General features: G+C 41.8%; 2 protein-coding genes across 4 annotated transcripts; both read right to left on the bottom strand.

Moving 5' to 3' along the window:
- Positions 1-6,302: 6,302 nt before the first annotated feature.
- LOC133109996 (transmembrane protein 201-like) lies at positions 6,303-19,447 on the bottom strand. 2 transcript variants are annotated; one of them, XM_061219800.1, is made up of 6 exons: positions 19,208-19,447; positions 16,748-16,868; positions 15,281-15,475; positions 12,002-12,169; positions 11,459-11,808; positions 6,303-10,773 (listed from the first exon to the last, which is right to left on the bottom strand). In XM_061219800.1, exons 1-6 carry the CDS (start codon positions 19,315-19,317, stop codon positions 10,608-10,610), a joined length of 1,110 nt encoding a protein of 369 aa, XP_061075784.1. In that variant the 5' UTR covers positions 19,318-19,447; the 3' UTR covers positions 6,303-10,607. The 2 variants fall into 2 exon arrangements, with proteins under 2 accessions (XP_061075784.1, XP_061075786.1); XM_061219802.1 differs by having other exon boundaries at positions 12,002-12,166.
- Positions 19,448-20,237: 790 nt separating this feature from the next.
- Positions 20,238-29,097, bottom strand: LOC133110312 (solute carrier family 25 member 33). 2 transcript variants are annotated; one of them, XR_009704842.1, is made up of 8 exons: positions 28,935-29,097; positions 26,047-26,220; positions 24,298-24,375; positions 23,084-23,184; positions 22,593-22,659; positions 21,562-21,842; positions 20,999-21,253; positions 20,238-20,960 (listed from the first exon to the last, which is right to left on the bottom strand). XR_009704842.1 is itself a non-coding variant. In XM_061220324.1 (7 exons), the coding sequence occupies exons 1-7, from the start codon at positions 28,973-28,975 to the stop codon at positions 21,051-21,053; spliced, it is 945 nt and encodes a 314-aa protein (XP_061076308.1). In that variant the 5' UTR covers positions 28,976-29,097; the 3' UTR covers positions 20,238-21,050. The 2 variants fall into 2 exon arrangements, 1 of the variants encoding a protein (XP_061076308.1); XM_061220324.1 differs by having other exon boundaries at positions 20,238-21,253.
- Positions 29,098-57,262: the final 28,165 nt, after the last annotated feature.

Here is a 57,262-nt window from a genome sequence, read left to right as displayed (position 1 = left end):
AAAAATGTGGCATATAAGCATGCCTGCACATAATTAACTACACACCGGCTGGGTAAAGTAGTACATCTATGCATCCATCTGGAAACCTATCAAATTACAGGTTCATGAATATGGAATGATGTGCCAACTTAGATCATATAAAATGTTGCAAGCTTCAACACTTTGGGAAGGTGTAGCAAGTTACCTGAGGTAGGGGCATTTGTTTCAAAGCATGTAGAGAAGGTCTGCAGATTTTAGAGGCACATAAGTTAAATATGAAATGATACATTTCACCAGAGATTGCGTAAATATCATAAAATGTCTCTGCCGTGTCTGATATCTGGCACCAAGTAAACCATAAATATGTTTCAAAGAAAGAAATGGCAAGAATGATTTTAATAAAAATAAGAAAAAGTAAACCCGCTTTCAATGACTTAAAATCAGACAGAGGGCACCCATTTCTGAATGAAGGTATATGCCTGTGGCCGGAACAGTGCCTCCGGCACACCTGCCGGGTTTAATACCAGTGTGGGAGGCTTTGAAGAACCCGAACAGCAGCCCACTGTGCTCCCCTTTGTCACTGGTCCAAAAATCCAAACCAGAAGTATACTTACTATGTCATTATATCCTAACATGCATCACCGTCTCAAAAATAAGGCTATGGAATTGACAAAGTAAAAAAACAAAGAACAAACAAACACAAAAACTTTAAAATCAAATGCAAGAGCTTTTCAATGAATCTTTTTTCTTATTTACTTAATTTAAAATGTCCATTTGCCTTTGAAAGTCTGTCCCATCACTGCCCTCTGTCCTTCATCCGCGAGGGTGCAGACTGGCACACAAAGCATCTTGTATAGCAGACATTATCCAGGTTATACTGTGTATACTGTATATTACCTGATTACATTTCCTTTTCTGCACTCAAATATACCAACTACTGCCGAATGCCTGTTTTAGGCCACTTCATGAATTCATCCGTTTTCCCAGTGAGAATGATTTTCAGCAAAGCCCATCACTATAGTGATATATATTACATTATATTATAAATTTGCCAAACAGGTTTCACTGACTGGATCCAGAGAAAATGGTTTCTAAACATGCTTGTCAATCACTCCTCACAATCTTTAAGAAAATACTTAGAGCACAGCAGGATGTGGTGTGGCCACCATGCCAATTGTGTCCCATCACACTTAGTGAGATCTCAGCGTACATGCAGGAAAGGTCATGCCAGGACATGAAGAAAAAGGAATATGGAGGCAAATGCCTGCCAGATATTTAACCCTTCTATTATGTTAAGATTTTATGACCAATGTTTTGGGTCTAATTTAGCCCAACAGTTTAAGTAAAAACACAATTATTGTAATAGAAATATTTTGACACTTTGGTTGTCGCCATTGTTTCCAAAATGACTAGCATTTTATCCATAAACATGAAAAATTTGTGAGAAATATCTAATTTTAGAGTCCAAGGTACAGTAAGTGAAAGTTTGGCACCTGTATGGGAAAGTGCCACCAGAAGCATGTGCAAAGAAATCTGAGATAAAAATAAAAATGATTATATGTTCTATTACATTTTATACAGTTACAGAGGGTCAAAAAACCCAACACAACACATTTGTGTGCAATGTTGGTTCAATACTAAGTATAATATAGTAGTATGTTTAATGCATGTTTATAATTGAATCCCATCAAATTAAAAAATTAGAAAAATCATACAGTATCAATATGAAACAAGGTTTTTTTTAAGAGATGTCAAACACTAATTGGGGTCAAATTGACCCCAAATATAATAGGAGGGTTAAAAAATAGTGGTATGTATCCACAACAATTCAAACAACTGTCAAGCTTGCTAACATATTTGTTGAATCTAGAGCACTCCACTAGTCACCAGCAAACAAGCATTATTTGAGATATGAAAACCGGGGTGAGAACATTGCTAAAAGACTGACAGCCCATTGCATTCCTGCAGTAGCACAACTCACAATGGATTACAATACATTACATTAACAGCATTTGGCAGATGCTCTTATCTAGAGCGACATACAGTTGATTAGACTAAGCAGGAGACAATCCTCCCCTGGAGCAATGCAGGGTTAAGGGCCTTGCCCAATGGCTGTGCGGATCTTATTGTGGCTACCACTGGGGATTAAACCACCAACCTTGCGGGTCCCAGTCATGGACCTTAACCACTAGGCTACTGGCCGCCGGATTACAGTCAACCTGTGCCAAAATGCTGCACTGCAGGAGCCATGTAAGATTACAATAATCATTTTAAAAAGCTCAGACAATGAAAGAGTAGTACTAATGCATGTCAATATGAAGCATGTTAAGATACTAAGATACAGAAGTGGTTATTGTGTAAAAACTTTGTGGAGACGTTTTCAGAAAAAGGCACAAACAGCTGCCGGCACAGTATCACTCCTAGGGGTGAATACAATGAGCAAGCCTGTTGCCATTAATATTGCTCTATTATCTAATAATCTTCTCTTGGTGGTAGACGACAGCAGGAGGAAAACTGACAAAAAGGAGAAGAAAGAGCAAAACACCGCTATCTAAACAGGCCTGGAGGCCTCAAGTAGCAATCTGGAACTGGGACAAAATAAATACATTAATTTCACCGTTGCTTGCATTGATTCTTAAAACACCTGTATAAACAATTTGAGAGTTTAGAAGAGTATGTCCAACTCTCACTTTATGTTAAAATTAGCCAACAATAAACTTAAATAGGAGAAATAACAATTTGGATGAATGCCACCTAATGAATAACTAAATGACTATAATAGTCTAAAGATGCAGTTCTAGCAGTGTTCTCACTGAAAATTGCTTTCATAATAATGATCTTTACATAGATCACAGGCTGGAGGAGCCCTGTAACCAAAGCAACAATTATATGATTCCTGTAGGATGTTTTCCATTTGCATTCACAATCAGTGTCCAAAATCAGTTTTGTTTTAATTCCATTTTTTCTTCCTATTGTAGAGACAAGGAATATCATATGGTCTTCGGTTTCTATCCACAACTTCACAAAACCTATGGAACCTACCAAAATGTACACATCCTTTGTCTATGGCCTTGATGTGCCTCCATGCAATATCTTAACAATTATGGTTTCTGAAAAGACAACAAGCCATATGTTCATATGAGAGGGCTATACATCATGTTCTAAAACACCTCTACAGCAGGTTAAAGCAAAGATTTCATTAAGTTTGATTAAGTGCTGCGAAGCAAATGTTTTTTCCCTTTTTCATTGAGCCTTTACTGGTAAATCTCTTCACGTCTAAACTGAAACGGAGGACATTTTTCAAAAGGCATGCAGACAGCAAGCAGCCGATGACTTCACTGGAGCAGCTGTCAAGCTGGCCACTGTCATTAAAGGAGAAGCTGCCGTGAAGTGCAGGCCTCATTTTTAGCCGTGTTAGGGGAATCAACCGCTCCACCCTCAGCCCCACAATAGTAATTTATGGAAGGAGAGATCATTCCCACACCCTCCTAATCCCAGCATTTAAACAACCTTGTCTACCTCCCCGGTTCACTGTGCCAGGCTCATATTGACCTCCTCCTCTAAACACCTAACATTGCCAACCTATCCAGGACATTGCAATGTCCTGAACTCATATTGGCCCCAATGTCTATTTTGTGCTGTAATATAATGTCCTACACAGCAAACGGGAGACATAATTCATTTTTGAAACTGTTCTGCCAACTGGCTGTCCTTTTGAGCCTGTTAACCAATCATTGTGAGATAAATGGTCAAAATAGGGCTTGGGCATGATTGGCACTTCCTACATTGGTTGGCTGGTATTGTCAGCAATTCACAGCACATACAGTAGTGTGCAGTGATGATTATACACCACCACGTTTGTCTAAAAGGGGTCCTAATATATTACTTCTTTAAAAATTTAAGTTTAACATTTTTTTGTGAAAATGTATTGAACAATACTATTGTATGCAATGAGAAAAAAAAAATCCCACAAATACATTGGGGTAAAAGTATGGCTAATAAACAGAAACACTAAAAACTTTTTTTTTGGAAAAATTTAAAGGTGTCACAATTATAATGATTATTTAATACATGTTTGAAGGTTCATTCCATGATTGTTGATGCTAAACAATTTGTTTAAACTGGTTTGAAGCAACATTATTCTGCAAAATTACTTTTGATGATCAGTTGTCTGCGATCCTGTTCAGGATGAGCGGGTTAAGATAATGGATGGATGGATGGATGGTCAGTTGTTCCAATATTTAAGGTAACATGAACTTTGAGCAGTGTCACAGTGTTAAACACAATGGCACGACAGAAGGAGCTCTCTATTTACTTATTTTCATCTACATTAAACAATATTACATGAAATAAATACTGGAATAGTACTTGGTTTCTGTTTTTTGTTCCATCAACTGGTGTTACCGTAAAATAATACAACTGCCTGTACAGTAAAAAGGTCAGTGTAGACTCTTGCGCCAGTTTAGCCAACGGCACTGAAAAAAAGGATGGAGAAGTTCATCCACAAGAAAGCTCCTGCCATCCTGTACATGATAAAAAAAATCAAAACTGGTTTAATCTCATTTTGCAATAATATGACTCATCGCTGAAGGACACTGATCTCAATTTAGAGGAGACAGTGTGTCTGTGAAAGCTTCTGTTGTAAACCACACGCAGCCGTTGAGAAATTACTTCTCATCTGTCATGCAACTCAGCCATTCCAGGTAACCAGGAAAAAAAAGTCGATGTATTTTTCCTGGGCACCTTGCTGCATTTGACTGTTAAAGCGGCTTTATTCTTTGAGGATTAATTTTCAAATAAATTCAGAGGCTGTCAATCACCATGCTTAGTGCACACTAACATACCAGTAGATGGTGTGTTAGTGTGTACATTTGAATATTCTGTGAAAATACCAGATAATTTAGAATTTCCACTTCAAATGTCAGACAGAAGCATGTTTTGTTCAAATGCATTAATTATTAGTGAAGTAATAAGGCCTATCACTTTACTAGTCATATGGATATGTCAGCTTTCTAAATACAAGGAGTGTAATGTAATGGAGTCTTCTCGCATATATGCAGCAGGCTGATGACTGGACTTATTTTCCCACCTTGGAATATGTTCTATTCAAGTCAAAACTAACAATTAAGGCCAGATTCTTGTGCCAACATGTTATAATGATCTGCCTTATCTGTTGGATAGGACACTCACCTGCCCAGGTGGAGGAAGGGATGATTCCAAGCAATAGGGTCTGGGTCAGGTGACCCAGCAAGGACGACGGGCAGGCCTCATGCCCTTTCTGACCCTGTCGACGATGCAGGAGATGAGATTTTTTTGGGGGGGGCAGCGTCGGGACAAAGGCACAGGAGAGAGCTGTGAGCAGGATGACATCACAGGGTTCAGCAGGGATGGAGGGCCAGTGTGTATGCAGGATTTTGCTGCTACTCGTTCTCAATCAGCTAACTGCCCATATGCACCATGCCCGATTCACTGGCAAATTACGTGCAAGACAAGACCATTTATCAATTTATCAGCTGCTGTTTATATCAAGGAATGCAGGTAGAACTGACACATCATGTAAATTATGGGGCTAATTAAATAATTAACAGCATAATCTGGTCTGAGATGCAGAAACAGATACAGCCCACCTTGCTCATCCCTGGTGCCGAGGATCCACCAGAACGGGTCCTGCTGGCTACAAGAAAATGTTTCCTTCCCCTACACTCTTGCCCTTTCCTTTGGTACAAAAACCAGTTCATCAACAATCCTGTTTGGTTCCTTTATATTTGGAATTCACCATTTACATCGGTGGACTTTCAGTGACTTTCCTCTAATTATTTATTGAAGTGATGGTTAAGAGAAGATACTAATCAAAATGCACAAAGCTAACTATTAGTGGCATTTTTTGTAAAGTTTAATTAAAATCTAGGAATTGGATGACACATTTTTCTATCATTTAACCCAGTTTGCCCATAGACAACAAATGCACACACAAACAGGACAAACATTGTAAGACCTACCATCTCCATTTTTGAATGTTACCTGGCCTGCATGTTCATCTCATTTCCCCCACCATATGAACAAAGCAGGGATTATAAGGAAACGGCTTCATCAGTCATCCAAGTGACACAATAGGATGCAAATTTTGCAGACCTGGGGCTGCACACAGTTCTTTTTTATCAGATTGCGGGGAATGGTAGTGCAAGATTGGAAAAGGCAGTTGACAGTAGTGAGAGAGGCTTGCGGGCAATGCACATGGATGGACGATTCACTTTAAAAAGTCACAGGTGCCAATGATGTAGGGAGAAGTGGACCTCTTTGCTTAAGAAATGAACAAAAACACAGTAATTTAAGTTGTTTATTACATTGGTTAAAATAACAGGAAATAAATGATGCAACATACATTCTGGAGAAATGATAAAACTGTCACTTTAAAATGTGGGGAAGAGTAAACAAAGAAGCCGTGACACAGATAATGTGTCTGCTACACCTGGGATGCGCAACTAAACGGACGGACCAAATCATGGAGGGATGCACTTAATCCATAGTAAAGGAAACCTCCAGCCTAAAACACTTGTTAGAATGAACATATTGACGTAAAACACAACCCCTATTTGGTGTAGCATTTCAGATTTTTGCAGTTAAACTGTAGACGATGTGACATCATGTGAGTGTGTTCAACACCCTATAGCATCAACTATAAGTATCCGATATTCATTTCAACCCATTAGGGACAACAAGCTTTTGACTTGAATTCCAACTAATCAACTTCCCGCAATACTCGTACTAAGAGAAAACAGCAATTTATCAAGAGGCCATAGTGATTTCTGTCATGCGAGCAGCCTCAATAGTCCAGAATGCAACAGTGTGGCTTTGTGGGGGAATGGAGGCATGGCCACAATCTCCAACTTTTTCTTCAGCTAGCTAGAAGCCCTTGCCTTGGCTAATGTTACTGTCAAACTAGCTGGCCGTGTATTACGTGCCCCTTATCACATAAAGCATTTCTGGATAACAGGAAAATAACACGGGTGCAGATTCGGAAGAAGCCTGACAGAATAGCACCTGAAAATTTGGAAAGAACGATTAAGTAAAATATATTACAAATATCAGATATTAAACCAAGGAATGAATTTCATACCGCTGCTACTCATTTGCAAACAATGTAAGTGTTTTAGCCTGGAGTTGGTTAAAAAAACCTCAAGTGCCATATAACATCTCTGAGATGGGCTCAAGAGCAAAGAATGCAATTCAGACATACAATTGTTAGAAAATATTTGTAGTAGCATACAGGGCACTGCATCTCTTCTTTGTCTTTTCAGTAGAAACAACAATCAAAATAAATCAAATATCTTCAATAAAATATCTTTAAATAAAAAATAAAATAAAAAACTACAGAGCATACAAAAATGTCACAAGGCGTTCAAATAACGCTTACAAAGACCATTTTTAGCAGTTGTATACATATCGCAATATTGATTTGGCACAGTTTTTAAACTTTTAAAACTAATTCAGTGTTACATGGAAAATATCCCTACAATATCCTTGATTTTTAAAGCACATATAAATAACACATTAACAGAGAAGTGGGAAAAAAAAGAAAAAAAAAAAGAAAGAAAGATGATCAGTTAACAATCAATTCATGTGAACAAACGACAGCGTATGAATGGAATAAGATTCAAACCAAAGCAGCTGCACACAATCACTCCGTACTCTATCCAAAGCTACAGGCTACAAACACCTGCGCCTCAACCCAGGTGCTTTTGCATATTATAAAGGGTTATGGCTTTTTTTAATAGAAATACAACAGTTCACCTAAATTCCTGATTTAACAGATACAGCACATCTATGCAAACAAAATGATTAAAAACACAAAATAACTTCAAGCTAATTATTTTTTGTGTGGAAAATATTTTGGGTGAACAAAGTTCATGGTACTGAATTTCCTTTATTTGGTGGATTAAAACAGCAAAGATCTATACAGCATCACAGATGTGTGGGATGGATCTGTGCTCTCAAGCACACTGATCTCACTGATGGAAATTTGGTGGATAAAAACAATCCCAACCATATCCTTAAATACAAAAGTTCTTAAAGCCTATCAAGAGTACAGATAATCCATTTTAGCAACTGCTGCTGTTGCAAAAAAATATATAATCTACAGTAAATTATTTGCATACCAATTCACAGCCATCTCTAAAAAGACAACAGAAAAAATACAGTACATACATCTACCTGTATATTTCAAAACAATATACATGATAATACTGGGTCCCCTACCAGTATCTATGGAAGCTGCCTAGAAAAAATAGTATTGACCAACCATTTCTCCTGTCTGGACCTGACCAGGGTCAATGAAGATTAGCTAGTGCCAGCTTTGCTGCAGCTTGTGGCAGTTACTACAAGCGTACAATATATGGTTTATGTTTGTTTTTTACAGTTCCTGAATAAGTATAATACAGGAAAACTATGAATGAAGATTAGCCACTAAATTATGACATTAGTGTTGTCAGCAACGCACTCAAAAAAAGCAACCATTACTTCCAAAGAGGTTACGGTTAAAATGTGTAGGGAATTGCATGATGCTACAATGCAAATTCTGGGGCAACAAAGCTATAATTTTGACTTTCTAATCATGTCACAAACACACTATAATATTTCATTATTATTATTATTATTATTATTATACGTCACTGAGGATAAAAACAAACAAACAATATGATTCCTTACAGAAACACACTTTATCCTTGCCAGTTTCAGAACAAATATGTGTACACATGTAGTAGCTTTATGAATTACTTTCACTTTAATGTCCTGAACGGAATGAAATGACTCATTACATTACATTACATTAATGGCATTTGGCAGACGCTCTTATCCAGAGTGACGGACAGTTAATTTGACTAAGTAGGAGACAATCCTCCCCTGGAGCAATGCAGGGTTAAAGGCCCAACGGCTGTGCGGATCTTATTGTGGCTAAACCGGGGATTGAACCACCGACCTTGCGTGTCCCAGTCATGTACCTTAAACACTAGGCTGCCCAGATTCAGACATTAACCAAATGCTCAAGAAAACAAGAAATGATGAAGCAGAGATGATCATTTGCACAGACAAGTTATCATTGTAGTGATTATGACAGTGTGTTATACTGGAAGAACAGAAACTGTCCACTTCTCCACAAAGAAGTATCAAATACGCATCAGAGTGATAATGAGTCTATTTGTGATGGACAAGCTTTTCTCTCAGTGGGTTTGCATCTGCCTTTTCTGTCGTGAATGCTCTGTCTAACTATATTACTAAATAAACATTTCAAGTCAATATAGTATAGAATTTCTTTCAGTCATAATAACTATAAGTAAATACAGCAGGAACACACAGCTTAACTGGCCTTTGCAGATTCCCCTGCCCAAAATTGAAACAGAACACAAACGAGAAAAAGGGTAACTGTGATTAATGTAGAATTCTGGATAAACTAAGGTTTTCAAGAGTCACCACCAAGGAGCAACATGTACTATAGCCATCAACAGTAGATGGTAAGGTTCGCTATGAGAAAGACAACCAGAATCATAGCCCCTTGCTTCTTCATATTCAGCAGGAGGCATAGTGTTTTGCCACTGGTTTATGAATTGAAGGATTGAAAAACCATGTGGGACACATTTAGTTAACTCGAAATTTAGCTGGCAGCCATATCCGTAAGAATGGAATTTAAATAAATGTATTGGTTGTAAGGTTTAAGTCAGCGATTCACTCTGCATGCAATTTCATCTGACAAGTACTTTTAAAAGTTAGTGTACTTCCCCAACTTTGATGATTTATCTCAGGAATATTTGATTGTAGAGATGGTGTTAGTTAGCCACTTGTTTAAATAATCCTGATGCTACCGTTTTTGCATTAGTCAAAATGTATACTATGTGCCAAAATGCTCAAATAAAATGTACAGATTTTACTAATTCGCACCAATTTACCAATTAAGAATGATAGCTTTCACAGATGATGCTTTTTTATAAAAAGGACTGCTAGTTTCTTTCTTTTTGAGACGAAAAGCTGAAAGGCTATCAAGCATCAGAGCTAAGGGATTAGTGCAATGGTCACTGTACACAGCTTGGAATCATTACAATTTAAACAAAAAACTAAAATCACTGAAGGTTTCATAGTTTCATGTTTTTTGTTTTTACTACATGTAGCGGAACCTGAATATTTTTGAAGTGATAACCTGTTTATAAAAAAAAAAACTGAGTGTGAATACGTCATTAATGCAGAATAACTGTTCAACATCCATTCAGAAAATGAACAATAGTGTAAATACATAGCTACAAAACGATACAGCGCAATACTGCAGATGCATTAAAAAAACTGCCGATTTTAGACAAACTGAAAAGGAACTCTTTTTCAGAACAAATACTTTTCGATAAACAACCATTTACTCTGTAGTATTACCATTAGTTTAGTGTATGACATGATCTTTCTGATTGGCCAATACTACTGATTAATTGGTGAATGGAGGTAAAAGGGGGGAAAAAAACTGCAGAAGAAGCCAGCATCCACAGTGGAACACAAACCTCATTTCCAAATGGGCCCTACGGTTTCTTTGTTGGTTGTGTTCAACAGTTTGAGTGTTACTGTTCAGAATCTGACCTCTGACCCCTGGTTCTTCATGACACCACAGCAGCAGTGAACCCCGCCAGGCAGCACAGGCAGGTGGTGCCAAGCTGGACTGTGTCCAGCCAGCTAGGGATATCCTTCAGGTAGTGTCCTGCCAGGTGCAGCCCCATGACCAGGACCCAAAGGACCAAAGCCACAGCATCAATTCGCCTCAACCTGTAGCATTAAAAACAAATGTGAAACTCCAAGAACAATTTTTTGGATTAAATGGCTAGATTTCCTGATAAGCACACAAATGACAACTGAAGACTGTTCTTGTTTTACTGTGATCTAATCTAGGAGTGAACAACAAAAAAAACAAAAACAAACGGAAAACAACAATGCAACAGAGGAGTCTTATCACTTGTCAAGCAAAACCACTAATTTTGCATGACTGCCAATATGCAGACCAGGAACAGTACTCCAAACCTCCCCAACCTGAGCATCAAAAGAATATACAGCTACTATGTTTTTCCAAGTAACTGAACTTCTGAAGTGACATGGATAGTTGATGCTGTATTAATGAGCAACATGGATGCCCATGAATACAGCATCAATAAAAACTAGTTCATTCGGCAACTTCTGGCCTGAGCATTTCCTCCTAAAGCAGTGTTTCCCAACTCCAGTCCTCGGGACCCACTTGCCAGAAGGTTTTTGTTGTGACCAGTAGCTCACACACCTGATTTAACTAATCAAGGGCATTTTTGTGGTTTGATTGGCTCAATCATTAAATCAGGTGTGTGAGTTACTGGTTACAACAAAAACCTTCTGGCATGTGGGTCCCGAGGACTGGAGTTGGGAAACACTGTCCTAAAGAATACTGAAGCCTTCAGTGAGCGTGTGGCGCACACAGGGAGCTCACCTGACCCGTCCGGCCAGCAGGATGCTGGTGATGCAGGTGACCAGGCCCACTGAGACCACGGCCACCTGGTGCGTCTGGCCACTGCTCCACAGCAGCCCGGCATTCTCCAGGACCTCCTCAGGCAGCAGGGCCAGGGCCTCGGGCCAGGCACCCCGGCCCTCTGCACTGTCGTTCACAGGGGGAGTGGGTTTGGGAACGGACACTCCTCCGCTCTCTGTCTGCGGAAGGCTGTTTGGGCCAAGAGGCTCTCCGGATCCATAAAATGCCAAAGCCAGCAGGAAAGCACAGGCAAGGAACGCCAGGACACGCAGGAATACCACCCAGGCAGGTGTTGGTGAGGGATATAGCTTCTAGATGCAGGAAGGAAAAGATACAAGGGGAATTACATGACATGTTTATGGCACTTTCCTTCCCTCCCCTCATCTCCCCTCCTCTCCCCTCCTCTCCCCTTCTCTCCTCTCCCCCCATCATCTCCCCTCATCTCCCTCATCTCCCCCCATCATCTCCCCTCATCTCTCCTCCTCTCCCCTCCTCTCCCCTCACCTCGCCAGTTCCCTGGCTGCGTCTCAGAGGGTTGAAGAGTCGAGTGCGGAGCTGGCGGTTCTGGTACTTGATGTAGTACTCCACGGCCGTTTGACACGGTCGGCACAGCTTGTGTGTCTGCTCCACGTGTCGCTTGAACACTTCCAACTCCTCGTCATACTTCTCCTGCTCAGACAACATAAACAAAGGCAACTTTTATAACCTTCTTTCCATAAGGTCAACCCTTCTCATTTAAAGGTAACTATAATTTAACTGGTTAAGCGCATTGTTACTGACCGATTAAGCCTTACCTTAAAAACAGACAAAAAAAGTCAAATATTAACCTCCTAAGACCTGGCGTACACATGCGTGGACTCCACATTTTGGACTGTACAACCATAATACTTAATTCTTAAGACCGAGAGTCCACATATGTGGACATCATTTTTCTCAAGTTTTTATACTTATCAGGTCCCAATAAGCCCAAATAGCAAAGAGAAATTAAAAATGCATACCAAAAAAGAGGGCGGGTCTTAGGAGGTTAAATTGTAACCATAAAGGTTCATTCCCCATCAAAAGCAAGCATTGAACAAATAATAAGAAACATATTCTACTGCACCAGGTGGTCAGCAATGCTTTGGAACAATGTAATTAATGTAACAGTTTATGTACAAATGAGACAATGCATGTCATATTTTGCATCATTTTGACATCAATAATTTTGTAGGAAGACCCAACTGATCAAGTGCATGCACAAACGCATAAATGCATAGAGAATACGTTTTCTAGCATGATGCCTTTCTAAACATTTCTGCAGAGAGAAAAATGGCATAAAAGCCGAAATGCAAAATGAACATATTTATACTTTGCAATACAACACTTCTGAACTGCTCATCATGAGCAGGTAACAGCTTAGCTACCATGGATCTTGATGCAAATATATCCCACAAAATGTTTCACCTTATCACTTCCTCAAAATGCAAATATGCAACAGCAGTAACCCTTAGAAAACAGACCCTTCCCAGGCACACTCATTACACAGGCCAACATGTTTGATGGAACCGATGAGAATACATAAGATGTTGAGATTTCCCTTTTTGTTGCCAGGGTTCTCATTAATTCAGTAACATAACAAGATGTCACAAACCATTCCACAGCTGGGATGTTTGTTGCTTTAAAAACTAAAACCATTCTGAACAGTTGAGGTAGAAGGCAATGCCAACCATTCAGTCTGATCCCTGACAATATCTCATTATATTAAACAGAGATACACAACAGACATTTACACTTGCCAAATTATGTAATTACAACACGACAGCCCTGATATATTTAGCCATCCTAATGAAATGCCCATTTGCAATTTCCTTCATGCTGACGAGGGAAAGGATTGATTGATACCTTTTTTTTCCAGTGCAACACAGCCCAAAACGGACAGAAGAAAACCCCCCCAGAAACTGTGGTACAATTTCAAATGAGATAAGATCTGCAAAAGATGCGCATCTGTGCATCACAAGTCTGCCATCCGTGACCACCATTCCTGCCTCGATTCTCATCAGGCAAGTCTTAACCCTAACCAGTCAGGTACCTGGAGGCGCAAAACGTACATTTCTGGTAAAACTACTCTGCACTCCAATATACAGAAAACATTTTTCTCCACGCTCCAATGCATCACAGATTTTAAAAAAGAAAAGAAAAAAAAGGCAGTGGTAGAGGAGGTGACCTTGACCTGAAGGCCCGGACACACCAAACCGACGGTCGGCCGTCGGAGGCGCCCTGTCGGCCGAGTCTTTCCGGTGTGTCCCGCACGGCGACACTCCGTCGGCGTGTTTTGGAGGGCTCCGACGCCGATTCAACATGTTGAATCGGTGTCGGAGCCCCCGGAGCCGTCAATGAGAGAGCGCTCTCTGATTGGCTGTCCAGCTAGCGAATCAGTGCACGAGAAGAGAAACGGAAGCGACGAAAGCAAGCCATTCCAAAGTTACTATCACTACCAGACATAATTTTCGATTAGTATTACTAAATAGCGAGAGAACAAGGAAATTGCTGCAAACTGTTTGTTGTGAGCGAGGCAATGGCTGCTTCTAGGTCCAACGCAATGCAAACGCATTCCCCAGTCTTCCAGTTTCCAGAAAGACAAATACAGACTACCGCCACCTGCTGGTGTGGAGAGTTATTACCTCTCACGCAGGCGCAGAACGTACGTGCAACTCGGCCGTCGGCGGACCGTCGTTGCGGTGTGTTCGGCACAGCCAACATTAACGACGCGTATCGACGCGAGGTGATCTTTGTCGGCGCTCCGCGGCCGACCGTCGGTTTGGTGTGTCCGGGCCTTGACCCTCGTTCTCACAGACCCACAGTGAGCATTTTCTCTGAAGAAGCAGCTCTTCATGGCAGCCGGAGCTTCTAACAGTATTGCAAGGATCGAGAAGAGGCTCGAGAGGGAAGAAATACAATGCCGGCTGACACAATCACCAAGCAGGGAGAGGTGTGACTGACTACAGCCATGATGAAGCCCACAAACAGGCACACAAGTATACTTGACCTGTGGGACCAAGCATGAGGAAAAGGGATACAAACACATCATTTAAGAGATGCTCTTCCAAGTGGTTTGTAGAACAACCTGCTTTTGTTTTGTGTCCACACATTTACATCACAGAAAGACCGTGTGGTAGTGAGAAATGCAAATTTATATGCATTTGTTCTCTAAACAAATATCCCTGTGAAATGTTTTCCAAGTTTACGAAGTAAAAAGAGGGGATTAAAACAGCTATCACGCAATGCATTTTGCCCTGTGCAAGTCAAAATCTGAATCCACTGCTCCCCCTGGCGTGTACTACTGGTACAGCACTACACCTGCCCCTTGAATTGGCATTCCCATCATGAGTAGTAGGGCAAAATCCCATTTATATACTCACAGGCAAAATCAATATATAGTATGTTGCGCACATTACACATTTCACATAAACATTAATATCCAAGTAGCATCCAAAAATTGGTCTGTAATACATCAGACAAATAAGTCAGATGAAGTTAATTGAATTCGCGACACTGGTCTGCTTGAGAGATCGTGAGATTTCGGAAAAATAAAAATTGGAAACACATAATTTTCTTAAATGCGAAATGCCACTTTCGTGTTTCGTCCCCAAAAAACGCTGAGCACACAAAACAACACAAAACAACACCCACATGGGCTCTTGAGTGAGTATATGAATGAGAAGGTGAGTGAGTGAGAGAGAGAAAGTGAGAGAAAGAAAGATGAATATCATACAAAAAAAAAAGATAGAAAGATGTGCAACATACATCCTCCCTTGGCACATAGGAAGCCAGTTGCTTGATCTTCAGGGTCTGTTTATCGTTGCACTTCTTGCACACCAGCATCTGGCAGTTGACCCACTGCAGTGTCTTGCTGGTGTCAGGGTTGGGCGGGCTAGCAGGGGCACCACTGTTCAGATTCTCCGTGTACTGGGCTGGAATGGGTTTGTTGTAGTCGCCATTCTAGAAGACAGGCTCAGAAGTGTCAGTAGGCCACAGGAGCTGAGCTACCAGTTTCCTCATTATTTTAAATACAGCTGAATCTTGTTCATCCATGTACTCTTTTATTTACCAGCATCCAAAAAACTCTGAGTGAGGGTGTGGCTAGTGAGCGATGTTTAGTGTTGCTACACATTGCTTTCAGTTCTAGCTAGCTTGTTTGCACTCCTATCAGGGATTGGAGAAGTACACGTAATGAGATTTCAGACTCTGCCATGTAAACAGCAATAAAGTGTGATTTCCCCTGCATGGCTGCCACAACACACAATGTTCACAATGTCACAATGTTCAGACAGCAACTCATGAGAGCAGAAGAAAGAGCGGCAAAGCTGACGTGTCAGGGCAGGAATAATTAAAACAATTAACTAAAGTTGTTGCATTTCAAAATTAGTGAAATGATTTCAAGTTGTATTTTATTTTATTTAATGCAACAGGAAAGGGGATTTTTCCATTAATAGAAAGCAACATAAAGTTACAGTAAGTTAATTGGCTTGAATAGTTTTGTAGTCGTTTCAGAGCATCAAGGATGACACTGGGTGGTGGTTGTTACAATATATAAATGGTGCATTTAGTGTTATACTAAGCTTTGCATATTCATTCATTCATTCATTATCCTAACCCGCTTATACTGAACAGGGTCGCATGGGGGCTGGAGCTTGTCCCAGCATACATTGGGTGAAAGGCAGGAATACACCCTGGACAGGTCGCAGGACACACACACACACCATTCACTCACACACTCATATCTACGAGCAATTTAGACTCTCCAATCAGCCTAAACTGCATGTCTTTGGACTGTGGGAGGAAACCAGAGTACCCGGAGGAAACCCACGCAAACACGGGGAGAACATGCAAACTCCACACAGAAAGGCCCCGGCCAACCGGGATTCGAACCCAGGACCTCCTTGCTGTGAGGCGGCAGTGCTAACCACTGCACCATCCGTGCCGCCGCTTTGCATATTTCCCCATTTAAAACAAAAAGACATTGGTATTGTTGGTATGGGCTCATTCTTTTAGACTAAAGGTGTCAGAATAGACCTGGAGAGCCACAGTGGCTGGGTGTTTTTGGTGTTTTAGCAATTAATTTAAGTTGTTGGTTGGCCAAAGTATCCACATGCCTTGATTTGCTGCCTATTGAAAACCAACCACGAATACCTGCAGACACTACGGTTTGGTTTTAGACTGTACTCAGCAGTGTAATGTTCCACAGCAGAAAAATGTCCATGTGCAGCTTACCTCCTGAAAACCATTGTACTGCTCACAGTAGGGGCAGTCCCAGCAGTTTCTATTGCCATATGCAACCACTGTGTCCTTGTTGCAGAACCAGCAGTTCACACAAACATGAGTGGGCTTTTTTCTGTGAGGGGAAAAAAAACAACATCATTTACAAGAAACTAGCGCCAACAGAACCAGCCCCATCACATTCATGAAAACACTAGACACCAGTCCTGAATTGAATGTGAATGAGCTGGAAATAAAACATCTCCTTCCTGCATTGTGGGATGGGCTCTAACAGTTAACAACGCTTACCTATAACAAATCTCAGGTGTGAGAGATTATTCCATACTTTATATGCATAAATGAGAATGAGACCAACTTATTTTATGCAATACTATCTGACAACAATGGATTCTTGTTTGTCAGCCTCAAGAGATTTAATCTGTTCCCCTGTGTTGGCGCTGACATTTTAGGGCAGGATAACCGGTTTACCTATCATGCATTCATGGAGAAATAAAACACACAGCTCGCCATCAGATGCAATTAACCCAGAAGAAGAAAAGTTTACTGCGCACCCGCGCATTTACCAAAAACAAGCAGCACGCATGACAATGACGTCACGTTATCAGTGGCAGTACAAATTAAATCACTGGATGAGAGCACAATAATCCCCACACAATTGAACACCCTGAGGGGAGCAGAAAGACACCAGCTGTGATATTTCACTTTCATTTTCAAACTGACTTTAATGGCAATGACTTCCACAAACTCCTGGCATAGAAAAGCCACATTTTAGTATATATGTGGGAAAACATGTTTTGCGATTGAAGGATACTCATTCCTGCGGACAGTCTGTCACGTGTGTATGCCATAGTAACTACTAGAAAAACAATTTGTGGTTTTATTTATTTTCATGAACTAGCATCGTTGAGGGCATTTCAGACTTTTGTTTTAAAAATCGCACTGGTCACTCTTTATTTGATATATGGAGACCAATGGTGAAACGGCGGTCACATAAACGGGATTTATCATTCAGAGTACTCGCAGTATTACTCGAACTGAGGATGTGCTGAGGAATTTCCCATCCCCTGAGAGAAGCATGTGGACAATAGTCCAGCATAGATGATACACGTAGCCTATTTCGCATCATTTATTACCTAACTTTATAAAATAGAGTAATAAAATAGCTCTCCTTAACTTGTCAATGAAGACAATGAAATGAAGATCAATGAAAGCTTTGCGAGAAAAGCCTCACCTCTTGATGTTTTAACCACAGCAGGAGTAGATCATAACCTTCGTCTTTCATTCAGTGATTACCACTGCGGAATGTACAGTAAAATCCGTCGTAAAAAAGTCGACATCCACAACTACTGAGCTCTTTGTCTCTTTAAACCCTGAAAGCAAAGAGGAGGCTGTATTCAGCTGCAACTGCTGAACAGTCGCTGCCCTGTCAAACTCAATGGCATCTTGTCTCCTCCGGCTATAAGTATCAGTACCTCAGAACAAAGACATTTCTACGAGTGCCTGCGTCTCAGCGCGATCACGTTATCCCAGTACAGATTCATGTGATTAAATATAACGTTAGCATTCGACGCCATCAAAGTGTTGTTCTTCCAAATAACTGAAAACAGAGAATGGCTTATCTCTGCGCTTCATTTTCCACCAAACCTGAAGACAACTGCTGCGAAGGAGACAGCTTGGCGAGCAGTTGTCTCGTCCCTGAGCAAATGGTCCATTTCCATTTGTCTCAACAGTTGCTTCTGTGCAAGCCACAGACCAACAGTAACTTACTGTCATTCTGTTCAACATATAAACATATCCAACATCATGTATTGCGTTCAAAAACGTAAAAGAGTGTTAAGCCTACGTTCAGCACACTTTTTGGATACACATAGCTGCACTAGTCACTATCGCCAAAAACGACAACAGTGGCCACTGTAACAATACAGCGAGGCTAAACCTACACGCTAGTTATCGGCATACACGAGACATGAGCTTTTTATGATGCAAAGCTTCAGTTCTTAATGTGAGATACTTTATGTACTTTATGTTTTTTATAAACAAGCTAGCTATCTATATAAAATCATGGTAATTCGTTAGACACAACGCAGCCATAACGAAGTAATATTTAGCTATGTCCGCTAGGATTTACTCAGGCTACTCAGGTTTCCAAAAAAGTTCACAAGGAGCTAAAACAAAGCATTGTCGTGTCCTAATATTCCGGACAAATCTATTAACGTTGGCTGCGTTTCACATGGGACAGAGAGGCGGTGCAAGCACAGAAAAACGTGGACTTGGGTACGACATACAACCAAATACAAGCTAACGGACTGGCTATTCTCATAAAAATGTGGCTATCGAGAATGTGAAACGGCGACCTTTTGGGGTCACAACTGACGCTTCTTGGACCCCTGTTTTAACATTAGAGGCCTTTGTTACGCGTCTCCTGCTAGCTGCAAAAGCTAAATAGCCACTTACCTCGTCGCTATTTTATAAACCATGGCTCCTGCAGTGGCACAAGCTGTCACACCCACCCCTCCGTACGTTACGTGGGGATACTCTGCAAACATCTGGTTAAAGAACTCCATTATGCAATGAGTTTTACACAAGTTTTCTGTGCTAGCTGTCAAATGAAGCAGAATCCTTCACGTCATCCAGCGATAAAAGTAACCAGCTGGCTCGACTATCACGGTCTAATGTTAGCCCCTCCCAATGAACCTACAAATCAACCAATCAGCGCGTGCCCTAATACGAAATCCCGCATGGTCGGCATCTGATGTGTGAATTCTATTTGGGCATTTAAATGGTTGTAGCTTCACAGTTTGGGTGTATCCGTAGCATGAGTACAACATTCCGAACTTTCGCACCAATATCCTTTCACCAGCTAGTATACTTTATGCGAAGACCCAGGATAAGTGTAACAGGGTCAAGTATAAATACCAAACATGTTTGGTAAAGAATAACACTGACTAACTGAGCCGTGGGACCGACTCCATTGAGAAAGCTTAATCTTCTGCCATCACATGAACAAGGGGGTGTGGCTCGACTGTCTACACGACAATACACTAGGGCGTATGATCAAACAAGAGCAAGGGAAAGAACATTGTTAGAAGTGTACAAGTATTATAACGAAGTATTAATAATGAATGAATTCTGAATTGCATTCAAATAGGTTTTACAATGTAGAATTTGGAATTAAACAGGCTTTATAAAATAAATACAAACAGCCCTGCAGCTATAGATCTTAAATCGAGACTAACCATGCTAAAATAATTCATGAAAACTTCAGCGGTTCTGTATAAATTGGTATTTCAAAGAGAAGACCAGTAATTACACAAGGACTGGATTTAACTGGTCAGTTGGTTTTAAGAGTAGCTGCCTTAGCTTTCATCTATATTCAAATAAATATTTTCTATGTAAAAAATATACACAAATAACATTCCAGATGTACATGTTAATTTATGCATTGTATTAAGACACTTTTGATAAATATTCATTTAGGCCCTCATTTTTTGTGTAAAACATTTTTTTATTTTATTACCAAAAAACAACATCAGGGATAATGAGAAACCAAAAGTCACAGATTAAATTAAATTCCAGTTAGTACCCATGTGGTTGAGGTCATGAATGAACAGGTTAATCAACTTCAAGTGTTCCGAAACGAAACAAACATCCTCACAAGAAGGAAGTTTCAACATCTGAATATTTACCATGTGAGCAAACTGTACCCAAATCAGGAGAAAAGGCACTGTATCGCGGAAGGGATGTTGGTCCAAAAAGCACAGCTGATTTAATGTTGAAGCATTTTACTACATGAGACATGACAGATATTTATACTGCATTGGTTTTTGTGGTAGCCTTGAACAAACAATTAAGTTTCCTTAATTTTGTACATTACTTTAACCTGTGTTAAAACAGGATACTGTTCTCAAAGTGGTAAACCCATTTCCTTTGGATATGTTAACAACAAACAGACAAAAGAACAAATACATGAAAATAAATATTTTTTGTTTGAACAAAATTACATTTACAACATACAAAATCGGTGTCATTGTCCCTTCAAGGAAGCATTTCTGCAGCAGCATATGAAAAAGGAGTGCCCATTGTCCCGCTGTTGAAACACTTAATTGTCCTACACATGATGTAGCTGGCGAGTGGGATACCCTCTTTCCAACTGCCATTCAGTTCAGTTCAGTTCTGTCCAGTTCAGTTCAGAGAGCCGTCAGAGTGCCTCCTCTCTTCCTGTCAATGAGAGGAATCGCAGAGTACCTCCTCTCTTCCTGTCAATGAGAGGAATTGCAGAGTGCCTCCTCTCTTCCTGTCAATGAGAGGAATCGCCTAGCAGGTGGACAATGAGCTCGTAAGAAGAGAGCACGATGGCTGTGTTGGGAATCTGTCGGATGAGCTGTGGAACAAGTCCTCTGTAAAAAGCGGTGAAGCCCTCCTCTATGAACACCAGCCGCCCCGTCTGGAAGAAGTACTTGTACTTGCTGCCCTCTTCCCTGAGCCTTGTGCGGATCACCTCTGAGGATTGAGAGAAAGACAGGCGGATGAGTGACAGACAGGGAGAAAGTAATGGCCTCCAACTATACAGCATTTTGCATGCCTTCAAACTAAACTGGTCCAATACTATTAATAGAGAGATGTGCAGGCAGCGTGCTGAGAGTGAAAAATGAACACTACTCCTAAGTGTAGGGGTACTCGACACCACACGGGGGCAGAGTCGCACTTCTCGTGCTGCTAGGCAGTTTGGGGTCAGCTGTCCTTCAGCGCTGGTGAGCAGGAGCAGGTGGTTGAAGCTGGGTTTTGGCTCAGGAGGGCCGGTCGCTCACCGTGTGGGTAGGCTACGCAGGAGGCACAGCCCTTGGCGAAGGCAGCGGCGGCCATGAGGCCGAAGAAGTCAGACGCCCCCTTGTTGTTCCCGCCGCTGGCAGAAACGAAGCGGGTGTCCGCCAGGTGCTTCTTCAGCGTCTCGTAGATGAGGAAGCAGATCACGGTCTCGGAGATGCCGGCGTACGACGCTGTCAGGCCGCGGTAAAACCCGCGTATCCCCTCCGATCTGTACACGTAGCGAGCGCACTGCAGCGCGTTCATCTTCCTCTCCCCGCGAGCCCTGAGACAGGGCAGGGAACCGTCAGAACAGGGCAGGGAACCATCAGAACACCACCGCAGCAGTCAGCACATTTCAGGGTATGGCCTTTAAATGCCAGAAACTGCTTATGCATTTTTCAGCATGTACTATCGTTCATTATAAAAGTGCTGAAGAACATCAAATTGCATTTAAATACCAAACATTTAACAATGCGGCACAGTTAAATCAATTGTAAACTTACAGTAATTTACATTTCATTATCCCAATAAACCAATAAACCAAACAAATCAAGAATTCAATGTCTTGACAGAATCCAGAAAATCAGATGGCAATAAATGGGACTAAATGTTCTGCCTCTACATAACCCCGATCAAGGAGGAGATGTCGGTTATTTTAGAATCACAGCCATGTTTAGCTCTGGCCTACTCCTGTACCGTCATCATAAGAATCCTGACCTCTGCTATTTCCAGGCGTCACACAGGCCCTCGCGCACACGTTGATGTGCCAAGGTGGATATTTATAATTTCACACTAGTCACGAGGTAGCATTCATGTGGTTCATAGGATTTCAAAAGTGGTGTTCTTTTTCAGAGAGGATGTTCCCAGTTAAAAGGCTCAAAGTTTAACAGCCACCCAAATGAGGTCTTATTTCATTGGAATCCTTAATAAGTGTCACGTTTCCATCTGGGATAAAACAAACGTGCTACAGGCATATAAAGCCATGTGCCCAGTGGGACATGCACAGTGAACCTACTACATTGCAAAAACATACCTTTTTTCCAGCTGCATTCTGGTCTTCACCATCCACACAGGGTTCATCAAAGAGTTTGTAAGAAAGGCTGAAAAAGAAGCAGGCCAGATTAAGCATTTATAAAGGAGCTCAGCCGTACAGTGTGACAACATCTACAGTTAACGTGGCAGCAATTCATGTGTGGCACCAGAACAAAATTGATGGCCCTGAAGTTATCGGTGTCTTTCCTGGACACATGTCAGGAGAACACAACATTTTTAGCCATTTTTAGTCTTGGGTGTGCATGGAGCTCACACTCACACACTGATAGGTGCTTAGGAAACCGCTCTTAATCTAGACCACGAGTGGATGAACAGTTTCCCTTTTGTACAAGACTTTTTAGAAAATGAACAGTTCACAAAACACTCCCATCATCAAGGTGCAGATACCTCTTGAATTGTTCCAAAAGACGAGCCGTTTTTGTAAAGATTGTAATCGGGCCCACTTTCATGTGGAATGACGTCTTGTCTCACCTGCAGAGCCAGCTGAGGATATGTGCACCAGGCCACTGTTGGGGGTGAAGATGCTGTTGAAAATCTCCTTCGTCTTGGAATAAGCAGCAAAGTAAATGGCTCTGTGTGGGGGAAAAATATTAAAGAAAATTTTAATATTAGCAAATCACTTGAGGGGCAAAGTTCTTCTATGGTAGGATTAAAAGACCATTAGCTCAGCTTTTGTTGCCGTGTGTCTGTGTGTGTGTCTGCACTCTAGCCTCCCTCGCCTGTGTGTTTTGTGCTAGACTGCCCATTCCACTTGTGATTCCCTCAATCTGCATTTCTTTGACAGCCCAGTGGAAATGAATGTACTAAATGGCAGGACACAGGGGGGACAGCACAATGCTTGGGCTTGAAACTGCTGACCGCAGACCAAATACCAACTCCCCAGTCCCCAATCATACTTCACAGTGCCTTTGTGAAAAATTCAAGTGGCCTTTTAAACTGGGGAGGGAAAAAAATGTGCCTACATTGAGTGCCTGCCTTGCATGTTTTTTGACTGTAGTACAGTACACAGTCCAGTAAACAGCAACAATATTTGTGTTGTGTATTTGTCAAAGTTGGGCTCATATTAAAATTTCACAGATGGGTATAAGAAACACCAAGCAAATGTCAGCCCCTCTCCCCAGACAGAGACTCGGGCAGTGTCCTGTTAAGCAGCTCCAAGACTGGCTTTGTTTACCGGCCTGGTAACTTATTACCCATGTCAAAAATGCTTTCAGCATTTTTGCTTTGTACATGGGAAGGGTATATATCTCTCCATACAGTAGCTCTAAACAGTGAGCACAAAAATTTCAGTCAGAGGTCACATTGTGAAAACCTGAACAACATAATCCCTTTTCCTGTAAAATGCACAACACCTCAATGTGCAGTGGGGATACCAGAATACACTTTTCTGCAAATTGCACTGCATTTTGAGGTTGCTGAAAGCAATGTATTATGTTGTGTACATTGGATGTGTTGGTGGAAAATTCAGCAGTTCACATGCCAAATTACTGTATATAATTACTGTTGCCTAAAGTTACAAAACATACTTGTGTTTAAAATTTGCAAAAAATAAAATAAAAAAACAGTAATTAACCTTAAGTGATACAGTTTGTCCGACACCATCCATGCAAACAGAAAAATTATGTGCTCTCATTGTGCTTCAGGACTGAATGTTCCTGCAGTGGCATTTTGCATTCACCATTTACCTCGAAGGTGCCACTCCTACAAGGTTTGGTCCCAGGCCTCGGAAGAGTGATCTCGATCCCTCTTTCTCCAAAATTGACCTGAAATCGGGGGGAAAAACAGACAGAGTGGCAGGATTAGTTTTTCTTCTGCACACATGGCTTTGAGTGGTTTAGACTGTTTTCTTCCCCAAGTTGTGGAATGATATTCCTTGTTGCCGACCCCTGAACACGTTGACACGTCAGCTCACGGGAGGCGGGACACCTCCCAGCCCCCAGGAGAGGTCATGATTCCCACTGACCCAATGTTCTGCCCTCCCCAAATCCCCCTGACACACAAGCTGTCCCCCTCATAAAGCGGGTTTGTTTCTTCCAGCCTGAGGCCTCAGATCTGCCCACTCCAGCAGGTTCAGGTAGCATGACTGGGCCGACACACAGCAGAGCTGATACACATACTGTGACAAAAACAAGTGTCATATGACTTCAGGTGTGAACAAAAGTAGTTGTGAAAGTACCAGTAAGGCCCTTAGCTGACAGACACATACATAAAGACACATACGCGCACACACACAGGCCCAGAATTCCTCAAGTAGAGCTCTGTCTGCACCACTGCTGTGAAAGACATAGTTTAAAACAGTCAAATGCAATAGGTGCACTCTTCAATAGATAAAATAAACATAAACCTCAAAGAGCCCCTTTATTCTGAAGGCAAGAACTGCTTGAATGCCCTTTAGTTTTTTTTTTTTAGCCCTATGATGTTTTTTGAAGCCTTAAAGCTGGTCACAGGGATGACATGTGAGTACTCAAACAGAGGATCATGCCATGTAAGCAGCCCACTCCCCCTCACTGAATTAATCTGACCCAACACATGCACTTACTGTACTACAGACCAGGCGGGAGTTACCGTGGGACGGTGTCAAAGGTAACGGATACCAACACACAGGAATCAAATTTCTTTGACATTTTTCTAAATATAGATCTCTTTCATTATTCGTAATTTCTACTCTTTATTAAATCAGGATAAACATGCCCACGTGATATGGAGCACATACCATTTGTAAAAAGGTTTGAGATCAGATTCCTAATTAAGACCTTGGGGTGACATTGTACTGGGCTTGTACAACCAATACCCACCCCCCTGGTTTCTCTGCGCAACACTACAGCCTTGACACTTTGGTTCCAGCGGCCAATCATGGGCGTAAACGCTGTGGAACGTGACACCACCTGGCCATACGCACACAGTGAAGTCACATCGGAACAGAACACTCAGTGTGCATTGATAGGTCATTTCAAACATGATTCGGTGCCAGAAATAGGCTGACCCCTCTGCCTCCATTATCGAGTGCCTGTGTAAAACGTCTGCAGGAGTTACACAACCGCCCTCAACAGGCAAGCCCGAGACAGCGACGAACCCAGACCCCAGGGACAGTGGGATTGCAATCATAAAAAATAAACAACTCATATTTCATTGCTTTTTTTAAAACTACACCCCTTATTTAAAACTAAAATCAGTCTGAGCCGGGTTTATGTTCCACTCGATTACAGCTGGCTCCCGTCAGGGGGAGTGGGTGTCAGACCCGCATCGGGTGATCCGTGTGACGAGTAACTGAAGAGCGCTGACCTGCACGCGCCCTGCGTCAGCGCCCGGGCCGGGCCTCCTGGGCCGGGCCTCCTGGGCCGGCCTCTACATCCAGATCAGACCGGCTGAAAGTAAGCAATACTGACCTCAGGAAAAGGCCAGCCAAAAAACAAAAACCAATATTGCGCCCTTACTGCAAGACTTGCAGCAGACTGGGTGTCATGGTCGCGGGTCTCATCACTCCGGCACCATTCAGAGCTCCCAACTGGACCTGGAACACAGGTCTGAGGGTGAGCCCGGAGGACTGCAACCTGGTCTTCAGCACCTCCAACGGGCAGGTCACAATGGCTCCAACAGTACCGCTACACCTGCACGCAAGCACACACATGCAAAATACGATTAGCTTTTCCTCAAAAATATATTTTTATTTAATGAATCACTTATTAAAAGAAACTGTATTACAAAGAGTTGTGCAAACCAAACCATTTTCAAACAAATGGACCATTCTGCTCTAGTGCAAACCACTGTAACCTCAAAACCATATTTATCCAGGAAGCAGGTCGGCTTGGAAAAACAAACCTGATTATCCGTGAAATTGCATGTGACAAGGATGTAATGGGAACTTTTCAGTTTCAATCTTTTTTTCCTATTTATCATACATCCTGAAACTTTCCACAGGCGAATATCTCCAGAATATTCCATAACAATATCACTTATCTTCAGTATTACTTCAGTCTTAATATTTGTAACAAAAATGGATGATCTGGAATATATAGTTTCTGAAATTAAAACCAGTCAATTATGCTGGAAATAGTTCACAAATCACTGGCCAAGTACAGCAACAGTTCAGAGGCTCTGAGGGTCATTCTACTCAAACAGACTCTGTGAATGAGCAACGTTGTTTGACGTATGTTACTTCGATCAGAAAAGGCAAACACAATTAGCCAATAAACTATGACATCCAGCAGATTAAGGGGATGCCAAAAAACAGGATTAAGGTGATAGATCAAATTTGAGAAAAACACCAAAATCCCTTGTCAAGCATTACAGGAAGAGACTCCATGCTGTTATCCTTGCCATATGTGGATGCCCCAAGTACTGAACCAGGGGTGCCAATAATTATGAAACCTTGATTTTGGTCAAAAAATAAAATAAATAAATAATAATAATAATAATAATAATATTATATATATATATATATATATATATATATATATATATATATATATATATATATTATTCCATTGAAACATTAATAAAGTACAGTACTTTTCACGTGTTGGCATTTTGTGTTTATCACAATAATTGATACTTTGTATTTTCCTGTGCATTGTCAGTCAGGGGTGCCAATAATTCTGTAGCTCACTGTCTATCTCGGTGAAAATGAACGTACAGTCTAGTCTGCCTGAAATATATAAGAGTAGCCTCTGTGCACATTATGTATTATGTAAGCTTGCCCATGGTATATGATTCAAGCTGTGGCAAGAATGGCAGAACATCAGTACAATCTCATAGTGTGCAACAAACATTTAACATAAATTGTAAATTTGACTTGATTCAAAGCAATTTATCCCAATTTACTTGTATGCATCACTGGTTGATGGGAAGAAATCAGTGATGCATAGAAGTAAAAGATAAAAGCCCAACAAAAAAAAGTACACTGCATACTCCAGTAAGCCTTACTGTACAAGAGAAATGACACTCATACTAAGCACATCACAGGAACCTGCTGGTACAAGGACATGAGATTTATTTCCATTCCCAGTGAATGACAGGGAGCAGTCCTAGGGGTTGCACAGACAGCAGCTGCAGGGCTTCACACATTTAGCATTCCTGCTGAGCTTGGTCAGGATATTGCTGGTTCTCTGTGCAGTGTACACCCTGTGAAATACTCTGTTTTTACAACAGGCAGTCCGTACATTCTGCTGCTCACAGAGCAGGTGGGTTATGTTGAGTTACGCAATTGCAGTCGGCACAACTGAACTAATTAATTAAACTAATAAACTTGGAATTATTACAGAAACATTAAAAAATGCCCTGTTAAGCAGGTCTGTATACTCGCCTACAGGTAACTTGCAATTCTCTATGATGGGGAATCAATGTGAACTACCCTTCACAACATGCAATAGTGTTAGTTCAAGGTTCATGAAAACAAACCATTACTTGAGCATTCCTGGTGCTTGAACCTGAATCTTCTGCAGAACTGGCAATATGCATCATCAGTGTGAGACTAACTAACATATCTCTCTTTATGGGCCCCTTTTAAGGAGATTAAATGCTAATCTTGGCCATTGAAGGAAGTGTTGGTAGGTTAGACAGAGCTGTAAGACTGTACAAAGATATAAGCTTTTTGAAGTCTTTTCTTAAAATAATACACACTAATCATGCAAAAATGAAAATATTGGACAACCCCCCTCAGGAGTGCAATAAGTGACAGAGATATGAAACTAGATTGAAAGGCAGTTGTATTGCATTCCAGGTCTTCTCACCAGTGACTGGCATTTCAGAAACTTGTTTTTGCACAACAACATTTTCATGAACTACTGTACATATTATACAATAGTGTCTCTGGTCCGTATATACCCATTGAAATGGCCTCAGTGTGTCACAGACTTGCATTAAAGTGAAAAAGCTTAACTTTCTTTGCACTGACCTCTGTCAAGTTTACCCGTGGTTTCTGCATTAAAATATGCCTTTTCAATTAACAAGCGGTTTAAATGATATCCGACCTTTACAGATGCAGGTAATTATTATTCGTTCTTTCATAGATTGTAGAGAGTGGTAAGAAGCTAACGTTAATCACGCAGACAGACATGTGCCCCTACCACCCGGCTTACAGTGACCGCTGCCAGCGCACAGTAGACTTAACGTTTAACGTTAGGCTTTGGAGTTCGCTATCAGGAGGGACATTATAGTTTAAAAAAAGTTAGCCTTAAACTTCATTGGAAAAAGTCAATTCACGATTTACTTAGCTAGTGTGATAGGAAATACGGTTAATCGTGGCAGCTCACTGTCACAGGCCGATCATGTGACAGTAGTTCTTATTTAAGAGAAGAAATCCACAATTAAAACTCAGACTTACCCTCCGGCAAACAGATGTAGAAACGTATCTTTCTGTGCCATTTTCAAGCTCTCATAGCACTCTACAAATAAAATGAATATACTTCGCTGCTACTATCCCACAAGCTGTGAAATTTTGGTCTTGCTGTTCCACCTTTTCTACACCCGGCTTTTGGTTAGGAACTCCTACTGCGCCGAATCAGAAAGCAAGTTCAATGACGCTCATGCAAAATGACGCGGAAGGAGGGACGGGGGTGTTGTCCGTGACGTAGTCCATTTGAAACCGATACCGTGGACTGTTTTAGCATGAAAAAACATGTGACAGTCGTAAGATTTCACCCAGGCCTTTCCCCCTTGTTTGCATATATTTGTGTGTGTGTGTGTGTGTGTGTGTGTGTGTGTGTGTGTGTGTGTGTGTGTGTGTGTGTGTGTATCCTTGCAACCACATGATCAAAGCAATTGATTATTTTCAGTCAATGGTAGGCGGCACAGATGGTGCAGTGGTTAGCACTGCTGCCTCACAGCAAGGAGGTCCTGGGTTAGAATCCCCGTCAGCCCTGTCTGTATGGAGTTTGCATGTTCTCCCTGTGTCTGCGTGGGTTTCCTCCGGGTACTCCGGTTTCCTCCCACAGTCCAAAGACATGCAGGTTAGGCTGATTGAAGAGTCTAAATTGCCTGTAGGTATGAGTGTGTGAGTGAATGGTGTGTGTGCGCTGCGATGGACTGGCGACCTGTCCAGGGTGTATTCCTGCCTTTCGCCCAATGTAACACCTGGGACCCTGTTCAGGATAAGCGGGTTAGGATAATGAATGAATTAATGAATGAAAGGCAATGGTCAAAGTTTTGGGGGGCACAGCAAAAATTTGGGGTGGCATGGCCCCCCCAGATCCAGCCCTGTGTGCAAAACGTTCGCATTTAGTAAAAGTAGGGCACATTAATAGTTCCTGTATGAAATGCATTTGTGTGTACAAATACATAATCTGTTTTCCAGTGTTGTGGTGGCTGCAGAACATGATTACACAGAGGAAAACAAAAGGTATGGTGGCACAATGCCAGAGTCATTATGTAAGGGACAAGTAAAAAAACATAAGGCAGGTTCACGCCCACACTGCAAGGTCAGTTGTTAAATATAAGGTTACTTTGAAAAAAGCATGCCAGGATACATGCATACAGAGGGAAATGTGACATAAAGTAATGTGCGAAGGGTGATATTAGCAGCATCATATACCCTGCAGCATACAGTATTTGGTTTTTAAAGTCTTAGTCAACTGATAAGCTTGTTATCGTTCATTCGCAATGATAGTATGTTCTGTGCAAGCAAGCTTGTTTTTTCCTTTCTGAAAATGAAAAACAACACCCCTCACCCAACAAAAACAAAAAAAATCTTTTGCTTTTCTGCTAATAGGAATGGCGCCCCCGGTACAATATCAACACACACTGTTCCATGGCTGCTTGTAAAAGTACAGTAAAACAATGCCTTATCTGTTTTTGCCTTGCAGTAAAAACGCAAGTGTTGTTTCCATCACAGTACTGTATGCGTGTGCATGTGTGTGTGTGTGTGTTGAGAATGCGTGACCTCTAATGCAAGACAGATGATGACACCTAAGTTAAAAAACACAGGGCAGAAGACAGGACGGTCTGGGTTGTGCAACAGACCTCTCACCCAAAAAAGAATGGGAGAGACACATTCCTCTGCATGACTGCAGAATAATAAACAGTTCAACCTAGAATTGAGCACAGTCAGATGCACTGTACACAAGTGCATGTAAATGTTTTCAGAAGTTTCCTTTTTAGCTTGATCAGTTTTTTTTTGTCCCACAAATAAAATATCTTTGCTCATTTTAATTGGTAAATATACACATGGAAATGCAGTAAAGAAAGATTTGCTTAAAAGGATACCAGTTAATCCCATTGATGTTGCAGTTCATCTATTTGATGTACTGCCAGTAAATGCCATCAATTGTACTTTACGGCTGTTAGAATCAATCTATTGCAAGCTGCTTCCTGCTAACACCACCAACCAAGCCACTGTATAATTACTCTGCAATACAAACCATATAATGTAATACTTGGATACAGCGATCCATCAGTGCTGTTATTAATACTATGTGCACTTTACTATTACATCCAGTGTACTAAATGCTGTGTTCTATTATAATCAAGCATGTTGAATGCACTACCATTATAATTCATAAAAAGTAGAGTATATCTATTTGTATAGATGCCATTTTCTTTTGTAACTTCACGTGTTTGTAAAAATAAGATTTGTTTTATTTAGCATATGCTTCTACCCAAAGCGACTTGCAGTTGATTAGTCAAAGCTGGAGACAATCCCCCCTGGAGCACTGTAGGCTTAAGGGCCTTGTTCAAAGCCCCAATAGTTGTGTGGATCTTATCGTGACTACTGTGACTTCCTGGTCCCAGTCATGTAACCCTAGCCACGAGGCTACAGGCTGCCCCTCATTTGTGTACAATATACACATTTTTCTCAGCCTTTTTCCAGCATGACTAATGATCATCAAACCATTAGGCAGCCAAGGAACAGTGTGTTGATCTCCTGCTGGAGATAACATTCCTAATATCAGAAAAGCAAAAGGTTTTTTGTTGGGGGATAGGGATGCTGCTTTTCATTTTCATTGAGGAAAACAAGCTTGCCTACACACACATAATGTTATCGTGAATGAGCAATAACTTCTTAGGATTTTAATCAACACAAACAGACAGAAACTGCTAAAATACACAACAGCGATCACTGATATCACAAGACGAAGCTGCTGAGGTTTCATTTTATTCTATTATTAACTCATCATTTATTTTCTTATACTATTTTTTTGCAGTTCAACTTTCTTTATGAATTACCATCAATCTGTTCTACTGTGTATCTATGTATCTGTGTATCTACTAGTCAATAGTAGTGGATGGACCAGCTCTGTGCTGTTAACAGGGGAAAGAAGTAGCTCAGATGGACCGGCTCTGTGCTGTTAACAGGAAGCAAGAAGTATCTCAGATGGACCAGCTCTGTGCTGTTAACAGGGGCAAAAAGTGGTTCAGATGGACCAGCTCAGTCCTGTTAACAGAGGCAAGAAGTAGCTCAGATGGACCAGCTCTCTGCTGTTAACAGGGCAAGAAGTAATGCGGATGGACCAGCTTTTTCCTGTTAACAGGGGACAAGAAGTAACACAGATGCAACAGCTTTGTCCTGTTAACAGGGGGCAAGAAGTAACACGGTTGGATAGCTTTGTCCTGTTTACAGGGGGCAGGCTCTGCTCTGAGTAATGATTCACAGAGAGAGGTCAATGGTCGCTCTAATCTGTGTAATTCTGAAGATTATAAAAGCACAAGGAGTAACAGTTAACCAAAGCCTCTTGTTTTTTCACGATTTATTTGATACAAACATGTTTCCAAATAGGAAATTCATGTTAAGACACAAAAGCAACTTGTAGGTGACATGGTTTTAGAAAGTGGCAATGAATTGAACCTACCTTTCTGGGGACCACTGAAAGTATAACCCAAACCCAAAGTGAGGGTATCTATCCAGTGGCAGTGTCAGGCTAAACAGAAAAACAGGTGTATAGAAAAACAGTTTGTGGTAGAGAATCTGTTTACCAAGTTCTGCTGGTCTGTTGCTGCTGTTGCAGGGGACTATTGTTTCCAAATGCTGGTAAGCACATAGAAGCACATTAGCTGCAGAAAGAGCTATATTTCTATAGCTATATTAGACCTACTTTTCACTGCTGTCTATATTTGATTGTTCTCACTGTGTTATCTTGATCTATATTATCATTTTTTTAAACTTTGGGTGACATGTTCTGGAAAAGAGCTATATAAATAAAGTTATTTGTATTATTATTATTAAAGGCCACAGTGCTGATGAAACAGTAAAAACACTGCAGCAACAGGCTGCCAGTCTATAGGTTATATGTGGATGAGATTTCATTCATTTGAACAGCACTCTTGGTGACCTAATAATTGATCAGGTGACAATATATTTCATTTTATGGATCTTTAGGCCCATAAATATTGCATCACATAACTAATAGCATGTCTATGCTTTGCTATAGTCAAGGGTCTGTTTGTTTGTGTCTTGGGATGTTTTAAGAAATATTCCAGCCACTAAAATGAACAATATAGAGAAGAATTTATGTTAATTTAGCCTCATTTGTTGTTCACCAGGGCATAGTACAAGTACTGACAAAAATGATTGATTAAATAACTAGCACTGAGACTATTGCATCAGACATTAACATGTTGCTGTAAACCATCAATACTGTCTTCCTTGTAGTGAGGTCCTTACTGTAGTCCTCATCTGCCTATTGTTAATCTCAGTCATATTTTACGATTACATCCTGTCTAGAATTTCTGCAATGTAGACTGGCCTCTTGTCACCACCAGGTGTCACTCATATATTGCCCTACTAAATCCAGCATGTAACTCCAAGATGGGATCACAATACAGTATATGTTGTATTTTCCAAGCAGCAGCAAACATCTCAGGTGCTGAATGGCAGAAGTAAAGCATCAATATTCAGAACTCATTTAAAACCAAAAATACACATGGTTAATCTAATTAATACAAAGGCTTCTAATGCTACGCTAATTCAGGTGAAATGTATCCAGCCCCTTGAAGCGTTAGCTTCTGTCTCATAGCCCTGTCAAATATAATCGAGTCCAGAAAAAGGTCGGTGGTGACGTCAATATGAGTGCAGTCTTTCAAACAGGTGCCTGTATGATACGCTGTGGGTCTGGGTTCTGTTTGACTTATGCAATAATTATCACAGAAAAGAGACCAACAACAGGCCAGCAGAACTGGTTTGAGCAGAATATTTTTAGGATAACTAAAGTGACATATTGAGCCCCACGGCAGCCCCACAGGACACCAAGGTGAAATGTTAATTACAAGCAACATGACCGGACTACTATTCCGACTATGTGCTTCAGTGTTACGCTGCACATATGGTGTGACCTGGCCTATGTGTAGTTATGTAACCGACAGACCTTGAAGCCTCAGGCACATCTGAATTGATGTTCTTTGGCGACTAGTTTGGTTGGGGGTGGAAAGCTAAGCTAGAGAACTCACCACATACTGTATACTGTACGTAATTCCATTAACAACTTCTGCTAAAATCAGATGTTTTGATTGGCTCCAATAGCTCTATTTCCAGAGTCTGCATACATATCTGCACAATTCCCGAAGTCCCAAAGACAAAGGAACTGTTCCAGGGAACCTGCCCAGGAACTCTGTTTTGGAACAGGATTCGGAAAAATGTGAGAAGAATTGAGTCAGGTTACATAAGTCAGGTCACTTCTTCACCCAAATTCATAATCCTACACTTGATTCTGTTTGCTGTCAGGGTATATTTATATGTGTTCTCACATTTTTTTCCTCTTCATAATTTATGTGACTAAAATGATTTTTGTCCCTGGGGGAGAGGGGCAAGTCTGGATTTGAAGACCTTTGGAGAATAGTTTCCTTTTCAGACACCTTGTGAAATGTGCTGGTTTTGAATTCAAAGAGCTATGAATACGTTTTTATGCATTTACCATTTAAACTGGACAAGAGTACTTTGAATTACAGCAATAACATGTGCCCTGACAAAAGTATTCCAGGGGTTCTTACACATGGTCTCCACCACCCCTGAGTTGTAACACACTATGAATTGTTCTTAATTAGACATTTAATGTTAATGTCTTCTGAGGGACCATTAGGTGGCTCTGTGGCTTAATGCTGAGGTCATGTGTAGTTGTAGGAGGGAGTGCTGTTCTATACTTGACCAATGTGCTTAAACTCAATTACATCAGTAAATATCCAGCTGCACAAACAAACTATATGTCGTGTAGTACTTTCATGGGCTCAGCCAGCCTTAATTTAATGGCCACAGTTTCACTGGTGGCCATTGTCTACCCTGTCTTCTGTAGTGAGATCACTTTAGTATCAGGTAGCTCCTCTAGCATAGCCTCCTCATGCAAACACCAGTGCCTTACATAAAGGCAGACACAGAAAACACACTTGACCCAGAGCAAGACATCATCTCAAGGTCAGGACTAATGAAGACCTGGAGGGTCACTGCGAGGTGGTCCCCCCTCAGATCCTCATCCCCTTGGCAGTCCACCTCTAGCAGCTGCAAACATGACACCAACTCAAAGCCAATCAAGTGAAACTGAGACCAAATCAAACCAACCCCCCACAATACCTGTGATGGAGGATTTCAGAGGCTGACATAGCACAGGAACACACAGGAGCTGCGCTGCAGACAACAGTCCCATTCAATCACAGCCAGCGAGTGTGATCAGAGCCAGGCCAGGCATGCTGGGATATTCTTTTGTGTGAGTATTTCAGACAAGTACTGTACTGTAGGCCTTTTCACCAAACAGAGAGGGCATGACATAAGCATGAGAACTGAAATATGTGGTCTGTTACACAGACATACAAGTGTCTGTGCTTCTGTATAAGTATTTTAGCACAAAACTTTTATTTTAAGGCGCTATGTTGCCTTTTCAGTTTTCAAACATTAATGTAGATGTTTATTTCAATTAAATTCAATTCCATTTATTTGTGTATAGTGCATTTCACACGAGAACGCTTTACAGAGTAACATAGAAGAGAATTAAAACATATCAGTCCTTAGCCCCCAATAGTACATGAGGGCTTAGGGCTGTATTCTTCTTGAAATATAATTTATAATGAAGTGCCTCCCATGAACAAGCTTTTTTTATTGCATTGTACAGTACAAATTAAGTTCAAAATGAACACATGAAGTACACATGACAATAAAGTAAGGTGGTCCTTAAAGAATGTTTTTGAGACTAGAGATAATGACCTTGAAGTAATTCAAAATTATGATAATATGAAATTGTGCAACATATGTGCCAGACCTTAAAATTCCTCTTCATGGGAAACTGTACCAAGCATGTTAGTGTCCATGAAACAACAACACCGGATATAATAAAATTATACGGCCGCATATAACCATGCAGCTACAGAGGCAGTTCGTGGAAATAGTCCGTAAAGATTTGAATGCCTTCTCCTTAGAAAATAAATGATCTCACTGTAGGTGATGCAGTCTGCCCTACTGCCTCTGTGATGTGGAATGTACGCGGCATTTCAGAAGGGCATTCAGACATAATACTTTTATTAACAGTCTGTTTAACAACCATATTGTCTCTGGACTGAAAAAGGAAAGGGTAGTGTCAGTATTGTGGAGATGGATACAATTGTAATTGTGTTAAAGAAGGAAGAATATAAAAATGTTTTAAAAACTGACATGTTACATGTTTCTTAACATGCGGCCATGTCTAGTTAAGGATATTTTGTATACTTTCAACAGTCTGTGAAAAAAAGTGTCCCTTTGTAACCCAAAAACTGTACATTTGGATATTAATGCATTCTTTCTGAGAGTGGAGTGTATCGATTTGTTCCTGGTGCAAATATGAACATTTCAGTTTTAAATCCTGGTGCAGCACAGACCCAGGAGGTATTGTATAATTGCATCTTCTGAGAACGGACAGTAATAAACCCATGAAGAAGAAGATGAGGGCGATGGCCTACTTCCAGGGAGACCTGTGTGTGGTGCGGTCCACAGGGACAGCTGACTCAACCATATATAAATCCCTTCAGTGGCTGAGGCTTAGTCTCCTGACCATGGCACTTACCTTAGGATGATACATTACCTGCCTGAATACAGAGAAAAAATATAAACTGTGAGTACTGTTCCCTCTCTAGCAATAAATAAATGAAACATTTTGTATGATGCATTTCTGTTCCATGCTCCTGTCTGTGCAGCAGAATCAGAGAACATAGACATTTTTCAGAAATCCAGCAGATTCAATTACCACAATCAACAACATTACAAAATCAACGCAATCAACAGTATACACAATTAACTAACACAGAATCATCGTCATCACAAATCTGAGTAAACCCTTGTATTGCTCTGTGGCCATAGGGACAGCATTGCTGTGTGACCATAGGGATAGTATTGCGGGAGAGGAACTGTTTCTCACATCGGAGAGACAACTAGGCATAAACAGCAATAACACAGTGAAAAGCTCCTCTGGGTATAGAAGTGGAATTTGTGAACATTTCTAAGATTGTTTTAGAAATGTTGTCACCGGTGAGCAAAAGACCCCAGGTGTTTCACCCCTGTGCTCTGTGCTGCAAATTTGTGTTACTTTTTCCAACATATTTTGTGTCAAAGTTACTGTTTACAAATTTATATGTTACAGATGGATACTTTTTAACACAGACTGCATATGGAGGTGTGTTAAATGTAAGGCAGAAATTATTCAAATCTGGCATTGTCACTGCGCTGGTCAGCTTGCTGGCTTCTTCTGATACGGTGGCAATATGTGGCTGTAAAGTAATTTAACCCCAGAAGCATACACTGTTAGCCCGCATCTTCTTAGCATCCATACGGGCGGGAGCCTGTGGGGAAAAAACTCATGCATGTTTCCCAAAACAGCTGTCTTACTGAACCCCCTGTAAATTTCCCCTCCTCTCACATTTCTATCAGGGTGCGACATCTTTTACGGCACAGGAAGGTTTGAGAAAGCACCACCTGCTGGGCCCAGACATTATTCTCTTGGACCCCCCTTCATTACTCCCTCCCCCTCACATCTCCCTCATTCCTCAGTTTCATATACATAAAGTAAACATAAAGCATCGGATGTTTCAAGACAATGTAAGTTTAGATAATATTCATGTTTGGTATTATTCTGATTGTTTCAGTGCGACTGGTGCAATGGTTTCATTTCTGCAACAGCAAACCTCAGACATCATAACCATCCAGGAACCAAGGAGAAACTGTGCGGAGCTCTGCCCCAGTGAAAGCCACAGCCCCCCTGATTAAATCTTGCTGCCGGGGGAGGCCTGGCTCCAAATTCCAAATGGTTATAAACACCAGATGGTTCATTGCGGACCTATTTTCATGGTCAAGAACAAAGGCCTGGATTTCGGAGATAAGGAGAATGAGACGGGTGCGTGGGGGGTTGGACCCAAAATGCACAACTCAGAAACAGGGGTGTAATAAAGTCCCGTCAGGGCTTTATTCAGGGAATGTCCAGTGAGCGTAGTCAAAAAACAAGCAATGTTCATACACGTAAAAACCAGCCAAAACCAAAGTACAGTACCAAGGGAGAAGGCAGTCTCATAATCGGTACACCATGCAAAAAGTCCAGTAGCCAGGAAAGCTGTCAGCGGGGCAGAAGTACACGAAAAAGTGTATGCTAATCAATGAACAGAACATAACATGAAACAAACATAAACATAAACATAAATCATGACATAACAAGTTAGCCAAAATATGACAATAAACTATATTACGTGACATGACAAGACTAACAATTAAATTGTAACAACTAAACATGAAACGTAACATGACATGAAAATTAAATGTAACAAGAAATAAAGAATAACAACATGGCGAGACTAGACTAACATAATACGTGACATGACAATAACGTAACTAAGACAATAACTAAACATGACGTGACAAACATGAAACGTGACAGGACCCCCCCCCCCTTAACGACCGACTCCTGCCGGTCCTTTGAGTTCGTCAGGGTGGTCACGATGGAAGTCTGCTATTAAAGATTTGTCCACAATGAGACTGGGAGCTACCCAGTAACACTCCTCAGGGCTATAGCCCTGCCAGTCAACCAGGTATTGCACACCACAGCCCCTCTTGCCAATGTTCAACCGTTTCTTAACAGTAAATGCAGGGTGGTTATCAATAATGCGGGGGGGAGGGGGGGGGATCGGGGGGACATAGTGGGTGAGAGGATACAGGCTTGATACATGAAACGTGGAACGTGGAGTGAATCTTAAGTGAAGCAGGGAGTGATAACTTAACAGAGGATGGGTTGATAATGCTATGGATCTTAAAGGGGCCAATGAAACGTGGTTGCAGTTTGTGACTGGTGGCTTGGAGGGGAATGTCCTTAGTGGACAGCCAGACGGAGTCACCTGGTTTGTAGGCTGGGGCTGGTGTGCGGTGGCGATCAGCGAAGCGCTGATTATGGTCTGCCGTGCGAAAAGCTTGGCTTTGGCGTCCCTCCAAATCTTGGCACAACGTTTCATGTGGGTGGCGAGGGAGGGAACAGCGATCTTGGCTTCTTGGTCAGGAAACAATGGAGGTGGGTAGCCCAGGGAGATCTCAAAAGGAGACTTTCCGGTGGCGGCGCAGGGCAGGGTGTTATGCGCATAATCAACCCAGGTGAGCATCTTGCTCCATGAAGCCGGATTCTTGGCTGACACACAACATAAGGCGGCTCCTAAATCCTGGTTGGCCCTCTCGGTTTGCCCATTGGACAGGGGGTGGTAGCCGGATGAGAGGCTAGCCGTGGCACTGTTGGCCAGGCAGAAAGCTTTCCACACTTGTGAAATGAATTGTGGGCCACGGTCCAATACGATGTCTGAGGGGATTCCATGGATGTGGAAAACTTATTTAATAAGTATGTCCGCAGTCTCTTGGGTGGTGGGTAATCCGGGCAGGGGGATGAAGTGGGCCGCCTTACTGAATCTGTCCACTACGGTGAGAATGGTGGTGTTACCTTCGGAAGGGGGAAGTCCGGTAACGAAGTCCACCCCGATGTGGCTCCAGGGTCGGCTGGGCACAGGCAGAGGTTGGAGTAGTCCAGCAGGGGCTTGGTGGGAGGCCTTGTTTCTGGCACAGGTGGTGCATGCCTTGATGAAGCATCTGGTGTCATGGAGCTCCACCAGAACTTTCGCTTAAGCACCGCCAAGGTGCGGGTAAAGCCGGGATGGCAGGACAAGAGGGACGAGTGAGCCCATTGAAGCAACGGTGTCCGAGCAGCTAATGGGACGTAGAGGCATGTTCCAGGGTTGGACCTGGGATCGGGTTCCTCCCGTAGAGCCCCCTGGATCACCGCCTCAATCTTCCAGGTTACGGAAGCGATGGTGCAGGAAACTGGGAGGATGTTCTCAGGCACCTCACGCTCAGGACAGGTGTCGAATTGTCGGGACAGGGCATCTGGCTTGACGTTCTTAGAACCTGGGCGGTAAGTGAGAGTGAAGTTGAATCTTCCGAAGAACAGCGCCCATCTAGCTTGGCGTGAGTTCAGTCTTTTGGTCGTCTGGAGGTATGCCAAGTCGACCAGACGATGAAAGGCTTCTCGGATCCCTCCAGCCAATGCCTCCACTCCTCTAGTGCTTGTTTGACTGTGAGGATTTCTTGGTTTCAAACGTCATAATTTGTCTCTGCTGGTGAGAGCTTCTTGGAGAAGAAAGCGCATGGGTGTAACCGGTTGTCAGGGGCAGAGACCACCCCAGTGTCAGATGCATCAGTCTCCACAATAAACTGGCGAGTGGGATCGGGGTGCACCAAGATAGGGGTGGCAGAGAACAGTCTTGACAAATGCCCCCTCCGCTTCAGGACCCCAACGGAATGGCAAGGCAGTGGATGTGAGCTTGGTGAGGGGGGAGACAACTTGGCTGTATGATCTGATGAATCTGCGTTAAATTTGGCAAATCCCAAGAAGCGTTGGAGTTGTTTCTGAGTGGAAGGCGTAGGCCAGTCAGTGACCGCCCAAATCTTCTTGGGATCCGCCCTGATCTGTCCCTTCTCCAGAATGAAGCCAAGCAACTCGACAGTGTCCATGTGGAAGACACACTTCTCCGCCTTGACAAACAATTTGTTCTCCAACAGTCTCTGGAGAACTTGCCTGACATGAATCTCATGTTCCTTGGCATTGCTGGAATAAACAAGAATGTCGTCCAGGTAAACGAATACATGTCGGCCCAGTAAGTCTCGAAGAACATCGATCACTAATGCCTGGAACACGGCAGGTGCATTAGTGAGGCCGAATGGCATGACCAGGTACTCAAAGTGTCTGAGGGAAGTATTGAAGGCGGTCTTCCACTCGTCACCCTGTTGTAAGTCTGTGGTTGCTGCTGGAACACAAAGTCACACTGGAGCAGGAACGCCTTGCATCTCTCCGGTTCTCTGCCGAACCTCTCCGGGGGGGGGGTTGTTGTGGCTCCCGGAATTGCCAGGTTCCCATGGGGTTGGTAGGTGGAGGTGCAGGTGGCTTGGTACTCTAGTGGAGTTTCCAAGCTGGGAAAGGTAGCCGAATTCGGCCCGTAAAAATGGCTCTTGTAATTTGATGCAAAGTGAACCCATGGGCGTTTCTACGTCGGTTCTTGTCAAGTTAGCTCTAAGGAGCCCTCTAAATGCACACCGACCTGGGCTCGCAGCTATCTATGTAAAATATAATGCATGTATTGTGTTGTCTAGACCCTCAGCCTCTGAGTTCTCTGCCGAACTGAGATTCAGCAATAATGCTAATCCCAGGAGCATATATTGAGTAATGGTGGTGCAGGTAAGAGTAGAGTATAACCACTCCCAAGGTTCGCGCATGTTTAAAACTAATTTCTAAATAATATCTTAAAATGGAGTCAGATAACGAAGGTGAATGTATTGGCCCTATTGTGGAGATTCTTGGTCAGCCCGGACCAGTAAAGAGCGGAAGGCAGAGTGGTACTACTGTCTTGTAACGTGGTTTATTTATTGGCTGATCTAGACTCTCCGCATAGTGGTCATTATTATTTAACCCCACTAATATTCTTCCAGCAACACCAGAAGGACAAGCATGCAAGCACCTTCGGCCCGCACTAAATTCCATCGTTTTCATAAAAAACGAAGACATGTCAATGTGTTGTTTGTAACACGTCTGTTTTGCAAGTGCGTGGTACTCTTGTTGGGCCCGGCCACAGCAGGGTTACCAGCGCTAGTGTAGTTGTGGATTGTGACCTCTGCAGTGACAGTGCTAAACATGTTGTTCACTCCAGCCTCTAGTCTAAACACAATCCTGCACGTCAGCATCTTTGTCATTTTTGACCAAAGGCCCTCTTTTTATCAGGCTGACCCCAGCACCCTGCTCATTTGTCACGTCCGCCAGAGAAATGCACAAGACATGTGGTCAATTATTTGCTTTTTCTCAAATAACTATGAAGAGAAAAACATTGTCAGTCTGGTCTGCTGAGTGAACAATTTCAGTCGTAAGAGCTAACTCAATCCTAGTTGTGACAGAACTTAAATAAGAAATAATTGCTTATTTTGAGAAATGACAGGAGCTGAACAGCAGACCTACTCAATTGTGATACCTGGTTTATGGAAGTTGTAGTTCTAACAGTGTCCAGACCATAGACTGTAGAAAGGTCCAGACAGAACATATGGAAGTTGTAGTTCTAACAGTATCTAGATCATAGACCGTAGAAAGATCCAGACAGAACATATGGAAGAAAGCTCTGCAAAGGCAATTTCTTCAATGGATCAATTGTACCGTTTTACCCCTTTGGCTGGGCACTTTACTGTTCATGTGTTTTACATATGTAGATAATTTGATGCTATTATGCAGTACACGTTTGGCTGTTTATACAGGATAGCAGTTTCTGCTCAGGACTACATTATTTTTTTGTGTTATTGTGATTGTCTTAGATTGAACCCTGCACTCAATACATGTCGACAAAATGTCATACAAAAAAACTGGCATCTGAAAGAGCCAAATGATAATTTAGTAACACAATTTCCCATTTTTTCTTTTTTTTAGAAATGCAAACACCTCCAACTACATATTACCTTACTTAAGTGGATAAAATTGTCTCCAGAACTCAAATTTATATTGGAGTAATTATCACTTATGAAGAGGAGTTTAATATAAGCAGACATATTTAATCATCAAGGACTTGCAAACATTGCTTTCGAGGACAGATTCTATGGGGAAATAATTTAATTGGGTAAACAGCGCCAACTGCTGGTGACTCACTGTCATAGCAGAACAATAGGGTGAATAAATTCAGGTTTCCACCGTTCATGAATCACTTAAGACAGTATTTTCAAAAATTAAACACTGAACTGATACTGATCACAGTTATCAGGGCGGACAGCTTATCTTATCAGAATGAGTGAGGCAGTATATCTCTATCAATGAAGGTCTCTCCTGACAAATGAATGTTATTTTCAGGCCAGGGAATTCAAAGGAATAAAATAATGAAAGGCCCAAAAGAAGATTTTTTCTTTTTTCCAGCCATGTTTCACAGAGAAGAAAACTATTTCACAAATCTTTTTGCAAACAAGGATGAAATAGAAGTAGATCAAAATAAATAGAACTGAACTATAGCCTCCTGCAAGAAAGTGCCCCACTCCCCTGAACATCCAAACAGATTATTTTTGAGAACTTTTGCCAGCAGCAATAACCCAATTTAGATTGTCGGTATTTTCCTATGGCAAATATATCACTTATTCCTTTATGTTATAAAATATGCCTGTCAGATAAAGACAGAAACAACATGCACCTTTGTTCTCTATGGTCCTTTGTTAAAGGTGGACTGGGAATCATGAACCAAGTTCTCTTCATGTCTTTCACTTCCTCCTTGTGCAGTTGTGCATTTTGACCTTTGACTCCATCCATCAGGGTTCCTCCTAACCTAGTGAGGTTATCATGGAGCTAAAGAACAAAGAGTCACTGCCACTCTCCAGTCATATGATGATAACAAGCAGATGCACTATATATTTCACTGATAGCTGGCTGTTTAACAGTCAAACAAAACACACAATGATTGGAAGACAATACTTTACCTAAGATGACTTCACCTTAGAAGTACTGGCAATCAGGCAACACATCAGACTTCCCTACCTATAGTAGCATCACTAATTTCACTCATGAAGACAATACTGTTTTCCTAGCAAGAGACAATAACCACTTCCAACAAAACAGAAAAGCTGAAGGACATTGTACACATGTGGGTATTGACTGGGGGTGAGTTTAGACCAGGGCTAGGCAGGGCATTGGCATTTAGCGTTGAAAGGGAACATGTGCCCACACTGCCCCCCAGTCTGACTGCTTATACAGATGCAGCCACTCTGATAAGTCTCAGAGTCCCACAGGAGTCACAACGGATGAAGAGAAGGAGAAACACAGATACACTGTGCCCAATTGGCCATTTTCTCCAGTGTCATTTTCCATAATCAGAGCACTGAATCATGTTCACTTCTGATGAATTCTGTTATTATAGTCTTAACTTCAATACCATTAGAGCTTTGTTTAGATTCATAAAATGAGCTTTTTAAGATCAATAATAATACATCAGCATACATTTTTTATGTTTGACGGCTGAAAACAGCACTAGGCAGAGCATGTTTTTCCTGAGGGAATAGGAAACCAGAAAACACCGGGCCAAGTGGTGAGGTGAGCTTAATGGGAAAGAACTTCCCTGACCCCAGAAATGAGGTACTGTCCAATAATTCACACCAGACTAGCTCGGTTGAATGATTTAGGCACTCTATTTAGACCAGACTATTAAAACTGAACAGCAAGACATTTGTCTTAGATATGATCAAAGCAAGATTATTCATGATGGACTACAAACAATTTTATTCATACAGGCAATACACTGACATGAAAAGAGTCACTTTAAATGTTAAATGGTGCCGAACTGGGCCACCAATTACTGAGGGCTAAAATAAGGTGCCCTTCTTGCCATCAAAACACAACACTCAGGCCATCATTTCACCAAAACCATAAATTACACGCTCTCTAAACTAAGCACACCCTTCTGATGCTCTCACTCCTGACTATTTTCAGTGACTATTGTGACTATTTCTCACTCCTCCTTTAGAGGAGAGGCTTCTCTCACTGAAGGTAAGAACTTACATTATTTACATGCACTCCATTTATTGAGGCAGTAAAAGTTAAGTGCCCTGCTCAAACGTACAATGGAAAAGCCCCATCTGGGATTTGAACTTGCAAACCAAATTCCTTTATTCCTTAAACTCCTCTGCTACTCTTATGTAATTTGAGCCTATTCCTGACGGGACAAAGCCACTAGTGTCCTTCCACTGGAGATACCGGTTTGACTAATGACAGAGCCAAGGGTTGAACCCGCAAAATAATAGCGGTTGTTCTGTGTAATGGAGACTTCCCTGTCATGGTGATGCCATGAATTTAGAATTATTTTGGGGCCTTACAACTGTGTGCTGGTATTAAAGCTTTCCCTATGATGTCCTGTTACGTACCTGGAAACTGGTTATTCACCAACTCTAAATCTGGACATGAGTCACATGATAATTGTATTGACAATATATAACTATGGTCTTTCTCCTTTCTCTTTTCTTTCGACAAATAAGTGAATGTGCCAGAGTTAAGTCTCTATTCTGACAGTTTGATATACTGAGAGATATACTTTAGATCAGTGCAACACACACTGCCAATAACAGGTTGTCAGATCACATTTATTGCAAGGGACATGGATGGACCATAAGGGATTTCTGTGGCAGGTGTGAGACAGCATTGCATGACAGTGACTTGGTTCAAATAAAGGACACACCACCATTTCCTCTTGTGTCTCATATTTTGAAATTCACAATTGTGGGGACACCTAAAGGCTCTTTTGTGCTCTGCTGAAAAATGGGGGGAAACATGAGGTCACAAGTACATTAATGTCTCCTCCGAGCATGGTCCTGCCAATATGCAAATGAATACAGTCAGTCAGACAGTGAGCAATGTCTGGCTTTTCCATTTCACCCCGTGAACACATGGCTGGAGAATGACCAGTCTCCATTCACACTGTCCTGTATGGCGGTGGGCAGGAAAGGCCCAATAACGGCAGTCGAGGACAGAGCTCTACCTCATACCCCACAGAAAAGTCCTTTGGCACGGGTCTGAAAATTGGACAAGGCCCCCACATAGAAGGGGATTGGCTAAGGAGGGCTGGTGCAAGGGAACAAGGTTGACCGTGCATCCATTCAACAACAAAACGGTGGCAGTCCTAACTGCTGTTCTTTCCATTCTTGTGTTAACTTTTAGGATGAATGGATATTATTTTATGCTTGGTTCTGATGTACTTTAATTAAGCCTCTGAAACATCTTATTTGTGGAGTGGTTTCCCACTGCAACAACACATTTAGCAGCGAGAGGCAATAGAGTCAATCATAATTTCCTACAATGCATATACTGACTGAGAGTGTATCGTATCCATGGTCTATTAATTCCAGGCTGTGGAGGAGGGGAGGTCTTTGTAACAACCACATTGAACAGTTCTTTCCTATGTTGCAACTTCCAAGGATGCTGCAGCCAATTATATGTGGCCCTGTGGGGCTGAAACAAACTGGAATCCATACCAGACCAACTGGGCACATCCACATGCTGGGCAATAAATGTCGTAATAGGAAGAGCAACACAGTAGCCCATCTTTGCAGAAACAAATAACTTCTGCTGCATGTGTTTCTCAGAAAGGGCTGTTCGACCCCACAGTCCTCCATGGTATTTATTGACAATGACATCATCTGAATAGTATTACAGAGCTAGGGAGTACCAGTAGAACATTCCAGAAAAAACATGATATTTCACTCAAAGCTGAATGGTATCACTACTGTAGTGCCAGGAGAGGGAGGACCTTGGCACAACGTAGTGAACAGAAACAAAACACAATAAAATGTTTGGCATTTATTACAGTAAAAGAATAAGAATAAGAAGAAATCAAACACTTTTCCCAACCTCCCAGTGTCTAAACCCAGCTCTTCCTGAAAACCAGGCCTCTTTTTTAGCCTAATAATGAGATAATTGGGCACAGCTACAGTAATTGCAATGAATCACGGCACCTGCATGCAGGGCTGGTGTTGCTGCCTGGTGGCCAGCATCCCAATGTCCCTTCCCTGCACCACACTACCTTCCATGAATGGTCAAGACGCTCACACAAACTTTTTGTTGAAGGTTATAAGATGATTTTAGTGTTAACTGTAGAAATATGGGGAAATGAAGCTCTGTTAATTGTGTTGGGTTTGAAGTAATGTCGTATTATGGGTTGGGATCTGGATCTAACGCCAAGATAATGATAATAATAATTCCCTGCTGTGGTGCTACTGTTGCTGTGGCACTACTGTTGTGCCCTTGAGCAGCTATGTATTTCACCTAAACTGCCTCAGTAAATATCAGCCGCATAAAAGGGTTGTACTGTATGTAAAATGTAGTCTGTGTAGGTTGCTATGGATGAGAGCATCTAATGTTACTGAAAATTAAGTGTTTGTATTATTCCAGCCCTCAGAATTACTGTGGGGAAAATGTAGGCTATAATCCTGCCTGTATTAAACACCCCACACTAGCAACAGCCCCATGTTCTAACCTTAAATAATGATACAGATTATTGTAAATAGCTTCACCTTGTTAAAAAAAAGAAAGAAGAGTCAGTTGTTTCGTAAACCTTGAACCAGGTAAGAATAAGCCTATACAGAGCTGAGTTCTTACCAACACATTTGCCTCAGTGATTCTGCACAGCTGTAACTGCATTAAACTTGCTGAAGGGGGCGCCCTGAAACACTGGACCAAATAAACCCTCAAAACCCGCAGAAAATGTTTTGTGACATATTCTGCTATTTTATTTAAGGGGTATAGGAATGGGGTTTGCTAGTTCTTTTCAGCGCTGCACAGACAAATATATGGCAGAAAGAATGATAAAAGGGCAGGGTATTGAACATCAAAAGCAAAAGATGGGTGCCTTTTGGTCTGAGAAATCATTGGTATTTGCATCGCATATCATTGTCCAAATAGGAATTTAGGAATTAGGAATTAGAGAGTATAGTACAATGGTTAGTGCAGGGGGAAAGGTCAGTTGTTTTGGATAGGCCTGATAACGGCACCCTCCATAATGTTTGGAGCAAAGACCCATCCTTTCTTTATTTGCCTCTGTACTCCACAATTTGAGATTTGTAATTTTAGAAAAATCACGTGATTAAAATGTGCATTATTAAAATCTGACAAGGGCATTTTTATACAGTTTGGTTTCATCATGAAGCTTGTCATGCCATGACTTCCTGAGGTCTGTGCCCCATCAACATCATCAGAACTTGGATATTTTATTTTCAGATCGTCCTACAAGCAATACGAAAACTCTGCATTTGAATGGATCTCTATGGGATGGAGGTGAGACTAGATTCAGCTGTGTTATGCTGATACAGTATGGGACACATTTGTTGGCTAAATGGTCATCAAGGGTCCAAGGTATCAAATGAGTTGCAACCCAGCATGAAACTGGCAGATATAAACATAATTGTTTCTCCTAAAACATTTTCCTGTTGAACTCAACGTAAAGAATATTCAGGAGGAACAATTCTTCAGTCCGTTGTAGAGTGTCATGCATGCTGTGCATAGACTGTGACTGACTGGGAGTTCATAGAGGGGTTTTCTTACCCACTGGTATTTCAGTTTAAATTAATGATCAGCATATGGATTCTGCTGGACCGTTTGTAGCTTCTCCTTTAATCTGGGTATCGGCCATTTCTGTGTTTCTGCGCGAAGCCATCATGCTTGACGCTGTGTCAGTGCTGGTGTTTACACGCATCTGTTCCCACGGCACTCCGAGTCCTTCCAAAACATCTCCCAGAGCCAACCCGGAGTTGTCACACCGCTGTGAGCTCACTCAGCAAGACCTGGAAACTTGGCAGATACAAATCGATCTCTCCATTTCTCTTTTGCACCCTCAGCACAAACCTAGCTGCTCAGAGGCTTAAATCGGAGAACCTGCAACAACAAGACAAAATATTTTCATCTTTGTGCAGGGAGTCTACTACTACAACAAAACAACAACAGCGCACAAAATCCATTCAATGGCAAAGCACAAGCTCAGGTTCTTACAATGACATTAATTTAATGTCAAGAGGGTCTCTTCTATGGGTTGTGAGGAAATATGCTATGAACAAATAGTCGCAAAGTGCAGCGGGTTGTTTATTGTGTGCACAGTACAGTTATGGCTGCTCTATTTGGCAGTGACAAACAGCTTTCAGCACTGAGCCACCTTTCCCACACTCAGATTTCTTGGTCACCCATAAAACCATTGTAAAACGATTGGCCCTAAACAAGTCGTCCTTTACTTTGAAATATCACAAGAGTTCATTGCTGTACAAGGGGTTACTTCAAAACAAACTGCATACCCATTCCAGCAACTGATTTATTGCAGGCTATACTGTAGATCTCTGAATCAGTTTACACTGTTGGGCAACTGCTGCAACAGTCCAGGCGGATAATTATTATTACACACATATACAGTAGCCAGTGTTGCCCAGAGCCAGGATTGAGCTTGTTAGTCTGAACCCTGCGAGTTCATGCAGTTCAAGTGTGAGGATCACCAAGCTTGTTGTTTTTATTTGCCCAATGAGTGTTCTAGCTGGATGGTCTGCGCGTAAAGGCACCATTACACAAAGAGGCAGTGTCCCACCCCGGGCTTGAGCTCACCAGCAGGCATGGGAGGAGAGCCACCACTTGCTGAGCGCAAACGTTCGGGGGAAAAACACTGTGGAGGAAGCACATGCTTTAAATGAATGGCTGACAACCAAACAAATAAGCAGAGAGCTCAATTGGTTAAGCGTCCGCAGTACATGCCCCTCATGAATGCTTCCGACCAAAATTTCAGCATTAACCCAACTTCTGAAAAACATCACGTCAGCAAACCTTCTTGTTCTACTTAATTGTAGTTAAAGAGGAACCTCTCTTTCATTGCCAGAACTGATTGAGTTAAACTGTTTACTCTATGGCCTGTAGGACCGAGGACAGAGAGGGGTTTTGTGCTGGATTAGCCCCATTTATGCTATAGTTCACAACTAATTTGTTCACTGTCCTCTGGCCACTCCGTAAGGCAGCCTCTATCGGCTTTTCTGCACAAACAAGTTCACTGCTCCTTGTTTTTCCAAGTAAGAGACATGACCAGAAATAAAGGACTCCCTCATTTGTCATAATTGACCACCGAGTAAACAATAAACAACATCATAAACAGTCTTTTGCAGGAGCACAGGCCCTCTGGATATCAGACAGTCCTTAAACAGACCACTAATAATATCAAACCATGGTAACCAACTGGTTGCCAGAGAGTAAATATCTTTATAAATCATTTTAACTAATATTCATAAATTTAAGATAAAAGTGAAATTTCTGATTGTTTCTGATATGTGAAATTCCTTTCCCAGGTTCAGGCACTAATTTCCCCAAATTGCCACCCTTAACTTCCTTCACTACTTATTTTCCTTCTTCTCCATTTTCCTGATCACATCACCAGAAATTATGCATTCTTGTTTCAGAGGAGTGCTCTGATTTCTGGACTCGGGTTGCCAGCCCTCTCGGAATGGCTGGGAGCATCCTGGAACACATCCTGGAATTGCAAAATGAATTATGGGAGTTTATTGTTGTTGTTGTTGTTGTTGGTGGTGGTGCCTTTGCTATACAAAAATGGAGTAATACTGTAAACTATTAATAATGAAGAGACTTTTCTTTTATGTTCACAGACACAGTATAGTTAAAACACTGGCAGGACCCTCTTCACTACATGCCATCAATGATCATATAAACTGTCAATAACCTCAGCTAAACATGGTCATAAAATCAGATGTGATATATTTTACTGTCACACTCCCTGTTTCCATCATATTGTTTTCTGTTTCCTGCATGTTTTTCCATGTCTCTTGTCCAAGTTTTCTTTCTGTATTCATTACTTGACCTGTGTCTCATTACCCATTCCATGCACCCACACCTGTTCGTCATTTCAGCTAATTTGTCTGTGTATTTATACCCAGCTGTTTGCCTAGTTTCTTTGCCAGATCGTTATGTGTCTTTACCGTACTTTCCAATGGTTTTCTGCCCGCCTGCTCCGTGTTCCCTTTGTGTACCTCTGGTTTTTGGATTTGCCTTCTGTTCTGGGTCTGATTACCTGTTACCGAACTTTGCTTGGCCTTTTTTGATTTTGATGACTGGATTATTTTCAGTCCCCTTTGCTTGTTTGGACTGCCTTCAACTACTATTTAGACTACAAACTTGATTATCTCTGCTGCACCAGTTTGCCTGAATTCGACCCCTGATCCGCCTGTCATTTAATAAAGACACCCATTTTGCCTACTTCTGGGTTGCAATTTTACGGTCCCGGCACCTGATATTTTACAGTAATGTCATAAATCTCCTGAAATTTGTCCGATGTGTAGATGAGTTGATAACCCTTGTTTAAACTCAATTAACAAAAGCAGCTCACTTCTAAATAGCATGCTTATTTGAATTAATGTCACGGAAAACACTAATACAACACACTAAAATGAGATGCTCTCATACACAAAATACTCAAATGTACAGAGTAAATATATTTCCAACGAATCAGAACTGGCACAACCCCCCATTCTTCCTTCTTTCAGCTGATCTGAGGGACGGCAGATTTGTGAATGAGTGCTGAGGACTGTCTGATACGTCATGTCCAGAGGCCACTGTTTGTCTTTGCTATACTTAACTGCAGCACCTTCCGGCCTGAGGAGATGGCAAACATTGGGCTTCCTGTGTTTTTTTTTTCTGGAGCCTGTGATCAGCGAGGCTGACGCCACCGCCCGTGAGTATTAAACAGCCCGACCGTGGCATGGCTGCACTTTGATGTTGAAGTCTTTCCAAAAATGTAGGATTCCTTTCATTAGTCAGTGCATGATATCTGTGGTTTTTGGCAAAATTATAATGCTTGTGAAACAAGGCTAAAGGTGGTGAAATTATTTTGTCAGGTTTTGTAACAACCTGATACACCTGATCAGTCTGAAAGGAAGATATTACTTGTCAATCCTAATTTGGGCAGTTGTCCACATCATTTAGATCCCGGAGTCATTCCCAATACCCTCATCCAAAAGGAAACCTGATCTTAAACAGTGTCTTCTATAGATCCAGGGCCACAGGCCACCCACACAGAAAAGGGCCAAGCAGTAGACAGGAACTTTATCCCAGCAGTCACCGTTAGTCCCAGCTCTCCCTCACCCCCTCTTCTTAAATGTTAATGTACGCCCCCACCCCAATTAAAACCTTAATGCTGAATAAGAGATAAAATGTTCTGTTTTCATTCCTTTGTCATTTCTTGCAACAAACCAAAATGCTTGCACTTGCATTTACAAACACCTCTAGCTTTTCTGATATTTACCCATTCCAATCCACAGATGATTATCAAACTTCTACAGGATAAAATTGTAATCCTTTGGGAGGAAACCATTGTGATGTACTGTATGCTGTCCCTGTACTGCCCCCACCCCTTATGCTCAAAGAACGCAACACAAGCCCTGCTTTGGTGCAAAGCTGAGGTACATTTCTCTGGCATGAGTGCAAACTGGATGTTTTCATAAAATCAAATTCTGTGTCAAATATCAGGAAGCAAAATAAGGACCAAAGCAGAAATGAAAAAGAACATAAAACGTGTGTGTTTTGACTGAGAAATGTGCCTCTGTGTAGCAGAAGGATCACAGTCCCTGCGTTGGGTACATGAGCTCTAAAAACACCCTGGCTTGTGTTGAATGTTTCTGACCACCTCCACTGTTTGTGCGACCGCTCCACCATGCGAGATCCGCAGGGGGCGGGGCCGGGAGGACCCACCGTAGCGCTGTGCTCCTGACCGGCTCACACGCCTCGCTGTACTGCGTCTCTTCGAAAACCCCCCCTCGGACTTGTGGGTAAAAATCCACCACAAATGAATTCAGCCGCAGAACCCGTGCCTTTCACAGCAATGGCTGTGTGTGTAATATCCCTGGGATCAGCTGCGAGACAGGAAACGGGTTCCGAGTTTAAATATGAGCTACTTCATGACACACTTACACCCTGACTCCCCACCTTCCCCATTGGCCTGCAGGGAATTTCAGGGTATTTCCCTTCCGTGCATGAAGCCCTCTGTTTTAAAGGCTGTCACAATCATTCCGGGAAGGAGAAGAATACCTACTCTATGTGTGGCACTGGGGGGGGGGGGGCGGCGGGGATCTCCAAAACGTCTACTTTCTGTTCTGCTGCTTCAGTTGTGTCTTGTTTGAAAAGTTGACTCTTCACACACAACCTTATCCAGCTTTCAGTCATAGGCGAGTGAGACTCACACTGACCATTGCCCTCATTAAAAGCACACCAAAATCCCTCCCCCCCACCGATATCAATCGACTCCCCTACCCCTCATGACCAACCACTGCACCATATTAACCAGCTTGCTGTCTTACTTATTCAAGCCCAAGCCATTCTGAAGCTGGTAAGATGGTACACTGACTTTGTGGAGCAGAAAGAGCAGAATATTTCACTCAATCAGCTCCACTCAGGGGAACAACATGGTGCTTTAATAAAGAAATTATCTTGTCTTCAGCAGTGAGAGAGCCCTCCAAAATCAATATTTCCTCATAAGACAGTCTGTGCTGCGGCCTAAAGGAGTGTGAGTCATTGCTTTTTTTGTCCTCACTTTCAATTTGACCAAACGGACCATTTGTTCCTCAGACAGTCGTTGAATGTATTCTCTTCATGAAGGTGGACGGAAAGCTGTTTGAGCTGAATTGAGCTTGTGATAATTAATGATGGATATATTTTCACTAAAGCCATTCAGTCAACACAACCAAACCACCATAATGAAAAAACATTTTTTACCTTAATTGAATCAACATTCATCATTAACTATTATTTAAAAATAGGCAAGGGTTATTCTCTCTCTTTTCATTGTGAAGATGATTTTATAATTGGTGATCACTATCCAATTGTGTTTTTTACTACTACATTTACGGTGTCAAAAATGAGAAATGCTGACTGAATCTCGGTAATAGTATTTAATATAGAACCAGAATAATTGTTTAAATAGCACTTCTCTTTCAATGGCTTGTGAGTTTGTTTGACATCAGGTGCTGAAGATGGAGACAGGAGAAAATGTAGAGACTGCATGCAGACTTACAGATCCAGGGAAAACAGCCCCTTTAATTAAATCTGTACAAAATGTAACCCACTTTAAACACTCAAATGAGACATCTATCAAACTCTCAGTGTTCCCAAGAAAACAAAACAATTCACTGAACTTAGTTCACTGAACTTAACTGGGCTGGCTTTGACCTCTCCTTATATCACCCTAACCCTAACCCAACATACATATTTGTGTTCTTTTAAAGAAAGCAATATAAAACTGTGCATGAACTCAAATGACCACAATAACTGTTGCAAAAACAGATTATTATTCAACACAGCTTATCAAAACAATTTACAGTGGTTATAACCATGATGAGCCAATTCCTTCAAAATAATTGTTTAGTTCCATTCAGTTTATGGTACATAGAATCCACTCCTTGCTCAAATTGATCAGATTATGTGTTCCGGAAATGAACACATAATCTGTCTGGTATATTACTACTGTAATATTACATACCTTCACAATGAAAATATCATAGTACATCAACGAGAGCTCTTTAAACATAAAAAATGATGAAGGGATTTTCACTTCCAGTATTTTGTATTTCTATTGTTTGAGAAAGCCAGAGTATTTAAAGAAAAAGAAATCTACATTTTATAAAATGCTCACAGGTTACTAATTCTGTTAAGACACTATTCCAAGTGTTGTGGTGGCACACAGTTAAAGCATTTGACATTTGACGTTAAAGCATTTGAGCATTTGATGCAGTTGCCCACCTGGGGTTCGAGGCCCGGGGTTCATTATTACATTACATTCTTGGCATTTGGCAGACGCTCTTATCCAGAATGACGGACAGTTGATTAGACTAAGCAGGAGACAATCCTCCCCTGGAGCAATGCAGGGTTGAGGGCCTTGCTCAGGGGCCCAATGGCCCAACGACTGTGCAGATCTTATTGTGGCTACACCGAGATTAGAACAACCAACTTTGCGTGTCCCAGTCATTTACCTTAACCACTACACTACAGGCCGGTTCGAGGCCTGGGGTTCAAGGCCCGGGGTTTGAGGCCTGAGTCCTGCTACATCCGTGTAAGGCAGCTTTGCTGTCCCTAGCAATACGTCCACCCCACCAAGTCATATTGCTGTGAAACTCTTCCTTCAATTAAGTTATTGAGGAGGTAATGTTACACAACCTTCCTGATTGACAGTGATGTTAACCAGTTGCTGTCCAACAAAGATCCTGGATCCAAGTCAGAACTGTGGTCAAACTAGAACTTCCAAATATGGATGACTTTATTACCCATTTAACCCTTGTGTAGTCTTAACATTCTGTATACTCCCCTTGTCCTAAGGGTAAAAAATGACCGGCCTTCACTAAACCCCTGAAATACAGCATCTTAATTGAATTTTAATGAATTTAATTATATTTTGCAAGAAGAAACAACCTGTCACTCATCACAAACTTTGTCATCAAATTCCAAGTTGAAAATCAGTTAGGGGGTTTTCTCTGCTGTTAAACATAATGGCGGGTCATTTTTTACCCTTAAGACAACAGGGGGGTTAATGTGTAATATAAAGATATATCTGTGAGGATGCTAAGTGGATGTATTAATATTGTATTTACATTTGATGCTTCTTATTCAACCATTCAAACTTCAATTGCGATATGCCACCAAGCAAATAAACCAATAAGCTCATCAGGAGCAATTGGGGGTTAGGTGACTTGCTCAAGGATACTTTGACACAACCAGGGCAGGGGATCAAAAAGACAACCTTCCAACTGCCAGACAACCACTCTTACCTCCTGAGCCAGCATTGCGTGCAATGAGGCATGTTCATAGTTACCAGGCAGATGGTCCACTCCACCCATAGTCAATTGCTTGGATCACAGGGTTGGCCTTTTGTCAAGATGTTTCCTGTGTCACTGCCAGGAGTCGGGTTACCATGGAGTAAAAAGGTGGGGAAAGAAAGCCTTCCCCCCATTTTGGTTTGCTAATAATGTTAGGAAAACAACTGATTATCTGGAACCAGGTAAACCAGACTGTCACCTTTATTTAAAACATGTCTTATAAGAACAGAGGCTGCCAAACAGAAAACAGGGGAAAAAACTGACATGCTCTCATTTTCTGAAACGGGCCTGGTGGAACACAAACAGACATGTCTGCCACCTTCGGTTCACTTGCGTTTGTTTTGAGAGCTTTCTGTAGCAGGGCCATCAAGCAACAGGCTGCCCCAGCTCATTAAAGTAGACAGGCTCACAATGTTCAAATCCTTTTTCACTTTAATTGGGAAACTCACGTCCTCTCGCATTTCCTCCCGTTACATTCTCTCCATCCTAATGAGGGATTAAAAACGAGATGGGGCTGGATGGCATTTATTCATTCAATCAGACCATTTCAATCTTTTATGAGCGGAATCAATCAACGGGATTAAGAGGACCAAATAAAGCGCCGGCCTCCATCCTGATTAGGACACAGACCGACTGAGATAACATTTCAACAACGCAGAGATGCCCTGATATACAGGCAGCACAAAGTACACGGCATGCATGTATCCTGTATATATCCTATTTTTCAGTTTAGAATTGAGCATAGCACAGCTAGCACAGCACAGCTGTAAAGCAAGCACAGCTGCTTTGAGAACAGATTAAACAGAGACCACTTAAGTGAAATATTTCAGCTTTTAATAGACATAAAAGATTGTTTATGACAACACAATTGCATTACATTACAATTATTTCGTTGAAGCATCTACCCAAAGTGACTTACAGTTGATTCGACTAAGCGGGGGTCAATCCCCCTGGAGCAATGTGGGGTAAAGGGCCTTGCTCAAGGGCCTACAGTGGCACATATCTTGGATACACTAGGGTTTGAACCACCAACCTTCTGGGTCCCAGTAAAGCAACTTAGCCACTTGGTAATAGGCTGCCCCATATATGGCAGAGATACATTTATGATGAGGTGCACCTTCTTTCTTGATGCACAGAAAAACAGCTGAACCTGTCTGCATGCTTTTATGCATTTAGTTGCTGCCACAACAGTTGATTACAGCATTAACAAGCTGGTGTACAGGTCTAACTAATAACGTAATCACTGAGTGAATATTGTCACGAATTATAGATTGGCTATACAATATATTCTGATAGATATTTGGCCTCCATTCATCAGACTAAGTTTAGTATGGTCTAAATGCTTGCTTATACTGTACAAATTCCATTTTTGGGTGATTGCTGTGACTTCTCACAACAGCATGATGTCTGGGACAGTCTGTACAGAGTTGGAACCATCAGAGGGGGCCTATTATTTTGGACTAATACAAACAACCCAGGGCAGAAGTGGAGCTATGCTCAGCCTGCGTTGCCATGACAGCTCCAGTGATCCATGGCGATGACTCCCTCCACCTCTGACCACAGCTCTCCTGCACACAAACAGACTCTTTATCCTGGCTGCTGCCATGTTTGCCATCTGCACGTGCGTGTTAAGTTACCTACCTAGTGTTCACCACCTGAGGGGTTAGGTGACTGTTCACAATCAACAATGAGTCAATACATTTCCCTCACACTGACACCTGCCAATATCTCACCTGTTCCACCCGAGGGCCGAAGCCATCTGTTACAACTATTTTACTGGATACATTTTTACAAAAAACATTTCCTGGCTTACCTGTAGGCAGTATCACAGCAGTCTTTCAGACTCATCACTGCAG

This window comes from Conger conger, chromosome 14 (genome assembly GCF_963514075.1).
Source record: "Conger conger chromosome 14, fConCon1.1, whole genome shotgun sequence".
NCBI classification, from domain to species: domain Eukaryota; kingdom Metazoa; phylum Chordata; class Actinopteri; order Anguilliformes; family Congridae; genus Conger; species Conger conger.
Note: the sequence above shows the minus strand (reverse complement) of the source record. Positions and strands in the feature narration are given on the sequence as shown.

Excerpts from the sequence above, each read along its gene's own strand:
- LOC133109996 (XM_061219800.1), bottom strand. The coding sequence starts at position 19,317 with ATGGAGTTCTTTAACCAGATGTTTGCAGAGTATCCCCACGTAACGTAC. Across the intron at positions 16,869-19,207 it reads GTTTATAAAATAGCGACGAG|AAAAAAGCCCACTCATGTTT; the intron begins GTAAGTGGCTAT and ends TTCCCCTCACAG. Across the intron at positions 11,809-12,001 it reads GCAGCCAGGGAACTGGCGAG|AAGCTATATCCCTCACCAAC; the intron begins GTGAGGGGAGAG and ends TCCTGCATCTAG.
- LOC133110312 (XM_061220324.1), bottom strand. The coding sequence starts at position 28,975 with ATGGCACAGAAAGATACGTTTCTACATCTGTTTGCCGGAGG. Across the intron at positions 23,185-24,297 it reads GTAGGAGTGGCACCTTCGAG|AGCCATTTACTTTGCTGCTT; the intron begins GTAAATGGTGAA and ends TCCCCCACACAG. Across the intron at positions 21,254-21,561 it reads CTGCGTAGCCTACCCACACG|AGGTGATCCGCACAAGGCTC; the intron begins GTGAGCGACCGG and ends CTCAATCCTCAG.